This window comes from Pseudocercospora fijiensis (genome assembly GCF_000340215.1).
Source record: "Pseudocercospora fijiensis CIRAD86 unplaced genomic scaffold MYCFIscaffold_2, whole genome shotgun sequence".
Classification (NCBI taxonomy): domain Eukaryota; kingdom Fungi; phylum Ascomycota; class Dothideomycetes; order Mycosphaerellales; family Mycosphaerellaceae; genus Pseudocercospora; species Pseudocercospora fijiensis.
This window is the reverse complement of record NW_006921533.1, coordinates 4596828-4664176: the sequence shown is the minus strand read 5'-3', so window position 1 is coordinate 4664176 and position 67349 is coordinate 4596828. Positions and strand designations below refer to the sequence as shown.

At 46.1% G+C, this 67349-nt stretch overlaps 16 protein-coding genes across 16 annotated transcripts; 9 read left to right on the top strand and 7 right to left on the bottom strand.

Annotated features, from left to right (window-relative positions):
* Positions 1–25547: 25547 nt before the first annotated feature.
* Positions 25548–26607, top strand: MYCFIDRAFT_172080 (uncharacterized protein; the record flags this gene model as incomplete). The annotated part of the gene is made up of 8 exons (XM_007925441.1): positions 25548–25593; positions 25662–25677; positions 25706–25822; positions 25855–26154; positions 26201–26325; positions 26376–26495; positions 26527–26554; positions 26583–26607. The coding sequence occupies 8 exons, from the start codon at positions 25548–25550 to the stop codon at positions 26605–26607; spliced, it is 777 nt and encodes a 258-aa protein (XP_007923632.1).
* A 4147-nt stretch (positions 26608–30754) lies between these two features.
* On the top strand, positions 30755–31415 carry MYCFIDRAFT_84458 (uncharacterized protein; the record flags this gene model as incomplete). Its single annotated transcript, XM_007924708.1, has 2 exons — positions 30755–30766; positions 30855–31415. 2 exons carry the CDS (start codon positions 30755–30757, stop codon positions 31413–31415), a joined length of 573 nt encoding a protein of 190 aa, XP_007922899.1.
* MYCFIDRAFT_161927 (uncharacterized protein) lies at positions 31313–33414 on the bottom strand. Its single transcript, XM_007925440.1, has one exon. It carries the CDS (start codon positions 33400–33402, stop codon positions 31519–31521), a length of 1884 nt encoding a protein of 627 aa, XP_007923631.1. The 5' UTR covers positions 33403–33414; the 3' UTR covers positions 31313–31518.
* A 45-nt stretch (positions 33415–33459) lies between these two features.
* On the top strand, positions 33460–35249 carry MYCFIDRAFT_172077 (uncharacterized protein; the record flags this gene model as incomplete). The annotated part of the gene is made up of 8 exons (XM_007925439.1): positions 33460–33533; positions 33574–33647; positions 33686–33692; positions 33724–33816; positions 33850–33872; positions 33914–34030; positions 34065–35194; positions 35223–35249. 8 exons carry the CDS (start codon positions 33460–33462, stop codon positions 35247–35249), a joined length of 1545 nt encoding a protein of 514 aa, XP_007923630.1.
* A 496-nt stretch (positions 35250–35745) lies between these two features.
* Positions 35746–38984, bottom strand: MYCFIDRAFT_161926 (uncharacterized protein). Its single transcript, XM_007925438.1, has 3 exons — positions 38305–38984; positions 37684–38202; positions 35746–36882 (listed from the first exon to the last, which is right to left on the bottom strand). The coding sequence occupies exons 1-3, from the start codon at positions 38425–38427 to the stop codon at positions 36055–36057; spliced, it is 1470 nt and encodes a 489-aa protein (XP_007923629.1). The 5' UTR covers positions 38428–38984; the 3' UTR covers positions 35746–36054.
* A 558-nt stretch (positions 38985–39542) lies between these two features.
* Positions 39543–41398, top strand: MYCFIDRAFT_53988 (uncharacterized protein). Its single transcript, XM_007924398.1, has 2 exons — positions 39543–39669; positions 39753–41398. The coding sequence occupies exons 1-2, from the start codon at positions 39550–39552 to the stop codon at positions 41055–41057; spliced, it is 1425 nt and encodes a 474-aa protein (XP_007922589.1). The 5' UTR covers positions 39543–39549; the 3' UTR covers positions 41058–41398.
* Positions 41399–41811: 413 nt separating this feature from the next.
* Positions 41812–43414, top strand: MYCFIDRAFT_60827 (uncharacterized protein). Its single transcript, XM_007924479.1, has 3 exons — positions 41812–42356; positions 42411–42783; positions 42841–43414. Exons 1-3 carry the CDS (start codon positions 42128–42130, stop codon positions 43196–43198), a joined length of 960 nt encoding a protein of 319 aa, XP_007922670.1. The 5' UTR covers positions 41812–42127; the 3' UTR covers positions 43199–43414.
* A 667-nt stretch (positions 43415–44081) lies between these two features.
* Positions 44082–45240, bottom strand: MYCFIDRAFT_89085 (uncharacterized protein). Its single transcript, XM_007925437.1, has 3 exons — positions 45089–45240; positions 44632–45039; positions 44082–44573 (listed from the first exon to the last, which is right to left on the bottom strand). Exons 1-3 carry the CDS (start codon positions 45149–45151, stop codon positions 44154–44156), a joined length of 891 nt encoding a protein of 296 aa, XP_007923628.1. The 5' UTR covers positions 45152–45240; the 3' UTR covers positions 44082–44153.
* A 600-nt stretch (positions 45241–45840) lies between these two features.
* MYCFIDRAFT_172073 (uncharacterized protein) lies at positions 45841–46956 on the bottom strand (the record flags this gene model as incomplete). The annotated part of the gene is made up of 7 exons (XM_007925436.1): positions 45841–45911; positions 45938–45963; positions 46003–46277; positions 46302–46311; positions 46341–46838; positions 46864–46901; positions 46945–46956. 7 exons carry the CDS (start codon positions 46954–46956, stop codon positions 45841–45843), a joined length of 930 nt encoding a protein of 309 aa, XP_007923627.1.
* A 679-nt stretch (positions 46957–47635) lies between these two features.
* Positions 47636–50769, top strand: MYCFIDRAFT_60820 (uncharacterized protein; the record flags this gene model as incomplete). The annotated part of the gene is made up of 2 exons (XM_007924478.1): positions 47636–47896; positions 47981–50769. 2 exons carry the CDS (start codon positions 47636–47638, stop codon positions 48989–48991), a joined length of 1272 nt encoding a protein of 423 aa, XP_007922669.1. The 3' UTR covers positions 48992–50769.
* MYCFIDRAFT_151331 (uncharacterized protein) lies at positions 48771–51682 on the bottom strand. Its single transcript, XM_007925435.1, has one exon. It carries the CDS (start codon positions 51658–51660, stop codon positions 49942–49944), a length of 1719 nt encoding a protein of 572 aa, XP_007923626.1. The 5' UTR covers positions 51661–51682; the 3' UTR covers positions 48771–49941.
* Positions 51683–53088: 1406 nt separating this feature from the next.
* On the top strand, positions 53089–54951 carry MYCFIDRAFT_107948 (uncharacterized protein; the record flags this gene model as incomplete). Its single annotated transcript, XM_007925434.1, has 2 exons — positions 53089–54513; positions 54562–54951. Coding segments are annotated over 2 exons (1815 nt in total), but the record flags the coding sequence as incomplete, so codon positions are not given.
* Positions 54952–55818: 867 nt separating this feature from the next.
* MYCFIDRAFT_53968 (uncharacterized protein) lies at positions 55819–58906 on the top strand. The gene is made up of 2 exons (XM_007924397.1): positions 55819–58371; positions 58431–58906. The coding sequence occupies exons 1-2, from the start codon at positions 55939–55941 to the stop codon at positions 58737–58739; spliced, it is 2742 nt and encodes a 913-aa protein (XP_007922588.1). The 5' UTR covers positions 55819–55938; the 3' UTR covers positions 58740–58906.
* Positions 58144–59591, bottom strand: MYCFIDRAFT_206774 (uncharacterized protein; the record flags this gene model as incomplete). The annotated part of the gene is made up of 7 exons (XM_007925433.1): positions 58144–58352; positions 58428–58873; positions 58906–58944; positions 58969–59315; positions 59386–59448; positions 59474–59510; positions 59544–59591. The coding sequence occupies 6 exons, from the start codon at positions 59589–59591 to the stop codon at positions 58766–58768; spliced, it is 642 nt and encodes a 213-aa protein (XP_007923624.1). The 3' UTR covers positions 58144–58352; positions 58428–58765.
* Positions 59592–59766: 175 nt separating this feature from the next.
* Positions 59767–62345, top strand: MYCFIDRAFT_89079 (uncharacterized protein; the record flags this gene model as incomplete). Its single annotated transcript, XM_007925432.1, has 4 exons — positions 59767–60193; positions 60246–60537; positions 60593–61137; positions 61811–62345. 4 exons carry the CDS (start codon positions 59767–59769, stop codon positions 61828–61830), a joined length of 1284 nt encoding a protein of 427 aa, XP_007923623.1. The 3' UTR covers positions 61831–62345.
* Positions 61619–64126, bottom strand: MYCFIDRAFT_214189 (uncharacterized protein). Its single transcript, XM_007925431.1, has one exon. It carries the CDS (start codon positions 63678–63680, stop codon positions 62049–62051), a length of 1632 nt encoding a protein of 543 aa, XP_007923622.1. The 5' UTR covers positions 63681–64126; the 3' UTR covers positions 61619–62048.
* Between the last annotated feature and the right edge of the window lie 3223 nt (positions 64127–67349).

The following is a 67349-nucleotide window of genomic DNA, read 5'->3' as shown; positions in this document are numbered from 1 at the left end:
AGTACCTTTCGGCCTATACAGGTCTGTTTCTATATATTGTTTTAGGTAGGAAACCAACTTGGTTAGTAAAAACCTCCCTCCTGTCCTATTTATAAGTATTAATCTTCCTCGTTTCCTTGTTTTCCTTCCTCTAGGGTATACTAGTGTTATAGTTGTTACCCTCTGACTACCTTGCTTACTGCCCTGCCCTTCTTTCCCCCTCTTCTTCCCTCCTTCTTATCTACTCTTTAGTTTCCCTTACTAATACGAATTGTTGTACAAATCCTTGTTTAATAATCTACTTTACTATCCTCTTTAGGTCTTCTTTACTCTAGATTAGCTTATCGTATTCCCTTTCTATTGCTTTTAGTCTCTAATTACTTCTGCCTTCTAACTATTAAGGGCAGACTAGCAGCATATGCTTAGGGTTCTAAGATTAGTAGCTATATTAGCAAGCTCTACTTTCAATTCCTAGGACGTTTCTTCTAAACAGGTAAGATCTAAGTCTAATATATTCAGATCTGATTTAGATAGCTAGCTTGCCTCGCCCTATTTAGGTCCTTATAGAGCTAGTAGTTGTATTAACCAAATTTGATTAGTGCCTTTAGGGTTCCTAGTCTAACTTGTGTTTTGTTCTATTTCTACTCCTATAGGTATCTAGCAATTAATTCTGCTAAGCTTTGTTTCTCTCCCTTTAGCTTATCTTCCTTTAGCCTTATATTTAGTCCCTAAAGCTCTTTCTCTAGCATTTCTCTTATTAAGACTCTATATTGCTCTAGGTCTTTAACTTTCTAGGGAGTTATTTTTAGTCTGTCTCGCCTCCTAGTCCTAATGTACTAGGCTTTTATCTTATCTAGTGCCTTTTGAATAGTCTGTTAGGCTAGGTATTCCATTGTCTTTGCTATATATTAGTGTCTTAGTCCCTTGAAGTATTATTTAACTAGTAGGATCCCTAATTCCATTTCTACTACCCTTATTAGTATAGTTTTATATACTCCTAGGATTTTCTTTAGGCTTTGGGTTTAGGACCTACTAACTGGTTGCTTAATCCTCTTTAGTGTTTTCTCCTAGGCTGTCTATATCTATACTCTATAGCACAGTATTGGATCTTCGGATACGATTAGAAAATGGCAGCGAACAATCAGAGACGAAGGGAAGACAGTTAAGAAGGAAGGGAGGACGAATAGAAAGCACTATATACTAGGGCAGAGGAGGTACTTAAGGCGGAAGATAGAAGAACCCCTAAGAGGGTATATAGGATAATGATCTTAGAACTCCTTAGAGGACTGAAAGCAATCTATAACTAGGCAAGCTACGTTATTACAAAGGTAGCTAATACAGTCGCAGTAAAGATTACGAAGAAACAATAGGAGATAAGCCTAAATTACCGCACTTAGGTAGCAGTAGCTAGTTAGGAGGCGCTAAAACCCCCGAGGACAGTAGTTAGAGTCTATATTACGGACCTATAGGAGTAAAAGGAAATTTAAGGACTTATAGGGAAAGAGATTGTAGAAAGAATTATAGTTAAAGAGGTAATTGGGGCTAGAAACGAAGGTAAAGGGATAATTAAGCTGTTTATAGCACAAGAGTAGGACAAAAAGAAGCTAGAAATACAAAAAGAATAGATAACCAAGATAGGGAAAACAGTAAAGGTCTCCTAACAGCAATTTATAATTATAGCCTATAGTATAATAAGAAGCTTTAAGGAAGAATAGGATATTAAGAGCCTACAGAGACAAAACTAAGCTATATACCTAGGCCTTAGGATTACAAAAGTAGTATAGATTAAAAGGAAAATCGAAGAGACTAAGAAGCAGTCTTCCCTAATTATCTAGGTAGGGAGTATAGAGCAAGCTAATATAGTACTAGACTAGGGGTTGTTCTAGGACTTTAAAAGATTAGAAACAGAGATATATAGAAGCAACTACAGGATAATGCAGTGCTTTAAATGTTAACACTATAGACACTTAGCAGCTAAGTGTACAAAAACAACTAACACCTGCTCCTATTATATAGGGGATTACTAGGTTAAAGAATACAAAGCATACAAGGGAGAAGCAAGATATATATACTACACTAAAAGATACCCCTCTTAGGCGAAGGAATGCCTAGTAAGAATACAGGTAGCTAGGAAGGCAAAGGAAGCTAGAATCAATATACTAAAAAGGTATATAATAAGCTAGGGCAGCTAGGTATAGAAGCAACCTAGCTAAGTACTATAAAAGAGGTCTAGACAAGATAATAGGTTTATATTCAGGGCCTTACTAGTATAAGAGAGTTACTAGCAACTAGGGAGACTAAGATACCTTAATATTATAGGAAAGGAAGCAGGGTAGATAAAGCTTAGTCAAATATTAGTCTAAAGTAAGGGAAGACTAAAGGAAAACCTATAGGGAAATAATATAGATAAAACCTAATAAACATTACAACATTACTAAATATTATATAGTACAATGTTAATAAGAGCAAAGATAAGGTATAGAGGAGCTTCTTTTAAGCACTAAACCTAAAAGAACATTATATTATTGCAATCTAAGAGCCCTAGCTTAACCTATATATAAGGAGACTAGTAACAGTCAAAGACCTAAGATACTACCCAATTATCTATAACTAGGGAGCCCTAAGGACATATATCTATATTAGTAAGGAGATAGATACAGAAACCTAGTAGGCTATACTATAGGAGGATAGGGACCTAATATCAGTTTAAGTAGAGACATCCTAAGGTATACTCTAAGTCTACTGTATATACAACCCACTACTAGACTTAAGAAGCAGTACCTAACTAAAAACCCTAGAAAGACTACCTAGAGTTATCTAGAGGAATACCTACTAAATCCTACTTAGGGATTTCAACCTCTACTACCCCCTCTAGGGCTTAGACTTTACCCTAGCTTACTACTTCCTAGTAGGAAGACTAATTAATATATTAGAGAGGGAAGGAATAGAAATTGTTACCCTAAAGGGACTAATTACTTAGGAGGCAAGAGGAAGTAGTAGTATACTAGACCTATACTTTATATTATATTAGATTAGGAATAGGATTACAAGATACAGGGTCAACTAGGAACTAGAAGAATTATTAGACTACTTCCCGGTATAGATTAAGCTAAATATCTAAGCTAATTAGGAAAGGGAACTAGAGGAGAAGCTTAACTAGAAGGGTACCTAATAGGGCAGGATTAGGGAGGAACTAGAAAGGGACCCAAAACTAGAGGAACTCTTAATAAAGTACCTACTAAGGCTAGAAAATATTAACAAGGTAGTAGAAGAACTAATAGGAATCCTAAAATAGGTAGCTAGAAAGTATACCCTAGTAAAGAAACATTCACTATACTAGTAACTATACTAGACTAGTAAGTATATAAGGAAGGTTAAAGTAGCAAGGAAGGCTAGGAGGCAGTAGATACAAACCTATACCTAGGAAGTATAGGACAACTATAATAAAGCCTACTAGGAAAAGAAGATCTAGATTAAGAAAGACAAGATACAAAAATAGAGATCTATAATAGGAATAATTATAAAGAAACTAGAGGAGATATAGAGGATAGCTAAATAGGCAAGGAGACCTAAATAGGATAAGGATATACTACTATAATTCCCGGATATTATAGACTAACAAGGATAAATATAGACTATAATAGAAGGGAAAGTAAGAGCCCTAGGCTAACACTTCTTCTATAGAAAAGTATAAGCAGACCTATTAGATATAAAGGAGGAAGAATAAGAGACTCTACTACTAGGCATACTAAGAGATACCTAGGTTAAACCCGAAACTATTAAAAGGATCCTAAAGAAAATTCTAGGCAATAAGGTACTAGGAGAAGACAAGATCTATAACAAACTTCTAAAAGTATATAGGAAGGGGCTAGCCCTAGCACTCGCTAATATCTTTTTATAAAGCCTAGCACTAGGACACTACCTAAGACTATTTAGGAAGTCCCTAATAGTAGTACTAAGGAAGCCCTAGAAGGAAGACTATATATAGCTTAAGGCCTATAGACTAATAGCCCTACTCAATATAATAGGCAAGGTACTAGAAAAAATTGTCGCTAAAAGGCTAATAACCTTTACCGAGGAAAGGAACATCCTTCCTAAAGGCTAGATAGGAGGAAGAAAGAAGAGGTTAACACTAATAGCTATAGAACTAATTATAGAACAGATTAAGCATATCTAGCACTATAGTTAAAACTAGGTAGTAACCCTCCTCTCCCTTAACATCTTAGGAGCCTTTAATAATATATCCTATAAAAGGCTCCTATATATACTTAAATAGAAAGCTATACTAAACTAAATAGTCCAATTTATCTAGTCCTTCCTATAGGAAAGATTAATATAGCTTATTCTAGGCAAATTTAAATTAGACCTAATACTAACTAAAAAGGGAATCCCCTAAGGATTAATACTCTCCCTAATCCTCTTCTTTATCTTTATAGTAGACCTACTCCTACTCCTAGAATTAAAAAACATATTAGTATTAGGGTTTATAGATAATACAAACATCCTAGCCTAGTCTAAGACAATAGAAACTAACTGCAAGATCCTAGAAGAGAAGTACTAGGAGTATAAAAAATAGGTAAGGAGGCATAGAGCAAAATTCGCCCTAGAAAAGTACTAGCTTATCTACTTTAGTAAGGCTAAATCAACCTATAATATAAAGCAATCAATCACTATCTAAGGCTTTAAAACCTAACTATTAGCAGAGCTTAGGGTACTAGGGATCTAGCTAGATCCAAAACTAAATTAGGGACTATAAATAAAGAAGGCAAAGCAGAGGGCAGATACTAATATACAATCTATTAATAGGCTTATAGCCTCTATATAGGGGGCTATATTCGAGAAAGCTAAAGTTATATACAAAGCAATTGTTAAGCTAGCAATACTATATAGAGCATAGATATAGATAGCCTAGGAGAAGATACTAAAGAGGATTAAGCAACTAGTTAGTAGGTCCTAAACCTAAAGCCTAAAGAAAATCCTAGGAGTATACAAAACTATACTAACAAGGGTAGTAGAGATAGAATTAGGGATCCTACTAGTCAAACAATACTTCAAGGGACTAAGACACTAATATATAGTAAAGATAATAGAATACCTAGCCTAATAGACTATCCAAAAGGCACTAGACAAGATAAAAGCCTAGTATATTAGGACTAGGAGGCGAGACAGACTATAAATAACTCCCTAGAAAGTCAAAGACCTAGAGCAATATAGAGTCTTAACAAGAGAAATGCTAGAAAAAGAGCTTTAGGGACTAAATATAAGGCTAAAGGAAGACAAGCTAAAGGGAGAGAAACAAAGCCTAGTAGAATTAATTGCTAGATACCTATAGGAGCAGGAATAGAACAAAACACAAGTTAGACTAGGAACCCTAAAGGTACTAATCAAATTTAGTTAACATAACTACTAGCTCTATAAGGACCTAAACAGGGCCGAGGCAAGCCTAGCTATCTAAATCAGATCTAAATATATTAGATTCAGATCTTACCTATTTAGAAGAAACGTCCTAGGAATTAAAAGCAGGGCTTGCTAATATAGCTACTAATCTTAGAACCCTAAGTATATACTGCTAGTCTGCCCTTAATAGTTAGAAGGCAGAAGCGATTAGAGACAAAAAGCAATAGAAAGGGAATACGATAAGCTAATCTAGAGCAAAGAAGACCTAAAGAGGATAGTAAAGTAGATCATTAAATAGGGATTTATACAACAATTCGCACTAGTAAGGGAAACTAAGGAGTAGATAAGAAGGAGGGAAGAAGAAGGGGAAAGAAGGGCAAGGTAGTAGGCAAGGTAGTTAGAGGGTAATAACTATAACACTAGTATACCCTAGAGGAAGGAGAATAAGGAAACAAGGAAGATCAACACTTATAAATAGGATAGGAGGGAGGTTTTTACTAACTAAGTTAGTTTCCTACCTAAAACAATATATAGAAACAGACCTATATAGGCCGAAAGGCACTACAATAGGCAAATGAAATATCTATCTATCTATCTATATCTATACTCTATATAGCATTGCTAGCTTGATAATTGCTTTGTATATAACTTTGGCTTTCTCGAATATAGCCCCCTATATAGAGGCTATAAGCCTATTGATAGATTGTATATTAGCATCTGCCCTCTACTTTGCCTTCTTTACTTACAGTCCCTAATTTAGTTTTAGATCTAGCTAGACCCCTAGTACCCTAAGCTCTGCTAATAGTTGGGTTTTAAAGCTTTAGATAGTAATTGATTGCTTTATATTATAGGTTGATTTAGCCTTACTAAAGTAGATAAGCTAGTACTTTTCTAGGGCGAATTTTGCTCTATACCTCCTTGCCTATTTTTCGTACTCTTAGTGCTTCTCTTCTAGGATCTTGCAGTTAGTTTCTATTGTCTTAGACTAGGCTAGGATGTTTATGTTATCTACAAACCCTAATACTAATATGTTTTTTAATTCTAGGAGTAGGAGTAGGTTTACTATAAAGATAAGGAAGAGGATTAGGGAGAGTATTAATCCTTAAGGGATTCCCTTTTTAGTTAGTATTAGGTCTGATTTGAATTTGCCTAGAATAAGCTGTATTAATCTTTCCTATAGGAAGGACTAGATAAATTAGACTATCTAGTTTAGTATAGCTTTCTATTTAAGTATATATAGGAGCCTTTTATAGGAGATATTGTTAAAGGCTCCTAAGATATTAAGGGAGAGGAGGGTTACTACCTAGTTTTAACTATAGTGCTAGATATGCTTAATCTATTCTATAATTAGTTCTATAGCTATTAGTATTAACCTCTTCTTTCTTCCTCCTATCTAGCCTTTAGGAAGGATATTCCTTTCCTCGGCAAAGGTTATTAGCCTTTTAGCGACAATTTTTTCTAGTACCTTACCTATTATATTAAGTAGGGCTATTAGTCTATAGGCCTTAAGCTATATATAGTCTTCCTTCTAAGGCTTCCTTAGCACTACTATTAGGGACTTCCTAAATAGTCTTAGGTAGTGTCCTAGTACTAGGCTTTATGAAAAGATATTAGCTAGTGCTAGGGCTAGCCCCTTCCTATATACTTTTAGGAGTTTGTTATAGATCTTGTCTTCTCCTAGTACCTTATTGCCTAGAATTTTCTTTAGGATCCTTTTAATAGTTTCGGGTTTGACTTAGGTATCTCTTAGTATACCTAATAGTAGAGTCTCTTGTTCTTTCTCCTTTATATCTAATAGGTCTGCTTATACTTCTCTATAGAAGAAGTAGTAGCCTAGGGCTCTTGCTTTCCCTTCTATTATAGTCTATATTTGTCCTTATTAGTCTATAATATCCGGGAATTGTAGTAGTATATCCTTGTCCTATTTAGGTCTCCTTGCCTATTTAGCTATCCTCTATATCTCCTCTAGTTTCTTTATAATTATTCCTATTATAGATCTCTATTCTTGTATCTTATCTTTCTTAATCTAGATCTTCTTTTCCTAGCAGGCTTTATTATAGTTGTCCTATACTTCCTAGGTATAGGTTTATATCTACTATCTCCTAGCCTTTCTTGCTACTTTAACCTTCCTTATACACTTACTAGTCTAGTATAGTTGCTAGTATAGTAAATGTTTCTTTGCTAGGGTATACTTTCTAGCTACCTATCTTAGGATTCCTATTAGTTCTTCTACTGCCTTATTAATATCCTCTAGCCTTAGTAGGTACTTTGTTAAGAGTTCCTCTAGTTTTGGGTCCCTTTCTAGTTCCTCCCTAATCCTGCCCTATTAGGTACCTTTCTAGTTGAGCTTCTCCTCTAGTTCCCTTTCCTAATTGGCTTAGACATTTAGCTTAATCTGTACCGGGAAGTGGTCTAATAATTCTTCTAGTTCCTAGTTAACCCTGCATCTTGTAATCCTATTCCTAATCTAATGTAATATAAAGTATAGGTCTAGTGTGCTGCTGCTTCCTCTTGCCTCCTAAGTAATTAGTCCCTTTAGGGTAACAATTTCTATTCCTTCCCTCTCTAATATATTAATTAGTCTTCCTACTAGGAAGTAGTAAGCTAGGGTAAAGTCTAAGCCCTAGAGGGGGTAGTAGAGGTTGAAATCCCTAAGTAGGATTTAGTAGGTATTCCCCTAGAGAACTCTAAGTAGTCTTTCTAGGGTTTTTAGTTAGGTACTACTTCTTAAGTCTAGTAGTAGGTTGTATATATAGTAAACTTAGATTGTACCTTAGGATATCTCTACTTAAACTAATGTCAGGTCCCTATCCTCCTATAGTATAGCCTACTAGGTCTCTATATCTATCTCCTTGCTAATATAGATATATGTCCTTAGGGCTCCCTAGTTGTAGATAATTAGGTAGTATCTTAGGTCTTTAACTGTTGCTAGTCTCTTTGTATATAGGTTAAGCTAGGGCTCTTAGATTGCAATAATGTAATATTCTTTTAGGTTTAGTACTTGAAGGAAGCTCCTCTGTACCTTGTCTTTGCTCTTATTAATATTGTACTATATAATGTTTAGTAATGTTACAATGTTTATTAGGTTTCATCTATATTATTTCCCTATAAGTTTTCCTTTAGTCTTCCCTTACTTTAGACTAACATTTAACTAAGCTTTGTCTGCCCTACTTCCTTTTCTGTAATATTAAGGTATCTTAGTCTCCCTAGTTACTAGTGACTCTCTTATGCTAATAAGGCCCTAAATGTAAACCTATTATCTTGCCTAGACCTCTTTTGTAGCACTTAGCTAGGTTGCTTCTATACCTAGCTGCCCTAGCTTATTATATATCTTTTTAGTATATTGATTCTAGCTTCCTTTGCTTTCCTAGCTACCTATATTCTTACTAGGCATTCCTTCGCCTAAGAGGGGTGTCTTTTAGTATAGTATATATATCTTGCTTCTCCCTTATATGCTTTATATTCTTTAACCTAGTGCTCCCCTATATAATAGGAGCAGGTATTGGTTGTCTTTATATATTTAGCTGCTAAGTGTCTATAGTGTTAATATTTAAAGCACTGCATTATCCTATAGTTGCTTCTATATATCTCTGTTTCTAATCTTTTAAAGTCCTAGAACAACCCCTAGTCTAGTACTATATTAGCCTGCTCTATACTCCCTACCTAGATAATTAGGGAAGACTGCTTCTTAGTCTCTTCGATTTTCCTTTTAATCTATACTACTTTTGTAATCTTTAGGCCTAGGTATATAGCTTAGTTTTGTCTCTATAGGCTCTTAATATCCTGTTCTTCCTTAAAGCTTCTTATTATACTATAGGCTATAATTATAAATTGCTATTAGGAGACCTTTACTGTTTTCCCTATCTTAGTTGTCTATTCTTTTTGTATTTCTAGCTTCTTTTTGTCCTGCTCTTATACTATAAACAGCTTAATTACCCCTTTACCTTCGTTCCTAGCCCTAATTACCTCTTTAACTGCAATTCTTTCTATAATCTCTTTCCCTATAAGTCCTTAGATTTCCTTTTGCTCCTATAGGTCCGTAATATAGACTCGAACTACTATCCTCGGGGGTTTTAGCGCCTCCTAACTAGCTACTACTACCTAGGTGCGGTAGTTTAGGCTAGTCTCCTATTATTTCTTCGTAATCTTTGCTACGACTGTATTAGCTACCTTTATAATTACGTAGCTTGCCTAGTTGTAGATTGCTTTTAGTCCTCTAAGGAGTTCTGAAATCATTATCCTATATGCCCTCTTAGGGGTTCTTCCATCTTCTGCCTTTAGTACCTCCTCTGCCCTAGTATATAGTGCTTTCTATTCGTCCTCCCTTCCTTCTTAGCTGTCTTCCCTTCGTCTCTGATTGTTCGCTGCCATCTCGGCCTCCTCTATACAGCCGTCGGCTACGGCCTCTTCTACGGTCGTTAAGTAAAACTATATAGATATTAATTTTCCTAATAATATATTCTAATATATTTAAAAATTAATATCTCTCTAGGTTTACTAGATATAGCTTTAGAAAACATTATAATATATTTAAAAGAAATCAAAATAAGGACTTATATAGGATGCACTTTATTATAATTAATAGTATAATAGTAATTACTAATAAATAATTAATTCTCTTTAAATATTAATTTATTTAATATATTTTAGTTTATTAGTATTAGTAATATAACCTACTTAGTTTAGATATAAAAAAAATAGATTTTTTTTAGCTATATATAGATTTTTTTTAAATAGTGTATCTAGTAAAACTATAAAGATATTAATTTCTTTAAAAATATATTCTAAAACGTTTAAAAATTAAGTTCTCTATAGTTTTACTAGATATAGCTCTAGTAAATATTGTAATATATTATAGAAAAAAAAGTATTAGGACTTATATATAATACACTTTACTATAATAAGTAGTATAATAGTAATTCCTAATAAATAAGCAGTTCTTTCTAAATTCTGTTTTGTTTAATTTACTAGTATTAGTAATATAATCTACTTCGTTTAAATCTTAAAAAAAAACTAGATTTTTTTAACTATATATAGACTTTGTTTTAATAGTTCATCTATAAAAACTATAAAGATATTAATTTCTATAAGAATTTATTATTGGAATTTTAAAAATTAATATCTCTATAGTTTTACTGGATATATCTATAGTAAATATTATAATATATTCTAGAAAAATAAATACTAGGACTCGTATAGAATACAACTCACTATACTAAATAGTATAATAGTAATTACTATAGTAATAGTAATTACTAAATAGTAATTACTATTACTGTTACTATTACTGTTGCTGTAGACTTTTCTGTAGAATTACTATTACTATTACTATTACTATTGCCAATTTGACTTTACTATTTACTATTTACTATTACTATTACAATTACTAAGGTTTTTACATCTCAGGCTAGGAGTGAATCAGAGTAGGCTATACGATGTTTGGCTTCCCTATGCCTTACTATATCGAGGGATAGAGTTCGCCCCTAAGCGTAGCCTAACTAGTTCCTATCGGCTATGTAGGCATACGTTACACATTAATCTAACGACCTCCCGAGCCTCCTTGAAAAACCTTTTGCACTAAGTAACCCACACTACACTATAATATACATCAAGTTGACCGCTACGACGTAACGATTCCGCTAGTACTAATATTTTCGCGATACGACGAGACGCTACCTTACTGTCGCTAAAATAAGTCCCGCGACGCGTCCGATTAAAACAAACTAGCGACTAATAACACTAAAGATACTTAATACTACCTTAATTTAAGACAATACTATACTCTTTACGAAGCACTGCTAGGAGCTTAAGACATAGTCAAAGGGCGAGCCTAGAAAGAGACCGACTAAATTAGACGCGCTTTAGGTCCTAGATAAGCTGCTCGAGTTTAGACTAAACTACGCGTCTCAAATAAACAACTACGCGACGAACGATATTAGTACAATGCTATATAACATTCATTCGTAGCTAGTTACTATAACGGCCGTAGGAAAGGAAATACTACAATATATAAGAACATATCCGCGAGGTAATATACTTATAATACGCGAATCTACCTAGGTAGTCTAAAAGGCGGTACTCTCTCTACGGAACTCTAACTTAGGCTATAGACAATAGCAAATAGAACCGGCGACAGTCTATACCCTTAGGATTAAAATACCTAACCTATTAGTATAGAAGGCACTAAGGATAGTAGACTAGGAGCCTTTCCGAATACTCTCTCTAATTAATAAGAACGCGAGAAACCAAGGCGTTTAGGTACAAGTTGGCGCCGCTAAACAACTCCTATTAGGAGACCTCGAACTATACTTTAACGGCTATACGGAGAGAGAGCAATTTATTAGGCAATCCGTACTATTCCTAAATAAACTAGGCTTAGGAACTACTATTATTACCTAAATATACCCTCTAGTCGTCTATAGCATACTAATACGCATAATTAGCATATATGCCGCGGGCAAATAGAAAGCTATTAAGGAAATCTTACTTTAAAATAGCTTATTAATCCCGAACGGAGCAATTACCTATATCGGATAGCTAGTAAAGAACAGAGCGGCTACTAAACTAACGTCGTCGATTCTACTATATTTCACGAGGGCATCTAACGCTAACAAGATACTAGAACGAGGCATACGTTAGTATAGTAGCCTATATATCGCCGAGATCTTCGAATCTAGCGCTAGAATTTAGTAGTGCTTCAAATGCTAACTATATAGTTATATTAGAACCCGGTACCGTATACTAGATCGATGCCCGCTCTATACTAGGCTATATAAGAAGGAGGCGTGCCTACTAGGTATACTACTATACTATATACTATGCAAAGGTATATATATAGCATTTAGCGAGGGCTGCCTCGAGAGAAGGAAGGCAAAAGCAAAGGCAGTAGGGACGCGAGAACACTATATAAGGTTTAATATCCCTATAGAGGAACAACTAATAGAGCGATAGGGCATTCGAGTAGTAATACAAGTAGGCGAGCCGCGAGACCCGGAAAACAGCTAAGCTAAAATACTAGGGGCACAATTAAAACAAACTAGCTGTATTACGCCCCCTAATATAGACCTATAAAGCGACAAGGACCTGCCGGAGAGGCCCTATTCGGACTTAGGTAAACAACGCGTCCTACGCGTCCTAGAACCTAGCAGTAGTATAGTAAAAGCAACAGCTGCCGCACTAAGCGCTAAAGCAAATTTAGTGTCTTCTTCGCCTACGCCCGCCGTCCTAATACCTTACCTAGATAGAGTCCCCTCTACGTAGAACTAGGTTAAAGTGTTCGCCGACCTAGATATCTACTAGGAATACCCGCTAACTACTATACTATTATTACTATAGAAAGATATACCGCTCTCTCCGCTTAAAAACTTAGCGCTCTACATTAAAGAGCTAAAGTTGAAAGCTAGAGAGGTTAAGGCCCTACTATAGGCCGAATAAGCTAGGGAGCGCGCTAAGGCGAGGAAACAAAAGCAACTAGTTAAGGAAGACATAACCTAACTCTACGCTAACGGCTAGCAATCTAGCGCAGACTCTAGTATAGGAGACTTAATTAGCGACCTCGAGTAGCTTAAAACACTCGAATAGGGACAAGGCAAGCGAATTAAAACCCTTACGCAAAGCGGCTAATAGGTAGCCGCTAAAATTGCTAAGAAGAAGGCTAAAAGCCTTAAGCGGAAACGCGCCTCTAAACGCAACTTAGAGAGCGACAAAGAGAACTAACTAAAGCGGGTTACTCGCCGCTTAACTATAGCGCTAATTTAAGCATTACCGCAAAAAGTACTAACCGAAGACGAATAGATACTCTAACCGGTATAGGGGGACCCTATAGCTATAAACGATAGCGATACGAGTTCGAGCGAGGCGGGAACTAGCGGTAGCAGCAGCGACGAGTCTTAAGATACCCTATTTTAACCGGATAGCTACGACAACGTCCGAGACCGGTAGACCTACCGCTGCCTAAAACATTACGCATCCTATAATATAACGTAGCCGGCAGCCTCTACTAAACAGTAGCCCTCTTTAATAGCCCTTAGATACACGAATACGATATTATAGCTATATAAGAACCCTACCTAAATCGGCAAAACGAGGGCTATATACTTACGTACTAACTATAGCGGGGTCTCTTCTAGTTACTCTTCGCTAGCAAACTAGATGCAAGGGTAGCTACATTTATTACTAAACGATAGGATACGAGTAAATAGATAACGTACCTAACCGAGGAATACGTTTATAAAATCACAGTCCGGTTAGGCTAGCAAACACTTACTATAATTAATGCCTACTAGCCGCTAATCGATAACGACTCTACAGTTATCTAGTACTTTGTAATATATATTACGCTATATACTATCCTAGTTAGCGATTTCAATATATACTATTAAAGATAGATACCGGACAAACTAAACAACGCCCGAGGTAGGCAACTAAACTAAATAGCTAACGACTGCCGGCTAGCATAGGTAGTACCTATAGGGTAGACAACGCGAATTAATCTAAGGGACGGCGGGGCATTAACGTTAGACCTAGTATTCTATTTACTAACGATTATATACCGTAGCCTCTTAGTTAGTACCGAATACGACTAGGACTCCGACTACCTACTAATTGAATCTACCTTCGCTTTTGCGAGCCTGCCGGCGATATTATATAAAGAGCCGAGGCGGAAGTAGAAACAAACCGATATTTACGCCCTCTTCGCCTATCTATACTAACTCTAAGTACTAAGTATAGAAGAACTCGACACCCCCGAACGACTCGATAAATATGTAATTAGGCTATAAGCGATTCTTTACTAGGCTATTAAAGAAGCAGTACTAACAGCCCGCTATATAGAGGGTAGAACGAAGACTAGCTAGACCTCCGAATTCTTAATACTACGACGAGAGACTAGGCAACTTAAAAGGCGCCTTAGGCGCTATTAGATTACTAGCGGACTAGAATACGAAAGGTACTAAGAACTATATAGCGAATATAAACGACAACTCCGCGCGTAGAAGAGAGACTAATTTAGGTAAGATATAGCGGCCTACGATAACAACCTCCTACGACTCTAGCGAGTAATTAAGTAGAAATCTAACTAGGGGTGCCCGCGGACCTCTTACTTCCCGACAATGTAACACAATAGTTATTTAATTATATCTAGCTACGATAAAGCAAAGCTCCTCGAATTAGCTTTCTTCCTAGCGTAGAGATAGGCCGACTTAGCCGATATTATACTAAATTTTAAGTACCCGGAGCCTATTTAATACCTACCGATTACGCTATACGAGGTCGCCCTAGCGGTAAGAAAGATAGCTACTAGGAAGGCCCTAGGACTAGACGGCATTCTAGCGGAGATTATTAAAAGGGCATTAATGTACCTATTACTATTCGAAGATAGCTAGGTAGACTCGGACGACGAGAGCAGCGAGAGTAGCAACTATACTACCGCTAGCAGTAGCGAAGATATAGATACGGACAGCACTACTAACTCTATAGCGAGCGCCCGCTACTAGAGTAAGAATAATAAAGACGACTTAGAGCCTACGCCCTTCTATATATATATTACGGCATTGTTTAATATATCCCTCCGGGTCGGCTACTACCTATAAGCGCTCCGAATATTAACGATAGTAGCCCTTTAGAAGCCCGGCAAAGACCTAGCAACACCGAAGGGATACCGTCTAATCGTACTACTTAATACGATTAGTAAATACCTCGAAAGCATTATCGCCGAACGACTATACTAGGCATTCGAAACCTAAGGCATCCTACCGACTACCGACTAGCTACTTTAGCGGACGAAAAGGCTACGTAATAGACGAGGCACTCTATACCCTTATTAAACTAATAGCAGATACATAGCAGTAAGGCGGCTACGCCTTAGCCCTAGCACTCGACATCTCCGGCGCATTTAACTACGTCTTATATTAAGGACTACTCTATAATATACGTAGGAGACGACTCGGTAGTAAACTAGCCGAATAGATATAGAGCTTTCTTACCGGCCGTAGAACGAAACTCCGGCTACCTAATATTATAGCTCCGGAGGCAGAAGTTACCGTTAGAATACTATAAGGTTTACTACTCTCGCTACCGCTCTTTATAATCTTTAACGCAGACTTAGTAGAACAGACGAGCTAGGTAGAAAACAACACATTAGTCGCCTAGATCGACGATATTATAATGCTAGTTACCGGACCTACGGTAGAGGCAGTAGAGAATACTATAAAACGACTAGTTACGATTTGCGAACGTTAGTTAGTACAATACGTAGCAATATTCGCGCCGGCCAAATTCCAATTAATTTACTTTTACCTACCTAGCTCTCGTTACTAGACAGTACGTACGACTGCCTTTCCTATTACATTTTAAGGCACTATAATTCAACCCTTAGAGGCAGTTAAAATACTAGGAGTTACCCTAGACTCGAGGCTTACCTTCGTAGTATACTAAAAAGATATTAAAACGAAGGTAGCGAAGAAGACTAATGTAAGAAGGGTATGTTAGCAGGTAGATAGGGTAGTAGTGGATACGAGTAGTATTCGATAAGGAGCTAGAAGGAGAGGGAGGAAGGCAGGCAAGTTGGCCTACTGCCAAGCGCTAAGCCCTGCCTAAGGCATCGAGACCCTAGCTTTACTCGAGCCCGGTTACATGCTAATTACGTATAACCTCTTTAGTCCTAATATACGCTTCCCTTCTAAAGGCCGCGCCCTCGTAGCCGGTCTTTGTTCTAGCCTTAACCTCTATTACTGCTAACTTAGTAGGTCTAATAAGTCGCTTAGTCCGCGCTAAATCGAACGTATAACCACCGATTATATAACTATATTAAACTTCACCTCTAAACAACACAATATACAACTCTAACTACGCTATCTCTATATATAATGAACTATAAAGTAATATATATCTATAAGAATTGAGGGCTATCGACTAATTATAATACGAGCGCGTCTTCCCTACTATAATAGGTAGACGTACGAGGTATTGCAGCACTGCCTCCGTTCTAAGTAATGTCGTACGAGTTCTTTGCGTCTACTCTAACAGACCTAGAAATGTCCGCTCCGAGGGTTTGTCCGTTCCGAGGGTTGTTCTTATTATTACGAGGGCTATTATTTACTATCGTAGTTTCGCTAGCCTAAATTAGTTAGGTTTAGTAGCCTTCAAGTGTCAACTAATTATATCTTTTCAAAAAACTCAGTTCTTCTAGTTTCTATAGGTGAAGGCTATTGTAAGTGCAGTAGTAGAGGTTCGCCTCGCTTAAAGGGTCGGAAAGATCGAGGAGTAACCTATTGTCCGCAAGATCGACCCCGGCTAGCTTAGCTCTATAGTTTTGCCCTTAGTTAGTCTATTAGTCGCTTAATCTTTTAACTTAGTCAAAGTTTTAACTTAGCCTTAAAGTTTTGATCAAACCTTTAACAGGCTTAAGGCTTTAATTAAAGTTTTGATTAAGGGTGCCTTAGGCTCGTAGTATAGGTAAGGTTATGTCTATAGGCGTAGCGATAACAGTAAGTGATGTTAACAATAGCAGCGCTAGTCGTCTTAGCGCTAACTTCACCTTGCTTTCGATTTCCTTCTTCGACTAATAATATACTCCGCAATACCGTTACTAATATAGCCGCGCCGGCCGTATCGTCTTCGCCGATTGCCTAGGCCTCGAGGCCCCGACAGAATAAGGGAACAAGAGGGGGACCTATAGGGCGCGTTAGTAAAGAGGTAGAGTCCTTAAAAGAGTATACGATTAATTAATAGACGCGTCGTAGCGCGCCTAGTATAGTCTTATTGTCCTAGTTTGCCGGCCTCTAATTAGTTAGCTAATAGCACCCCGGGGGTAGCATTATTCCTAGGCGACATTATAGGCCCTTAGCCTTCTTCTTGTTCTTTATACTAGTCCAATACTTATCTAATAACTTAGTTATATCCTTAAACGAGTCTTCGGCCTCCTACGAGTCCTATTTAGGTAAATAGCCTTGCTATCTTAGGAGGTACTCCTTCTTGCCTCGCCTAGTCCGATAATCTAGGATACGTTCTATAGACTACAGCTCTTTACTATCCGCTAGTATATCTTCGTGTTTAGTAGGGGCTTTATCCCCCTCGCGTAGGTAATATAGCTTAAGGAGGGATATATAGAAGGTATTATAGATAGTGTAATAAGGAGGAAGCTATAACTAATAGGCCTATACGGAGGAGCCCTTAACTTCTCGAATGCGGAATAGACTAATATACCTTAGTGCCAGTTTGGGGCGTGTTTTGCTATTAGGTAATAGGTGTTTGCGGATGCGGAGGTTCTTCGTACTAAGTATAACTATGTCGCCTTGTTTGAAGGTTATTAGCGTATAGTGTTTGTTATAGTAGGCCTTCTAATAGGCCTAGGCCTTTGCTAGTTTGTTAGCTATTATAGCGTGAATTTCTCGCATCTTTTGAACCCTCTTAATAGCCGCTAGCGTCTTAGGTATTAGTACTTAACGCGCTTCCCTTTCCTTACGCTCGGCCTCGAGCGAGGTAAATAGGTCTTATAGTAAGGCGGCGTTCTAGCCTATTATAGCTATATATAGTAAAACCTTAGTGGATAAGTATACACTGTTGTTATATACGAATTCTATAGGCTATAGGAGATTGACCTAGTTATTAGGGTTCTCATTAATGTAGCTACGCAGGTACTGCTGCAGCGTAGCATTCTGCCTTTCGGTTTGACTATCTGTTTGTAGATAGAATGCTATAGACAGGCGATGCTTAAGTCTTAGCTATAGGCAAATCTCACTCTAATAATAAGATATAAATGTCGAGCCTCGGTTAGAGACTATCCCTTTAGGGATCCCCTAATAGGTACAGAAGATGTTAGTCTACAGCGCCTCTACTATATTAATAGCAGTCTAATCCTTGCGCGCTAGGATGTATCGAGCGCCCTTAGTAAACCGGTCTATAACGACTAGGATGGCGTTAAAGATGTCTTTGCTTCCTCTTCGCTTAGCAAAGGGAAGACCTGTAATGAAATCTATTATAAGCTCTGTAAATGGCTTATAAGGGATTAGTAATAAGGACAACTCGCTAAAAGGCTGATGCTTTAGTGCCTTAACTCGTTAACATACGGCACACGTGTTTACGTAGTCCTTTATGTCCCGCTTACTATTTAGCTAGTAGTATGTACGCGATAGTAGCTCGTGCGACCTCTCTATACTATAGTAACCGGCAAGCTCACTATTATAGTGTCGCTTGAGAAGTTCTTATCGGATCGAATGTTTAGCGGGGACATAGTATCTGCCCTTAAACTTCAAATAACCTTTGTTATCGATCGACTAATTGTTACTCTTACTAGATCGAGTCTTTCGCCTACTTATAAGCTTGTCTATACGTTTAGCAGCAAAGGCGTCCCTCTGCTAAGCCCGTAACAGCTTATCTATAAACGATTAACTATCCCTATTCGTAAGGTTATTTAATAGCACCCTCGCTATTAAACGAGGTACGTATTATATATATCTAATAGCACTAGCAGCCGGATTAACTGCATTAGTACTATCGCTATTACTATATATTACGATGTCGACTAGGGAGTTATTATAACTTCTCCTATCTGTGTCCTTAGCCCTTACCTTAATACGCACTGTTAATATAGTAAGAGCATTAATATGCTTTAAGCCGTCGCGGAGTCCGGTAAGCCGCTTATCCTACGCGTGCTTATTAACAATACGGGCTATAGCAATCTTATGCTATAGGGTTGGAAACAATAAATTAATAGATTGCTAAGTCCCGCTATCGTAATTAGGTCGCCTCGATAGGCTATTAGTAGGGTTGCTTACGCCTAGCCGATATACTATATCAAAATCAAACCTAGCGAGGTAGACGGCCTATCTAGCCTGTCGACCTATAACTCTAGTAACCTTAGTGATGCTACGGAGGTTGTTATAGTCTGTATAGACCTATATCGTATATTAGGCCCTATCGAGGTAATGCCTCTAATGCTTAAAGGCCTCGACAATAGCTAAGAGCTCTTGCTCGTAGGTCTCGTAGCGACGCTTAGCATCGATTATCTTCCTCGAGAAGAAGGCAATCGGGTGCTAGTAATAGTTATCATCTAATTGCTAGGATATAATAGCCGATATAGCGAACTATAAAGCGTTAGTCTTAATTCGGATCTACTTATTTAGTACGAAATAGTGTAATTACTAATAAGGGGACTTTAGTAAAGCGCTGCTTTAGACCGTTAAAAGCGGCTTATGCCCCGTTAGTCTATTTAAACTCTCTAGATAGATTGGCCTTAGTTTTAGTAAGTTCCGTTAGTAGTATTATATGCCGCGAGTAACCTTCGATAAATCGACGGTAGAAGTTAGCAAAACCTAGGAATAATTAAAGCTCTTTAATACTAGTAGGTGTTGGCCATTTAGTAATAGTCTTAATTCGATTAGGATTAGCCTTAACACCCTTAGTTAATACGAGGAAGCTAAGGAAGGACACCTCCTTAGCAGCAAAGGTACATTTAGAAGGCTTGTAATATAGGCTATAGGCCCGCAGGCGGTCGAGGACCTTTCGTACTACAGCCTAGTGTTCTGCAATATTAGATAAGTGCGTGTAAACTAGGATGTTATCTAGGTAAACTATATAGAGGTGATCTAATAGGCCTAATAGGGCCCGATTGATATAGGACTAGAATGTTACAGGGGCGTTTGCTAGCCTAAATAGTATAACTAGATACTTAAAATAGCTATAGCGGGTACGGAAGGCTGTTTTCTATTTATTACCCTTACGGATGCGGATGCGATAGTATGCATCCTTAATGTCTAATATAGTGTAGTAGTAAGCACTAGAAAGGCGATCGAGGGTCTTATTAATAAGAGGAAGTAGATAGCGATCTTTAATAGTAACAGCATTAAGCCTACGATAATCGATATAGAGGCGCAGGCTACTATCCTTCTTTAGTACGAATAGGATAGGGGCACTAGCAGGGCTGTTACTATACCGTATCCGGCTATTAGCTAGGTTTTCCTCTAGGTACTTACGCAATATAGCAAGCTCTCGTTTACTAAGGTTATAGAGGGGTCTAAAAGGGACCTCTTTGCCCTCTATAATATTAATCTTATAATCCGTCTCTTTAAATATAGGTAATGTCGATGCTAAGTAGTATTTGAACACATTAATGTAGGTCTCTCGAATAGGTTCTAGTATGCGCTTAAGCTGTTCAGGATCTATGCTATTAGGGGGCACTAGTTTATCGTTATTACTACCGAGCAGGTCGGCAGTTAGATTAGCTAAGGCGGGAGTTAGGTTGCTAATAAACAGGACCCTAATATTATTAGGACACTCGCTAATATCGATGTGTTTAATGTCCTCTTTCCTAGCGATTCTAAATCGCTATTGTTAACTGCCTAAGTCTATAACTATAGCATAGTACTTAAGAATAGGGTTGCTAATAACAATGTCGGATAGGAGGCTGTCTATATCTACCGCGTAGGCAGTAAAGTTTAGTAGGCGTTCATTTCCGAGGTCGTCCTTTAGAGCTATATAGACATAGTAGGCTCCGTAGGTCAAGTGCCGAGCGTTATTAAACCAAGCAAGGGTTAGCAGGTCAGTCCTAGGCAGTTGTCGAAGGTCTAATTGCTTAGCTAGGCGATAGCTAATAAGGGCACTAACTGAATTTCCTAGGTCTAGCGTAACCTTAGTTCTATAATTGTTGCTATACGAGTCCGATACGAGATAGGTGCGTATAATAGCTAGCATAATATCGATAGTCTTACGCCGCACAAGGCTAACAGTTAGTGCGGCGCTTACTCTTTTTTCGAAGGACCGACAGGGGTAGTATTAGCGGCTAAAAGGTGCTTATAGTGCTTAGCGGCAGTACGGTCGATTCGGGCCTAATCCTTAGGTTTGTCGCATTGGCCTAGTAGATAGCTAGTGCTGTTACAGTTGAAGCACTTCAATCCGGTTAGTAGACTGCCGTAGCTGTTATTATTGTTAGCAGAGCGGTTAGCATTGTAGGGATACGAGCCCCTTCTACGGCCCCTATCGCGGCCTCCTCTATATAGCCGTCGGCTACGGCCTCTTCTACGGTCGTTACTGTTCCTATTGTTAGCATTGTTGTTATAGTAGGAACCTTGGTTTCCTCTGCGGCTACTACGATTGCCGCGGTTAGTGCTAGCTAGTCGGATCCTCGATTCTAGTTGTTATTAGAGCTAAACAGCCCGTTCGGCTGTTTCTACTTCGACTATGAATTAAATACGCGTTAGATTAGCCTGTTCGAACACACGACGGCGGTCTAATTTAAGGATAAGCTCCTACCTGAGTTTTAGGCGTATCTTAGAGATCTATATAGAATTAGTCTTAGCCGGGAGATCGTCCTCGAGGGTCTTTAAATAGGCCTTAAATAAACGAGCCGATTAATCAGTCTTTTGTTTAGCTCGAAGGTACTAGTCCTAAGTATGTTGTTGCCTTAGTATAGGGTTTCTAAGGGTGTCTAGTATAATAGTCTTATAGGTCTGCTACTAAACAGCGGTCTAATTAGTAAGGGAGTCGAAATAGTTATCCTAGGTACGTTTTAGGTCTCTATTAATGTATTGTATAGCATAGACGACTAGTAAGTAGTTATCTAGAAGGGCCCTTAGTGCGTTTCGCTAGTTGAGCTTACAATTACGTATATAATCGTTGTATTGCTTTCGACTAGAGCCGTTAAATACGGTACAGTCCTTAAGTTTAGCATCCTTCTTTTAAGTAGGGACGGGTAGAGGAGGACTTGTTATCGTTAGCTTAGCATTAGTTGTTAGGGCTTCCTATAGGCGGCGAATCTCGAGAAGATTATCCTTTAGCTATTGTTCTTGACGTAGGGTAGTAAGCCTGTTTTAAGTGGCTTCCTAAAGTCTCGCTACTAGCTAGGGGCTAAAGGCTAGTTAGCTATATCGACGATTAACAATGTTGTTAAGAATATCGTTAACAGGTAATTCTAGATTATTACCTAGGATTACAGGTTCTTCTTTAGCAGGTCCTACGGTAGGCTCTTCGGCAGGAGGTACTTTAGTAGGTGCTTTAGTAGGCACTTTAGCGGGAACTGTACTACTAGCGTTGTTATTGCTAGCGCTGCTAGCGGCGGCACGGTTGTTATTTCGTAATAAACCGGCTATTATAAGGGGCGACACTAATAATATATTGTTAGCCCCTAAGATACGGATATAGCGGAATTAGTAGATATCGGCCTAGTATGCTTAACTTAGTGTAATAGGCCGTATAGAAGGCCTTGCTTAATGATTGGTACGGTTGTTTCGATAGAATAGTACGTATAGGTCCCGTTCTTCGGGCGCAATATAGTTAGATTAGTCTTGTTCGTAGCTATACCGCTAAAAGCTTGAAATAAGGACTATCTAGCTGCTGCCCTTAAAGGGTAGATCGAATACTATATAAGAAGGGTATATTAGCAGGTAGATAGGGTAGTGGTAGATACGAGTAGTATTCGATAAGGAGCTAGAAGGAGAGGGAGGAAGGCAGGCAAGTTGGCCTACTGCTAAGCGCTAAGCCCTACCTAAGGCATCGAGACCCTAGCTTCACTCGAGCCCGGTTACATGCCAATTACGTGTAACCTCTTTAGTCCTAACAACTAATGTGCTCGCTATACTTAATAAGTTATCGTAGGGGGCCTTACTAACCTTAGTCTATAGAGCCTACCTAGCGATTATCCGACTACTACTAGCATATAGCGCATTAGTCTAGTACCGGCTAGGTACGGCGGATACAAAGAAGGCGACCAAACTTATTAACGCTATTTAGTATATAGCCGCCTACTAAATAGCAGGAGCCTTTAAAACTACATTACAGGCAGCGCTTTATACCGAGCTATATATCGAACTAGCTAAGGTATACCTTCAATTAGTCTGCCTTAGGACATTTATTCGAATAGCTAGCCGCCTACATAGTACAAACTTAATTAATAGAGCGAACGCCGACACCCGCCGTAAGTAGATTATACTACTAGCATTCTATAAACAGACCTACCTCGTAGCAGGTAGCTAACTGCTACTCCAAATTTAATAGGTCTTCGTTAATATACTATAGGGTAAATATCTAAACACGAAGGTACTAGAGGACACCGAGGAGGCTATTAGGATGCATAACGAAACAACTCGCATGCCGGGCATTTATATTTATATAGACGGGTTACTTAAGGAAGACAAGAAGGGCAACTGCAAGCTAGGCTGCTTAGTAGTATCCCTTAACGGCCGAGTCTACGAATCCCGCCTACTAGGAACGGCAACTTTCTCTTTATCCTTCTACGTAGAAGTATACGGCCTGCTACTAGCCCTCTAATTAATTATTTACTACGGGCTTATCGAGCTAGCCTATATCTATATAGACAACCGAGGACTAGTATAGCGGATTAGCGATACTAGCGCTAATACCGCTTAGGATGCTATTAAACAGTTCTACGAACTCCGACCCTATATACTATGCCCTATCTCTATTTAATAGATACCTAGCTACTCGGGCATACTAGGCAATAAATTAGCAGACAAGCTCGCTACCGAAGCGGTAGACCGGGCTAAAGCAATTTACTCTTCGCTAACGAACGATAGCAAATAGGCTAAAGGCTAAATCGACATCTTTCTAAAAGACTAGTAGCAACAACACTAGATAGAAGGCACTATAGGCCGCGGAGTCTACCGAATCTAACTAACAATTACTAAAGACGTCCTTTAAAGATATAACTAGGCTAGCCGCCCGATAGGAAGCATTATTACCTAGATAAGGACCGGAAAGATAGCGCTTAACTAATACCTCTACGGCATTAGCGTAGTAGGTAGCCTATTCTACGGCCTCTATATTAACGACGAAGGATACGACCTATAAAGACAAACACCCGCCTATATTCTGCTCGAATGCCTAAGACTAACTAAAGATAGAGACAATATATAGGCAGCCCTCGGTAAACGAATTACTAACATCAACCTCCTTCTTAGTAACCTAGCGATAGTATAATAGGCAGCCCTATTATTACTAAAGGCGAAAGTCTTATAGCAATTTAGGGCAATCGATCTAGGGCTCGTAGAATCCAAGCATAGCGACCTAATTCAAAAGTAAGAAGCAGCATTAAATTCTAAGAAGGAAGCTAAAGCCGCGAAGAAAGTAGCGAAATAGGACCGCTAGGCTCGGATGAAATAGCGATACGCGGAGGCTACTATACGGGTAACCGTATAGTATTACCGGGTTACAGTTAAGCAGTATACAGTATTTATATATAAAGAGCGTACTACCGCTCTAAGCTAACGCTACGTAAGCAGCTCTACGAAAGACATCCGCTTAGACCGTTAAGCTACCGCTAATCCTAGCTAAAGTATACTATAAAAAAGGGACGAGGGACTATAACCGAACAGTTAAGCAAATACGAAGCCGCTAGAGGGACTACCTACCGTTATAGGTCGCGGAAGGGCTTACGGACTTATAGTAACAAGAATTGAAGTCTAAACTCGGGACACCTACTTAGGCGAACCGAAACATTAATTCGGCCCCTAATAGCGTTATATACGCCTTCTAGAGCGTACTATACGCTAACGAACCTAGCGAGCACCTAAGGACAACTACGCACTCGCCGCAAAGATAGTTAAATGCTATACGAACCCCTATTAGCGTAAAACAATGCTATATAAGTAATTTATTTACTCTACTAAGCAATTAGCCGACTAGCTAGTATACTAATAAAACTACTATCGAAAGACTACCGACCGAAACAGCCCGGATATAGATACTAACCTCTTTAAAGCCTATTACTACCGGGCGTACGGCTTATCGAAACCGAGCCGCCCTATAATACTACTACTACCCTTAGACTCCGTATTTGAACTACTAATTAGAGTAGGTAGTGCACCTATCGCTTTAGGTAGTAGTAGAATAGACATTTATCTATAGTACGCCGGCAAATAGGTAGCTCAATCCTATTGCTAGTAAGCTAATATATATATACTATACCCCTAACCGAGCGAGCAACCCCCTAGCTATATAAGGAGGTATTAGCCTATTTATTAAGATTCGTTAAGAGGCATATATTAATCTAAGGGACATTAAAAGGCACACTAATCAAATGTTAACGGGAATGTCTATAAAATTATAACGATAGTAAGGCGAAGGATTAGCACGGAGCGGGTCAAATTGTAGCTAATGCGGGGGCATTAGGCCACGTATCTATAAGCCGCGTAGATCAAGGGTCTTCAAATAGGCTTCAAATGACATACCAACCAACCAACCAACCAACCAACCCGAGCCTCCTTGGTGGAGAAATCCCTAGCTAAGAAGGCGTAGAGCTCGTCGACTGCCTACGTGACCCGTTGTAATGGCAGACATGTATGCTATGGAGTTCTCCTCTAGCGGAACAGCAAGACAGTCGCACACCATTGCGGTCATCATCACATCCACGCTCTGCGAGCAACACTGCATATCGAGATCCTAGATCGCGGCGCAACTCAGCCAGCGGCAGCGGCATCAATTCCGAGAACTCTATGTGGTCTTCGACCAGGAACTCGAGCCTGCAAGGCTGCATGCTCCTGAATTCCCAGAATCATTGTATTCGCCAGGCCAAGCTCGTCAGGATCTGGGTTCGAATCCCGAGGAAAACGCGGTCAAGTTCAAAAGAAAGCATCTCAGCACCATGGTCGCTTCCGGCGCACACAGGTTAGCTCAAGTGCGAAACCCTTCCAAAACATTGGATCTCTCGAGGTTCGATCCACAAGGACGATACCCCAAAGCTCACGCCGAGCCTAGTCTCTCAATGGCACGACTGATGATTCTCTGGATCATGAAAGAGCGCACCAGCTTCATTTCATATTGTCCTTGGTGGTCGCCGAAATGCCTTCAGCAAACGTTGTATGAACAAATGCAGTGATGGGCCAACCAGCAGACCTCTTGTCACGAAAGGGCCGCGGGATAACACCGATCAAACGTCTGTCTCTTCAGAAGACTTCCACGTTCGGACTGCCATGAGCGGAGACGCAAAGCCCTTTCCGAGTTGATATTTGCTTATCTCTCTGGCACTATGTGTCCTCATGAATGTCAAGACAGGAGTGAAGGATTGGAATCAAGTGCTTGTGTCTTACACTTCTTGTTTTGCGCCTTTGTGCCAATACCGGCTTCACGACCTACTTCCGAGATGGTGCCTGACAGGCCCAAGGTAAATCGTGTGCGATATACCCAAACAGACTTTGAGAGCCATCAGAAATGCCATGCGAGATAAGCCGTGATTGCCTTTTCAAAACCCTGTTGAGGTTTCACTTCAATGCACCATTGTGAGGTGTGAGGCTATAAGGCCCTGAATACTTCGTCTTGTCTTTTCATAAGAGGTTGTCTTATCCATAAGTCGACTATTATCGCAAGTCTATCTTATTATAGCGCGTCTTATCCATTTTGAAGTATTTAACGTGTCTTATTGCCAGGTGTTATAATCTTTTATCTCGTAACTATCTCGTAACCCACAACCTTGCTATTTTGGACTTCAAGCCGTAGAATCCACCTCTTGTAATTGCTATATACTATGCTACCGAAGGGCTCGAAGAAGGCGAAGGCGGTCGATAAGCCGAAGAAGGGTGCGAAGGCGAAGGACGATAAGCCGAAGAAGCGTACGCGTGCGCAGCTACATCTATAGACTGAAGAACAGCTAGAATAGCTATTCAGTTTGTTAATGGACTATATAGCGGCGCAGAATGATAACTAAGGGTATTCTAATACTATAATACTAGAAGTAACGAAGGAGTTGAATACTCGGTTTAAGCTTAACTTAAATATAAAGCAGGTACGCAACAAATACGACACTTTCCGAGCGCCTTAGAAGCGCTGGAAAGCACACCTTAGAAGGATTAGTAGTTAGTTAGGCAATCTACCTCGACCAGACGACGAGGCTATAGAAGAGGCCTATTATAAGGCGCATCTAGACTGCTTGATATAGCGTAACGCTCTGCCTAAATTCTACTCTCAACTAGAGGTCCTATTTAGTAATAACCTCGCTACTAGTAAGAACGCACAACCGGCTAATATACTAGCTTAAGAGACGCCTAAAGAGGTACGCTAGAGGTCGTAGGCGAAGGAGGCGGATAATAATAAGGATAAGGAGGTGCTAATAGGTAATAAAGATTAGCCTCCGAGTAGTAACGAAGGTGGAAATACACTAAGTGCTGCGAGCAGTCGTAAGCGGAAGAGCGAGGCTTCGAGTAAGACAGATCGAGTCTACCGGAAGGACGAGACGACTGCTGCTATTAAAGACCTCTCGATGCTACTAAGGTCTTTAGTAGCCTCTATCGCCGCCCGCTAGTAGGTCTTAAAGGCGCCGCAAGAGACGATTGTAATAGCCGCTATAAGGCGCGCGATGAATTGTAAGGGTATTACAAGGCTTCCCTTTACGAAGAAGATAGCAATACTAGACCTCTGCGAGAATAAAGGCACGGCGAGTCGCGTAATAGGCTGTCCGGATAATAATCTCGAGGCGATGCTAAAGTAGTTATTAAAGAAGAGAGGGAAGGTAGACGACGAGGAAGAGCCTAACAATAGGGTAGTAGAAGACACTGCTACGCAGCCCGCCGCTAAAGTACTACCACGCCCTCTTTATAAGCCTTAGGAGTTACCTTAGCAGCAACAGTCGCAGCAATTTGCTAGGGATAATGCTCTAGATAGTATTCCGTTTAATCATCTAGCGTATAAGCTATATTATAGGTATAGGGGTCCTTAATTGCCGCCGATACAAGGTCCGCCATTTAATAGCCAAGATGGGTATTTATAGCAGTGAAAAGTTAGAGATTGTTGCTAGGGCGACTACATTTCTTAGAATGCAGCGGGGTTGTCTATACTATAACTTTGTGTAAAGGTATTGTTAGTTTTTGCGTAAAGATCTTATTATATACTGCGAAGCCACTATCACGTTCATTTTCGGATATGTTGTCGTCCCAAAAACAAGCTACATTTCCTCCAAATAAGCGTACATATGAAGCTAAGCTCTATGCTTAGCAAAAACCATGAAATTTGACTTTATTACGAGTTTCCTTAACAACTACACTACCGATTTTCTTCGTTGTTTTTTTATATAAAGCATCTGCCAATCAACTACTAACTAATTAGAACGAGATAAAAAAATGGTGGTGTTGTTATAGGGATAATAGCGATACAGCAATAAGACTCGGATTTTGACGCTAAGCTCGGATGTATCCGCTTTTAAACTTATAGAAACTCCAGCTATTAGTAGAGCACTCGGAGAGAAGCAATAGTAGTAATAACGCGTTCAGTATCTGCCTAAAGTTCCAAATTATATTAAGAAGCAGCGAAATAAGGTAGGAAATCGCGCTAAGCCTATACCGCACCGAACTATGCCCCGATTTCGAACTATGTCTACTCCTCTGCTGAACCTCTACTACCTAATTATCTTCGTACGGCTTCATCGCTGCAATTCTAATCTTATAGTCCTGCTACATCGCCGTCGCTATCTTGTCCCTATAAACCGACATCTTGCTTCTTATCGCTATCCATTCTCGATCCGCCTCGGCGACCTCTTCCTCGATAATATTATCCGCATCGAAGCCCTAGTTATAGTCTTCTAGCTGCTAGTTGAACGTCTCGGTTTCGACTGTCTGTCTATAGCGGTTCATAAAGTTATAAAGAGCGGCGAGTCTATATACAAAGCGCGACTGTTAGAGCGCAGTATAGCCCTTGTTTAGACTAATTCCAAGCAGAGGCTATCGCTCCTTAACAATACTAAACATCCGCTCGATATAGTTGCGAAGCTGCGAATAGCGCAGGTTGAACAGCTCTTCCTTCGTCTCCGGCTTTATATTAGAAGCCTTCCATTCTCGAAGGTAGTATCTTGTCTTCTAGTATAGCACTAATATATAATCTAGGTTCTTCGAGTATCCACCGTCCGCTAAATAGAACCTCCCCTTCGGCATATACATACCCTTCCTCATCGCTGCGGCTAATACAGTGCCATCCGCCGCAGAGCCCTCCTATCTAGGCAATATATACGTAAAGTTAGACTGGAAGTCACAACAGGCCAATACATTCTAAGTAACGGTGCCCTTGCGGTTACGATAGGCGCCTAGATTCTTCATCTTCTTCGTCTTAAAGGGGACGTGCGAGCTATTAAGTGCGCCTATACAACCCGACAAATATAGCTAGAACTTCGGGTTCTCGTATACTTCTGAGGCAGTAGTTGCCTCTCGAGCCGGCTATATTACGGTATCGCTATATAGCTTACACAGCAGGCGGCTTATCTTTAAGACAGCACGTCTACAGCTTAATAGTGAGTGCTAATAGATGGTCCGCAAGCGGTTGTTGGTTGTGCGGTAAGCCGCTATATTAAGGAATATAACTACCTATTCCGCTAGACTGATTCTACGCCCTCTAGTAAGTCTATAATCTTCTACTAAGGTATTAATCAACGCTCGAAGAATAGGCTGTCGGAGCCTCGTCGTCGTATAGTAGTATTCTTCCGGTCTATATAGCATTATCTTCGTCTACTATCTACCTAATTCTAGCGCTACAAGAGTCGTTATTACACCACCTAGTCGATACTTCGGCGCCTTCGCTTTACTATTAAGAAGAATACAGAGCGCTTGTAGCACTGCGAATATAGCCGCAATAATAGCTACATCCTCGATTAAGTCGTCGTCTATAGCCGAATACAGTGTCTACTACACTACTACTACTATACAGCAAGAGCAAGAATACGAGAACAGGGGCAAGAGATGGTTAAATTAGGGGCTCCACTACTAGAAACAAGGCAATAAGGCATACAATCGTCTTATAAAAGCCAACTAGTATAGCTATATGCTAGCTTTCGCAAGACAAGCGTATAAAAGACGACTTATGGATAAGTTAAGCTGTCTTATAATAAACCGCTGACTTATTAGTATTCAACGCGTCTTATAAAGTGGGTCCTATCTTATGGATAAGACGGTTGTCTTATACAATAAGACGAGCGAAGTATTCAGGGCCTAAATGGTTCGTGAATCCAACAGTCTATTCTTATCTGCTACATGCTGCGCACGATTCTCGTGTCAGAAATTCATCACTCCTGCTCTGAGAACGGTTTGGTGATATTGCTAACACATTCGGGTCAACGCGGAGAATCGGAATAACTTGGAAACCAGCACATCGAGAACAGGGCTCTTCTACCTTGGGATCTGACAAAAAGTATCCAAGCTTACGGCAGCTTTCGCGTCTTTATTACTACATCGGAGCATCGAAGTCATTTTTGAAGCTCACTCATCATGATGGAATGAGTCCAGGGAAACAGCGATAGTCACAGTCACATGGCAGCGACAAGAGACAATATGAACGCAGCGAGCAGAGCATTCGACATACCAGAGCTCTTGGAGCTCATACTCTTAGCCTTACCCTGCAACAATACAACACAAGAAGTCAATTCCGTCAGAACTGTCCTTCTAGGCCAGACAACATGCAGGACATGGTATGCTCTAGTCAAACAATCGACTCCAATTCGGCAAATGCTCTACCTACCCACACCAGCAGACAAAGCAGACAACATTTGCTGGCAGCAAAAATTCAGCTACCCACCCGCTCGCCCTAACGTCTGGATTCCATTCTTACTCCTTGAACAAAGAAGCTGGGGCTCAGCCTACCCATTCGACAACATAGACATCCTCTCCCACCTCCAACCAAACGAACCTCGATTCTGGACCTTCTCGTTCGAAATCAGCAAGCGGCAATTCGACCATCTTCCCAAATCTGGATCTTGGAGGAATCTCCTCGTCGCTTCACCTCCTTTCACGCATTTCTGGTATACTCGATCTTTCTACGAGTTGGGGAGTGGAAGGGCGCCGTTCGTGACGCATGTCGATTATGATGCTCAAAAGCAGAAGTCTGAACAGAGGTATGCGAAATTTCGGCCTGAAGGTGTGACGCTTGGGGACTTGGTTGATGCTGTGTGTGAGCTGTTCGAGAAGTATGAGCAGACCAAGTTTGTTCAGGTTGAGAGTGTGAGGGTGTCGAAGGTCGGACAGGCATCGCTTCCGTTGAGTGAGGATAGGCCGACTACGAAATCGTATATCCCTGGCATGTCTGCTGAGAAGGCGCACGGATGGCATCGGGAGCTGTGATTGATCCCTCGTCAGTGGTCGGAATATGAAAAGTATTCGTGCGTTCCCGAATCTGATCAAGCTTGCCTGGAAGGCAGCTAGCTATTCGAAGGAGAGAGATTCTCTACGAGCTGCACGAACACTGCATCGCTCTCTGGTACTTCGGGATGTCGCCGCAGAAACGATCTTCTTCCTCCTTATTCCAACCCCAGTTATCATTAAATGGCTCTAAAGCCATGTCCATGATGTGGCCGAGAATCTCGCGCTCGCCCTTCTTCTCAACGCGCTCGATGAGCTCATCAAGAACCCAAGATCGTGGGACGAAGTTAGGATTGACAGCCTTCATGGCAGCAATGCGCTCCTTCCTCGCCTCTTCTGAGCTCGGCCAGTCTTCGAGAATTCTGGTTCGCCACTTCCCTAGCCATTTCGCCAATCGCTCGCGAGCATCCTCTTCACTACCCGCGAGTCCACTAAGACCTTCGTTGTGGAAGAAGCGGCCCGCGACATCCTTGGCCTTTTCGTGACTGTCGATATCGACCATGCTGATGTTGCTCATCCGACGGAAGGCGTGGTTGAAGTCCAGCTCTAATGCTTCTAATGTATCAAGAAGCTCCGAGTATAGCTCTTCAAAATCACCTTCCTTGCACTGCTTAAGACCCAATCGCGCAGTCATCAGGCGCTTATACTCGGCCATAAACACAGCCTTGTACTCTTCGCCAACCTGATCAATCAGAGTCTCGGCACGCTTGATCAGTTCGTCGGCACGCTCTTGACGCACTCCCTTGGTTGTGAATTCCTCGTCATCGCACCACGGTCCGGCGCCAATCAGCTCACCCAGGGCCTCGGCGAGTCGAACATGATTCCACCAAATGATGCTGGGCTGCGCCTTGTATGCGTATCTAAGCATGTGATCGTCGTGATTCGGCGTATAATTCGGATCGAAGTTATCCATGAAAGCAAATGGGCCAAAGTCTATGGACAGTCCAAGTATCGATGTATTATCAGTATTCAAAACACCATTCATGAAGCCGTATGCCTGCCATGCAGCGACTGTCTTAGCGTTACGACGAGCGACTTCACGGAAGAGTCGCGTGTATCGATTCTCGGCAAATTCGTTCTCTCCTTGAATCTCGTCTTTCGATACTCCCCGTGAAGGCTCAAGCACATCCTTCTCTTCGTTCGATGGCACCTTGGCGGGTAGCGATTCCCAGCCAGTATAGACATTCTCCGCCACATAGTCAGCCAATTTGCGTACCATATCGCGGTCGCCTCTCGATCTCGGTAAATCAAATGTTCCCAGACGGATCCAACTCTCTGCGAATCGTGCAACCATCGCAGCCGGCTCTGTCATCTCTCTTCGTACACGCTCCTCTGGGCCGAGCGTCAAGCTCAAAGCTCTAGTTGTCGGGATTTTTAAAGCATTAAGAGCTTCGCTGACCACGAACTCTCGAATGCTGCTTCGGACCACAGCCTTGCCGTCTGCAAATCGTGAGTATGGTGTTTTCCCTGCGCCCTTCAACTGTATTTCATATCGCTTTCCAGTATTCGGGTTTGTGGTCTCAAAAAGGGAAATAGCTCGTCCGTCACCTAGCTGGCCCGCCCACGAGCCGAATTGATATCCGCCATAGCATTGCGCCCATGGGTATATATCATCATCGTCAGGCTCTTTATCTTGGTCGATGGTCACTATCTGCTCGCCAGCTACAGTCTTTTTAAAGTCGTCTGTCTCGACAGACGCAGGATCAATCGCCAAGTCTTTCAGGGCTGCTTTCGATACGCCGACCAGTTCTGACTTCTTGAAGGGATCTGGTCGAACGAATGTGTATGCGGCACTCTTCACGAGCCGGGGCCCGAGCTGTTTGCGCTCAGCCTTATGCGAAGCCGCTGGCGTGGGAAACTCTGGATCGGGCGGTAATTTCTGAGTAAAGTTGTTGCTCTTCGGGAGATGTCTAATGCTGAACATCTTCTGCTCGCCGTTGGCGGCTCCATTGCTGACCTGGTTCGCCATTGTGGCAAGTCTCCTCCGAGGCTTAAGAATATTTGCTCGCGATCGGAACGCCGCACGATGCATATAAGAAGGACTCTGCCAGAAGAAGGGAATGAGAATGACTTGCACTTCTCATGTAGCTACAGAGCTCCGTTTTGCCGCGGCTCCGCAGTGACGTGATCATGCGGGAAGCTTATTTAAGCTTGCCGCCTCGCGTGGCTTTTGCAAGGGTCCAGTCGACGAATTTCCGCCAGCTCTGGACGACAGTCACAACAGCCGTCGCTTCATGCAACGAGCATTGCAGCTTCCAAGTGATCGTCGTCGTAATCGCATCTGAAGAAGGCTGAAACTCGAACGACCTCGTCTCATTGATCCGAAGCCCGCCGAGAATATCTACAGAATTGCCACTCGGCCAACAGAGATGCTGCAGAACAGGTAGGCACAATGGCAAGCTCTCGTCGGTCGTAGCGTCCAACTCGGGCAACGAATGCGTCGCATATAGCAGAGCGACTGCTAATCCCACAGCGAACAGGGGGAAAGACCTGCCTATCAAAGTCCGGGTGGTGGAAAGATGAATCGAGGCAATATTCCTGGATTTTACTGGGTAAGAAAGCAATCACCTGCGGGCACCCAAATGTCCGAGACTTTTGTTGACCTTCGACTCATCAATTTCTAGGATGCAGATAAAGGAAAATATTTCAAGATACAGGCTGCCCATAAAGTCCCACCGGACGCAAAGTACTCCCAGTCGAACGTCACGCGGGAAAAGAAACAGACGCGAGATGCCAAAAGACGGAAATTCGCAGAGCAAAAGTCAATGAGAGGCCGGATCCATTGCAGACTTGACCGCTCGCGGATTCTGGCAACGTGCGGTCTTCAGCGAGAGATAGGCAACAAAGCTAATCACTATCGAGATGAGGCTATCGTAGAGGGCTGGAGTCTCGAGCGCACCGAAATCACGCCCTCAGTACGCATAATCCTGCGGTCGCCGAGTTTCCTAGATTGTCAATATCTGCCACGATCTCGTTGTTTAGCAACGGTTCTGGGGGATCGGAATGCACGCCGATACATGTTCTTTTGCGAGGATACATGTATCTCTAGTGGAAGGGACGCGATGCCTGTTACAATTCAGGAACGAGCAGTGGATTTTGAGGCCATAGACGGTGATACGCCGATAATGTTTGCAAGTGGCGATTGCGACCGACGTGCCTCCGCCCACTTTCGGGTCGGACCTCTTGAAGGATGGTTCACATCGACAGTGTCCAATGCATTCCTGCATACCCATTCGGTACCCAGTATACGTCATCTCTGGACAAGTAAGGTTGAAATGAGCAAGCACAACGTTGCGCTTGCCGGAACAGGCGCTATCTCTGTCAATTGTCTCGATCATGGAGCTCAGATCTGCGAGCTGCAGCTGGAGGAATGCGAGGTCTTTTCAATTGATTGGCTCTCAGGTTCGACGCTGGCATATGGAGCACTTGAAGAGACCAAGAATGCTCGGCACTGTGTCAAACTCTGGGATATCCGATCACAAGGTCAGGCAAGTCGCTTTCAAAAGAACAGAAGAATCACTGGTGTTTCGAGCATTGACGGGAGTGGACACAACCTACTGATTTCCAGTAACATCAGCCTCGATCTCCACGATTTGAGAATGACCCGGAGCATTGAGGAAAATGCCCTGCTTTCGATTCCACACACCTCGGTGGGACCACAACTCAACTATGATATCCTGAGCCCAGGCAGCAAGCTGATCGCCGCTGCTGATCAGTACAACAACAGCGTGCACATCTACTCTCTGGGCACAGGCAAGCACGTCAAGGAACTCTCCACCAAATCAAAAGACACGGACTGCATTTTTGGCAGGCTAAGGTGGCAAGAAGATCTGAATGGCTCACCACAATTGCGAGCAGGTCAGGGAACGTTCAGGAATACTTGGGCTTGGCATGTAGGATCTGAGGATGATTAGTTCTCTCGGTTGCAATATGCCACGGTCGCTCATCCATAGAGAGCCGACCGCAGGGGATCACCAATAGCTCACCAAGATCATTGTCCTTCAGATGTAATTTACCTGCTCATTCTGGAGCCTACTCTCACTCTGATACCTTTAGTGTATACTTTGGGATGCGCGATCTGGTAGTCCTGCTTGAAGGCCACATCCTGATACGTCGTTTCAAACAACTCCATACCATCCTTCACCATGCTGGACAGCACAAGACACATTCCGGTGTTAGCAAGATCGACACCTAGACATCCTCTATGCCCAAGCCATCACACATTTCTCCCTCTTGTCGACCTCTGTGCTTTGCCCCATGAAGCGCTCAGGAACGAAATTGAAAGGGAACAATCCCCACGAGTACTACTGTTGAAGCGTAACAGGTCCATGAGATCCCACTGATGTTTGGAGCTGATACAAAAGACTGCCTCAGGTGAGAGGGCCACCCCGAAAATATGCTCATTGATGCCGCGCGATGCTACTTGATACAGTGCCGTGTGAATACCAGCCACGCTAGAACTGCAGTATGCCTCTCAGCCTTTTGATGAAACGCCCGTAATGCCGATCAAATCCAGTCGCTATGCTCATAATCATCACATTTTCCTTCCCCTTTTTCTCCGTCCTTTGGAGCTCTCTGAATTTTGCGATCCCTCCGAAGTTGTCACACTATTCTTCCGTTCCTAGCGGAAAGTCTGGCCGCTTCCTGGCGGGAGCAGGCTAAAGCCGAAGCCAGGCACTGCTGGAGGCGTTGCCACCGCGACTGGCTCTGGTCTTGCGTAGCCGTAGTCCATGGCAGGAGGACCTCCAGTAACGCCGCTGTATCCTCCGTAGCCCTGGTCTCGATCTCCACCCTTGTTCCTACCGTGACGTCCGCCACGATCTTCTTTCTGCTTCTTGGGCTGCGGATTGTTCTCTGGCCCAACACGCTTGCTCATGGCCTTGCTGCTCACACCAGCTCCAATTTCGATGTCAGGCTCTTCCAAGACCATGCCACCTTCGACCTGCTTGCCACCAGTGCCACCATACTCGGCCGTGAGCAGCCATTTCATGTCGGCTTCAGTCAGCTTGTGGATAGGAATAGTGCTCTCGCCTCGCTGGTAGTCGCAGCACTCGCGAGGACCAAATCCGACGCCCCACTTCGTCTGGCGTGCAATGTTCATGGTCTCCCGGTCATTGCGATTCTGCAGATCCTCCATACCCTGCTTCGCGGCCAACGCGTATTGTCTAGTAGTCATCTTCACGAAGGCGTGACGCTTGTCACGATTTGCGATGCAGGTCTGCACACGACCGAAGCGCTCGAATAGTTCTTGGATTTCTTGCTGAGTGCCGTTTGCGCCACCAACGAATAGCGTGCGGGACAGAACCTTGATGTGATCTGGTGGTAGCGTATTGTCGTATGCAATGTACTTGGGCTGCATCGGTCTGCCGCCGAAAGAACCTGGTCCAGGGCTGTTGCGGATCGGCGAGCGTTGTCTATATCGACCCCGGCCACCTCGCTGATCCCGGTGCTCATCGCCCTGTCTCTTCGCAGCATCCGCATCGTAAGACCCATAGACCGGGCTGCCTCTGCCTCCACGACCTACTCTATCCGGACTGCGGCTTCGACCACGTCCACGACCGTAGTCGCCTTGGGCGTTGAAGGCAGGTGGTGCAGGTTGGAATTGCTCTTCGAATGCCTTCAGCACAGGACCCCATTTGTCTGGAGTGATTCCATCTTTCTGGAGGTCTTGCAGTAATTGCAAAGCTGGAACAAGCTTTTGATTGTCATTGAGGATGTTCGGAGGCAGAATGCCGCGCAGAGGTGCCAAAGCATCACCAGCAGGTGGCATTTGCTGCGGTGGTGGCGCAACCGAATATGCTTGCGGTATCGAGGGTGGCGGTTGAGGTGGATATCCGTGAAATGGTGGCGGTGGTGCCTGATACGCAGGGTGAGCCAGTGGTGGCGCTGAAGGTGGCCCTGAATAGGTGTATTGCTGTTGCGGAACTGCAGCGGACTGCGGTGGTTGCGGTGGTGGAGCATGCTGCTGCTGCAAAAAGGCCGCTAGATTGGCAGGCAGTGGACCAGGTGGAGGCGCTGTCACAGCTGGTTGACCTTGTGGTGGAAATGATGGGCTCGGCGCCGCTGGAGCTGCTCGCGAAAGAGCAGCCAGTATGCTGTTGACATCCGCGGGTGGGGGAGCTACTGCTGGCTGAGGTGCGCTTTGAGGTGGCTGCGGCATCTGCTGGGGCTGCTGGAATTGCTGCTGGTGTTGCTGGCGAGGATCTACAGAGATCTGCGCAGAGTGGTTCGCAGAAGCGTTGCCGTTTACCTGTGGAGCAGCCTTTCCTGGAAGCAGACCTTGATCATACAAGTATTGAGGCGGATATCCAACAGGAGTCTGTACCGGTCTGCTAGGAATGGGTGCCATGAACTTCTCACCTGACGTCTTTACTGGCGCCTGCGCCGGGGCAGTCGTGGTTGCAGTCGAGCCATTTACAGCTGGTGCACAACCAAGCTTGGCCTTAAAGTCTTGCAGCAGTTTCACAGGGAAAGTACTACCACGCTCCCAAATGGTGATCATGTTCTCCAACTTGGGCTTTTGATCGGCTGGGAGACCTTTCATGATGTCGTCAAAGAGGGCTGGCATCAACTCGGTCACACGCTTGACAGCAGCGGGATATGTGCCAGACTCTCCACGGCCTTCAAACTGCAGTTCTTGTCCCAAAGACTTCGCCTTTTCAATCCATTGGCGGACTACGCTATCAATCACGTAAAGTGCGCCAAGCTTATGAGTTGCTGGCGCTTTCTTGAGTGCTCTGTAGAAGGACTGTACAATCGTGGACTCGGCCTATGAAGGTTCACGTCAGTACTAGGCTGGGCGCAAATCCATTAACAGGATCGGTATATGGCGTGTCTGCAAATAACAAAGCAAAGGCTCATGTGTGCTCACCTGGATATTGTTCACGCACAGAGTCGTGATAGTAGCGATCTTGTTCTTGCTGGCGCCCGGTGGTTTCAGTTGGTTAAGAGACGCAAGCAGACCGTCAAGGTCATTTACTCCCGGCGTCGCCATGATGGAGTCTACTCTACTCTCCTGTTGGTGGAAAGCTACGCGCTACTTCTTGTCGCTCGATTCAGTCTACAGATGCCTCACCGAGTCTACTGAAGTCAGCAAAGTCCGGGCCAGCTACTGTCTGTGCCTTGGGTTTGTCGAGTTCACGTGTACGCACGCGTCGAAAGTCGCTTTATGGTGCAGATGCTATTGCACGTACGTGTCGCTCCGGTCAAGACTAGTAGGGACTGCCCAGCGACTCGAGTCTACGCAGTAGCGATGCGCGCTGATTCTATCCGGACGATGCGCTTGTCTCTTATTGTCCGGCCGGAGTGATAGGGGCAGGTGACTCTAAAAGGCGATCCTATTGTTTGCGAGATGCAAGAATAGAGCAGACAGGTGAAGGGCGACCACAAGCGTCGCGCCTGGTTAGGAACGTGCGGCGGGCGCAAACAGATCCTGCGCAATGCGAGCGTGTGTCGCCCGAAGCGTAATATAAGGAATCGGATTCTCGTGATGTGGTGTCGTCCCGGTCGAGGTTGTCAGCTGCGGCTGTGGTGTGTAGTTATTCTTACGCGCGGGTGTGTGCAGTGTGCAGGTGAGAAGAAAGGAGTAGAAGCAGCCGCAGCGTCGGTGGCTGGAAATGAAAATTCAGCGATCACGTGCCACTCGGCTCTAGCGAACTGTTCTTCCGACGCCGACTTCCGACTTCCGATTTCCGATTTCCGATTTTCGACTTCCGACTTCCGTGAGCTCAGTCGATCAACAGCAAGTTGCCGCCGCCCGCGAGTGTAAATTATTAGATTAGACAAGTGAAGCAGCTGTAAGCGTTTGAGCACTGGCAAGCATGGATGCGATACCATTAAAACAATAATGGTAGCTACATTGCAAAGGATGAAGGATGCAGAGTACACGGAGTCCGGGTCTCCTCCCGTTCTGTTTTCGGCCTCTTTCGGTCCTGTCGTTCTCGTGTGATGCGGCGAGATGAACGTGCGCGCCGCCCCTAGCTCTCAACTTTTTCCCATCCAAACCCCAAGTCCGAACACCCACCAGCCTCTCCTCCAGCTCCGAAGCAATTGCCCGGACTGGTCGCATCCATAACTCCCTTACCTCTTTGTTCGTCATCGGATTGATTTCTTGAAGATGGCTCTTAACAGCGCTTCCCGAGTTGCGCTCCGCCGCACAATGGCTACCCAGTCCAGCTGGACCCAGCGCTCTGCATTCAACGCTGCTAGGACCTACGCGACTCCAAGCAAGAGCGCTGTGAGTGACCATGTCCATTGCAATGAACCCCAATGGCTCCCATGGCCTGATTCAATGCGAGCTAACGATGTGACAATTTCTAGACCCTCAAAGAGACCTTCGCATCCAGCCTGCCAGAGAAGATCGAGCAGATTAAGAAGCTCCGAAAAGACTATGGCAACAAGGTCATCGGCGAGGTGACCCTCGACCAAGTCTACGGTGGTGCGCGTGGTATCAAGTCGCTGGTCTGGGAGGGCTCTGTGCTCGACTCTGAGGAGGGCATTCGCTTCCGTGGCCGCACAATTCCAGAATGCCAGGAGCAACTTCCAAAGGCCCCTGGTGGACAGGAGCCTCTCCCGGAAGGACTCTTCTGGCTGCTCCTCACCGGCGAGGTCCCATCTGAGCAACAGGTCCGCGACCTGTCTGCTGAGTGGGCCGCCAGATCTGACGTTCCATCATTCGTTACCGAGCTCATCGACCGCTGCCCATCCGACCTCCACCCAATGGCTCAGTTCTCACTCGCCGTCACTGCTCTCGAGCACGAATCCTCATTCGCAAAGGCTTACGCTAAGGGTATTAAGAAGAGCGAGTATTGGGAGCATACTTTTGAGGACAGTATGGACCTGATTGCTAAGTTGCCAACGATCGCTTCTCGCATCTACCGCAACGTCTACAAGGATGGCAAAGTCCCAGCTGTTGAGAAGAACAAGGACTATGGTTGGAACTTGGCCAACCAGCTGGGCTTCGCTGACAACACCGACTTCGTCGAGCTTATGCGATTGTACTTGACTATCCACTCCGACCACGAGGGTGGTAACGTCTCCGCTCACACTACTCACCTGGTTGGGTCTGCTCTCTCCTCGCCTTTCCTCTCGCTTGCTGCCGGTCTCAACGGTCTTGCTGGTCCACTCCACGGTCTCGCCAACCAGGAGGTGCTCAACTGGCTCCTCGAGATGAAGAAGACCGTTGGTAGCGATCTTTCCGATGAGAACATCACCAAGTACCTCTGGGACACCCTCAAGAGCGGCCGTGTCGTGCCAGGGTACGGCCACGCTGTGCTTCGCAAGACTGACCCACGTTACGTCTCGCAGCGAGAGTTTGCCTTGAAGCACCTTCCAGACGACCCAATGTTCAAGCTTGTTTCGCAAGTGTACAAGATTGCCCCAGGCGTTCTCACCGAGCACGGCAAGACCAAGAACCCATACCCTAACGTCGATGCCCACTCTGGTGTCTTGCTGCAGTACTATGGTCTCACCGAGCAGAACTTCTACACTGTCCTCTTTGGTGTCAGCAGAGCAATTGGTGTCCTCCCTCAACTCATTATCGACCGCGCTGTTGGTGCACCAATCGAGCGACCGAAATCCTTCAGCACCGAGCACTGGGCTAAGCTTGTTGGCGCTAAGCTCTGAATTGCTTACACGTTGCCTACACCACCTAAAAGAAACCCAGCACGCACCAAGCGGGCATTGGACTTGCTCGGCGGCGATGGCGGCGGAAGGACGACGGTCCATTGATGATTTAAGAGCATACATGCATGAAATGTGGAAAGCGCTTCAGTCCGTGTATTACAAGCTTCGAACTGTATACATAGGGAGCGCTGTTTGATCGTGCTAGAGGTGTTATTGTCGGTCACTGTCCGAGCTAGATTTTCCTATGTATCAATACCATCAAAACAGCGGCAGCTGGCACTCGAGATTTGATGAAAGGTCGAATGGTGTTTCAGTCAGTGCTGTAGTACCCTTCCCTGCCGATTAATTTTCACCGCGGAGTTTCAAGCTCTTAGCGCGATGCTCGTTATCGGTTATTGAAGGTGCAGGGCACGCATCTTACTCCACTGGTACTGGACTGGTACTGGATCTCTGACCCTGAGCTCGCGAAGCACTGGCGGTGGCCGCTCACCACAGTCGCAATTGTAGGAATTCGCAAGTGGTTGAATCCCATCGTGTGCCCACTGGGTAGCATCGGAAGCGCTCGCTGAGATCTGATCATGCAGGTCGGAAAGCGAGAAATCGTTGTCTCGGGCATGCTGAGCTGTGCTCCCCGTGTGGCATCGGCTCATTCGGGCTGATCCGCTGCGGTGATGGTTGAGTGCAGGTGAGAGCTTGAGCCTATGTATAGCCGTGCGGATTTTATTACATCTCACCGAAAACAAACTGGGACTAAGGTAGCAGCTGCTCAGTGCTGCGGACTGACAGACCACATGCGACTGCAGTTCACTTGATTACCGTCATTGTTCTCTCCCACACCCACTTTTTTGTCTGTGTTTCGCCAACCTCAGCCCTGTCCACGTGTGAGACGGTCGACTTCCAGCTCCAGGGCAAGCTCTCCGTAGGGTTACCACCTTATCTCAACAGATCATCCAAACCTCCTCTCGACGAGCCCACGAACACCCAACCTCCTCTACAAACCAAGTCGTAGGCAAAGAAGCCGCACAATCGCCTTGGTCAGGCCATTTCTCAGCATATCCATCCACTGAAGCATGTCTGCCGATTCCAAGCCGCTCGTTGCGGTATCCGGTGATGGCAAGAAACTCGAGAAGAAGCCCGTCAAGTTCAGCAACTTGCTGCTCGGCGCAGGTCTGAATATGTTCGAGGTCACCACACTCGGCCAGCCGCTGGAAGTCATGAAGACCACAATGGCAGCAAACCGTAAAGACGGCATGGCAGGCGCGATTGCCAGAATATGGGGCCGAGGAGGCTTCTTTGGCTGTATGAGAAATGGACACCATCACTTTTAGGACTCATGCTAATGCGCGCGCACAGTCTACCAAGGTCTCATTCCATGGGCTTGGATTGAAGCTTCCACGAAAGGCGCTGTCCTCCTCTTCGTTGCCTCCGAGGCTGAATACTACGCCAAGAGCTTCGGCGCCAACAACTTCGTGGCAGGAATCTCTGGAGGTATGACTGGTGGCCTGGCGCAGGCGTACGCGACGATGGGTTTCTGCACATGTATGAAGACCGTGGAAATGACCAAGCACAAGGCCGCTGCTGTCGGCAAGAAGCCACCGGGCACAATGGAGACCTTCATGGCGATTTACAGAGCTGAGGGTATCAAGGGCATCAACAAGGGTGTGAATGCGGTCGCTGTTCGTCAGGTCACTAACTGGGGATCACGTTTCGGTCTCAGCAGAGTCGCGTAAGTTGGCAGTGCACAAGCAGGACTTGCGCTTGTCAAATGCTAATTTGAATGCAGTGAGAACGGTATTCGCAAGTTCACCGGCAAAGAAGACCCAAAGACGAAGCTCACCGCACCCGAACGAATCCTTGCCTCTGCGCTCGGTGGAGGTCTCAGCGCATGGAACCAGCCTATCGAGGTCGTTCGTGTAGAAATGCAGTCCAAGACTGAGGACCCGAACCGTCCCAAGAAGATGACAGTCGCCAACACTTTCTCTTACATCTACAAGCAGAACGGTATTAGGGGTCTGTACCGTGGTGTCGCTCCTCGTATTGGTCTCGGAGTATGGCAGACCGTGTGCATGGTTGCGCTCGGAGACATGGCAAAGGAGCTCGTTGAGAAGGCCACTGGCGAGGCTGTCACAGCAAAACATTAAATTTGGTGCCAGGAATGGGGAACATTTGATAGCATCTTTGTGGTGAACAGAGATAAAGGTTGCGAGTTCAAGAGCAGGGCTTGATTTTCTTTGGTTGGAGCAATGCATGAGTGCTCCGGGACACGAGCATTTGAAGAGCGACATATGATAGATCTGAACAGCGCTGTATTCAGGAAGTGCTGGGCAAGTAGCCGTGATATACGTATATTTCTCGCGAATCTCTGGAAAACTGCATTACACACAATAACGCACAGACAAGGCCAAAAGCTGTTTAGCGATCGCTGACATTGTAAGTAGTGCTATGCTGGAGTCCTCCGAAACGACAACTCGGCAATGCCGGCAGAGCAGAAACTCCGAGTCGAGATCAGTAGATTTGGATTACGTTGGTTACAAAGCAAGACATTCTTCAACCGCTGTTGGCCTGCCAGGCCAAACAGTCCAAATTACGACATCAAGCTTCAAACCACAATCGCCGTAAAGTCCGGAGTATAAGAGCGAGACCCACCAAGAACATCAAAGCTCCTCTCGTAGCCGAATTTTTCATTTGAAAGATGGTATTGAATACTTCTTTCCTAGCCCATGATAGTATTGACGTACCCTTCTTACACACCGACCGATCATCATGACCAACACCCGGCCATTGACCCAAGTCAGCCAAGCTTGGACTGTTCAAACAAGATCGTTCCAATCACGCGAAAGCGTTGGACGGAAAGTTTTTGTGGGCTAATTGGGATGTCGAAGAATTGCTCGACCAGCAGAAAGAGATTCAAAAAGCGCGATCTCTCCTTACGTTCATATTGAAGGACTGGACCGATCTTTTCAGCAAAAGAGTTAATAGAGGGAGCCAGGAGCGTTCATGGAAATGCGAAGAAAGAATAGCAGACGCCAGGCATCATGCCTTCGGCTTTTTAGAAGCTAGTCAAAGCCAGACTGCTTCTCTACCCATGTCTACTGTCTACCTGCGGTCATCAGCAGAAAATATGTGGTTCCAGAATGCTCTGAAATGCTTCTTAGCGCCCTCCTCGTTGAGCTGCTGGATCTCCTTGGGAGTAAGCTTGAAGGTCATGGCTCGGAGGTAGTCGCTCAGCCTTTGCTCCTTGCTAGAAGTCGTGATGGCCACCACGTCCTGATCAATACACCATCTGAGACAGATCTCGCCAGGGTTGACGGCATATTTCTTCGCCAGGGCAGCAAGCAGATCGTCGACTGGGCCGCCTGCAGCTTTCGTTACTGGAGTCAATGGTCCGTATGCTGAGGTGGCAATGCCCTTCGCCTTGTGATACGCAAGCAGGTCTGGGTGCTGGAGGTAGGCGTGGAACTCGATTTGATTAATGGCTGGGGGAATTTCGCAGCCATCGAGGATGAAGTCAAGATGCTAGAAGTAAGCACAGTTAGCAAAGGATTCGCGAAGGCGAGATATTCGCATTTCTTACCTCTGGCAAATAATTACTGACTCCAATTGACTTGGCAAGACCTTCCTTCTTCAACTGTTCCATCTGTTTCCATTTGGCTTGGTGCTCTTCCTTTGTCTCAGCAAAGAATGGAGCATGGATAAGATAAAGGTCGACATAGTCGGTCTGGAGCTTCTTCAAGCTTGTTCTCAAGGCATTGGGGATGTCTGCGATGTTGGTCATGACCTTGGTGACCAGATAGAGCTTGTCACGAGCAACGCCTGACTCCTTGATAGCAATGCCAAGCTCAGTCTCGGTCTTGTACATTTCGGCGCCGTCCAAGTGATGATATCCTAACTTGATGGCCATCTTTGCGCTGTCGATGCATGCTTGGTCGAGTTGACTCTCATCTCCGGTTTTGTACCAAGCCGTGCCTGTGCCATAGGCAAGCTATGATCGATTAGCTGGAAATGAAAAGTTGACGGCAAGAGGGGTGTACCATTGGAAGTGAGTTGCCATCGTTGAGCTTCAGATTCGGAATGGGTGTATGAATGTTGGCCATGGTTGCAAGGCGCCGGGTGTGAGGGATTGAGGGGTGGCTTGTAAGCGGTCGTATACTGTTAAACAAGAGGCGCGGACGATGTAATGCTCTGGCATTCATTGACTTGCAGCAAAGAGTTCTAGTCATCAGCAGCGAGGACAACTCTGGTGGCAGCTGCGGGCCGCGTTGGCCGACAGCATTCGCCAGAGTGGGGTGGGGGTGGGGTGGGGTTACACATACACCGCGATTTAGCGAGATGGCGGACGGCGGTGATCCCTGAAAACGGGATCTAACTGGTTAAAGCTAGCGTACTGCCTAAAGGAATTATCCGCACCTTTAAAAAGTCTACGTCTAACGCTTTCAAGCTAGCTGCCGCTTACGGGGATTACCCCCGTCCGCCATCTCGCTTAATCGCAGTGTACATGTGTATGGGTACACGCTCTGTAATACACTATGTACGCAGGGGCGGAAAATTTAGCTGGTATGTACATATACGGTCCTGCAGCCATAATCCTTGAATATCCTAGTATCTGGGTAGGGCCGACATATGTACACTGGTGTCCACCAGTGTATTATACAGTGTACACTGTACAGAGCCTGCATTTACAGAAAGCTGTATTCTAACATCCCTACTAAGAGCAAGGCTACGGGCAGGGCAGGGCAGCTGTTGCGATCTATCTTCTCAAGCGTTGTTAGACGCGATCAATAATTCATCGAGTGTCAATGTTCGCCGGTTCGTAGATTTCTGATGGCAAGTAGTGCAACATGATCAGATAAATCTCTCATTGCCATGCCTGTGAACAAGACGGTGACATTCGCAGACTGCAGGAGATCTTGTCAGTACTGCTGGTAGAACTAATGCGATTGCCTACTGGACCTTTGATAACTTGAATGTGCCAAGTGTATACCGAATGTGAAAGGTGTAATCAGTAACAGTGCCATACGATGTGCTCCGTCCAAATGCTACCTGGCCGTCAACGCTGAATTGAATATTCGGATCGACAGTCAGGGCCGAGGCAGTGCAATGTAGGGAGCGAATGCTGCGCCCATCGTCCGTCGGTTGCGAAGGTAGAGGTCGATGATAGCGCAAGACACGTCTTCGGTGTATGAAAGTGCAGGCCGATGAAGAGATGACGGTGAAATGCTTCTACCGGATGTCGAGCTTTTCGACGGGAGTGGCGCTGGCAATCTCGGAAGCGCCCGGGCTCACAGCGGCGCAAAGACTTCGTTCACCCGTTTCGCCTGTGTGTCTTCATCACTACTAGTAGTGACGCTTGAGGCATCCGGTTGTCGACACACTGTGTGCGTGTTCGAAAGCAGGAGGCTGCCGTGCTTATTCGATATCCGACCTGCTCTGCATGCTTCGTCAGCAATTAGAAGTACTGGGATCTGGTGACGTACGGGAAAGCTTGTTTCCAAAGCTTGCGTTGCTCCTCCTTCAGCAAGAATCAGGTCAGGCTTCCTCGCTGCTGGAACTTTCCTCACTTCGCCTTTCTGCAGGGGCCAGGCCCTCGCCTCGCACGAGCGGCTGCTACGCGACCATTCGGCTGTACATACAATACCACTGGACACCGTCTGCCCGACTGCTAGCAGAAACGCGTGACCGGAGACGCGACTACTGGCCTTCAGCTCATCCGAGTAAGCCGAAGCCGACTGTGACCGCCTTGGGAGGAATTGATATCCAACGGAATAATCGAAACGATTGAAGCTTGGAACACGCAGAGAATATGCACTTTTGACGAATCATTTCAGAGTCCCCAAAATATATGCGCTGGCGGCAAATTGAAGCTGCGTGTATCAAGCTCTGCGCACACTGAAACACGCATTGCCTGCCGGGGCGAAACAGCAGCTAAGATTTCTTCTGCCCGCGCAGCCTGAATCATGGACTACTTCAGTCAAGGAGGCCGGCGGCGTGGCGATTTGTCCAGTCAGCAAGATCGCCCAAATCCGCCTCCAACACCAGGTGCTCGCAACATACCAGGAGCCCCATCATTCGAGAGTCTGAGAGCACCATCGAACATCAGGATCAGGCGTCTACCGTCCAATACTACCGTCATCTTGCCGCGTCCGGCTTCTCAGGCGCCTTCTGACAGCAACGCTCAAGAAGAAGATGATGCTGTGACCGGAAGGCGTAGGAGTTTCTCGGCACCACAGCGACCATCAAGTAATGTCTTATCCCAGGCTACCGATCTGTCCAGGCAGAGAACCCTAGATGGTGGTGCAGGTCAACTTTCAACAATCACAGAAGGCGCGCAAGCTACTCCGAGGGGTGGCGCAACGCATCCAGGATATCGAAATATTCCAGAGGGCTCACGAGCCACCACGCCGGGAATAGATGCCCGTGATATGGCTACGCGGACACCTTCTCCAGAGAGATTGGGCGCAGGCGGCGCCGCTATGCACAGTGCAGGACACGCAGCGCAGCGGTCAAGAGGATTCGGTCTCTCCAGGTTCAGGAGTAACACTTCAACAGCGCAGAGACCAGATGGCAGGTACTCTCAGCGAATGCAAGAGGATACTGAATATGAGGCAGATGTCATCGATCTGCTTGATCTTGTTGATCCCGAGGTGAGGACTCTTGGTACCCTCACGAACCTCCAAAACTCCCTCTTCGTGCCGGATCTTGGTGGGCTTGTCAATCGCAGACCAACCTACACTTTATCAAGGAGGCCGACCTCTGAGCACATCGAAGCAATTGCACGCTCTCGAGCAGGTACTCGCGCGTCAAGATTAGGCCAGCCTGGACCGTCAATACCACGCAAGCCTGTGCCCCAGCCAACCCCCCAGCCAGCCCCTCAACCCACGGAAGGAGATGCGATCGAGCTTCAGGAGTCGAATCTGAAACGAAAGATGTCAATTTCCTCCGAGCTGAGCGATTCTCACTATGCTGTTCTTCCGCATGGTGTCAGTCTTGAAGGCTGGGCCGAGGAACATGTGGCGGAACTTAACGATCATGTCCGTCATCTCTTGCACTCCAAACGTGAAGGCTTCAAACGTTCAATGAGAGGCTTCCGGAAATATATCAGCAAGCCTTTGGGCCTCTTCGTTTTTGTATACGCTACACTGGTCACACTTTTTGGTGCCGCATGGGTATTCGCTCTTATTGGATGGATCTACGTTGGAGACCGCCAGGAGTACATTATAAACGTTATCGATCTCATTCTCGTCGCATTGTTTGCTCTTATGGGCGACGGACTGGCACCATTCCGCGCAGTCGACACATACCATATGTGCTTCATAGCACACTATCATCATCTGACTTGGCGGTTGCGAAAGGAGCAAGAATTGCCTGCACTTGTCGACCACAACGACCTACCGGACAGAAGAAGAAGCGCCACTGAGCAGCAAATTGATGACATTGTCGACAAGGAAGAAATGGCCGAATACTCTGTCTTGAGTCCAAGACAGCAGAAGCGGCTGCAGTACCACCAAGCGAAGTTCAACAAAAGTCACACCTTCTACAAGCCTCACGAAACCGCTACTCACCATGCTTTCCCACTACGGCTCATGATTGCGGCTGTCGTGCTGCTGGATTGTCACAGTCTCTTCCAAGTTGCGCTCGGAACATGCACGTGGTCGATAGACTACCATGTTCGGCCCGAAGCACTCACGGCCACGATTCTCTCCTGTTCCATTGCCTGCAACATTGCAGCCGGAGTTATCATCAGCGTCGGCGATCACAAAACACGAAAGAAGGATGTGCTCGAGCGCATGTTCCGTCAAGGCTTGACCGAGGAAGCACTCAAAAAGATGGCCAAGAAGCATGAACGCGGCGACATGCGAATAAGTGTGGATCCTTCGAAAGTGGAAAGTGAAGACATTCGGGCCGCTCATTCAGTTGCTGCAGGTGCTTCGAAATGATCGATCCAAACCCTTGGGTGCGAAGAAGGAGGATGACTTCCATACCCCCCCTGGAATTCCTGTAAAGGTCGATGATGTTTCGTTGTGCATAGCAATAGCATAGTTACGTCTTTTTTTAATGCATGGCGAAGCATGGGAGATGAAAACACAGTGTCAAGTGGCGAGATGGCGACCTCAGACCGCGTTCGCAGCATTTTCAGACGAGCCCAGGCCGTTCTCAATCACCGCGAGCGTCGCATCTACGTGGCATCAGAGCCCTGGCTGAAGATCTCCAGCTTCGTGAGATGGTTTCTGGGGGAGTAGTTATCAGCAAATCTCGGTGAACACCCAATCAATTCGCCGATTGAGGAGAGTGATCGTGCTCACCGGCATTTTCAAGGTTGCATGAGTACTGCCACTCGCTTGGGCGATGATTGAGGTGATTTGAGAAAGAAGATGCGACTGGTACGAGAGACAGACGACACGAGTACGATATTGAGTGGTGCCGCGATCGTTGATAGTGGCTCCAGCGTAAGCACCTTTCGACGACGGATGCCGATGGGGGAGAGCAATACTTCACGTTGTTGCTTGGGAAGTTGAAGTTGACGATACGGCGAAGAGCTGGAAATTGTACATAGTATCTATTGCCCCAGCACGAGAAAAAATATACAGTTCGACTTTGACTCTTTGAAAGAAGTCATACAATACAACCTCGCCCTTCGAACGCCCTCGCTACGCTTGCCCGCCAAACTCAAAGTATCGTAAAGTCGTCTCTGGCGCAGCGCGCAGCCCTGCTGTCGTTATATGATCCCTTCACGCGCCACCAAAAACAATCAAACGGCCTGTATTGCTTTCCACGCCATGGAGTGCCTGTACCATGTTGCCTGGAAGTCGTCTTCTTCGCAATAATGTCTTCTAGAGTGTCTGCTGTAAGCTTCTTGTGTTTTTCTTCTAATTTAACCTCCTCAAAATCATATCACAGCCCATTCGACTACCTCGAGCGCCATCAAAACCAGGAGCAAGGTACTTGGGAAGATAACCACAACGTAGCTTGCGACTAGTAGGCTCGACATGGCGCCCATGAAGATGTTGTTGATCTGGCAGATTTGCGCAAGCTGCAGCGCAGATGGTGCGCCTGTGAGCAGGAAGCAGACGATGATGAAGATTGGATCATCGAGGATAGAAACCGGAATGTACTTTGCAACAAGCGCAAGCACTGGCGCCATTATGATCACGGGAAGGACCATACGGGCGAGGAGTGACGCGTAAAGAAGCTTTCTCTCCTCTTTCTTCTCTTCCCGCGATGTGGCCAGTTGATCTTGAGGTAGAGTCGAGCGAGCCAGATTTGCTCCAAGGACAACCAGAATCAATGGCACGGCGACGTTACCAGACTGTTGAATGGCTCGCGTGACCGAATTGTTTATTAAAGTTCCAGGCGTGAAGAAGATTTCTTGAAGCTTGGGAATACTCGCTACGATCAAGGCAGCCAGCATAGCCCAAAGTGGTGGATTCATCTGGCGCCACACGCCACGCATGAAAGCGCTGAAGCAAGACCAGAACACGGTCAAAACTTTCTGGGCGGGTTGTGGCAGCTTGCGGAACAGGTTCTGAGAGAAAGTGCTGATGGTGTACCACACTCTCTTAGTCGTGCGGAGAATCGAGCTCTGAGCTTGATAGAGCGGCTTCTTCCACGCGGTGGTGTCCGATCGCGCAGACAGTGTCCGTGAGAAGCTTGGGAAGTGTGTTATGGAATCGGAGTCGATGCTCGATGCATCCTCGTCTCGACCTTGATGTGAGCGACCGAGTTTTCTGGGCTCAGTGCTGATGTCGTTGCCATTACCAGGCGCCGCTGGCACAACGTCGCGGAGATTGACTCTCGAATCATGCATGGAGTGGGGAGTGTCCGAGCCGCTGTTAAAGCCGGAATCACTGCCACTCCTTCGAACTGCTTTCGTAGGAGAATCGTCCTCGTCGCTATAGGGACCTTCCTCAATCAAACGCTCGTCATCAAGCTCGTCTCCGCGCTCGGATGGAGTATAGGATTCGGCTGGCTTCAAAAGGACGCTGTAGCCCCATGTCCATCGTAGCAATTGCCCCAGTTGTTGGAAGATAAGCAGATATAGAATACCTCTTGCGGCCACCTCGTCATCGTTGTCACCTGGTATTTCGTCCCAATGTAAGCCACTGATAGTCTTGCTCAAGCTTAGGACGAGCGATATCGGCAAGGAGTTCGAGTTGCCAAAGACTCCCATCGCAAGCACGAAGTTCTTGTGCATCTTTTTGTTCTTCTTGCCAAAGCCAAACGACCAAGCCATAGTCTGAGCACAAAGCCACGACACCAAGGTCTGAGCGATAAAGATGAAGGGAATAACAACGAGATCGGCGAGCTTGCCGGCATTGAGTTGGCTGGCGAGCTTGGTGAAGATAAGACACGGCGTGAAGACCATAGTGTTGAGTTCGGCAACGAATTTCTGGCTGTTGGCATCGAACATGCCGGAGATGGCGACCAGGAAACCTGGCAAGGCGACGAAAACGACCTCCAGCACGGCCTCGCAGACCAGAGCAGCAAGGTTGAGGAAGTTTGGATGGGAGTCGTGAGCGTACGCGACGACTTCCATTGTTGATATGGTCGCGTTGAGAGCTGCGTCCCATACAGGATATTGTGTGGGTAGCGTTTGGTCGGATGGCATTCGGCGTTGCTTGAAAGCGATTAGGGATGCGCTGGTGAGTTCGCGCAGTCGGAAGGATTTGGGAGAATGTAGGAAGGGCATGGTGGCAATCGACGCGGGTGGGATGTGTGTCGTGAATGGAGGTAGGAGCGACGACAGCGTTGGGGTCCGGTCAGGTCAGACCACGGCGAGCGTCAAGGGCTGTGCCCGAGCGAAGGCGCGGTATTGGTATCTGTGACGGTGGCGTGGCGATGTGACGACTGGACGCTGGTCGAACTTCACATGCAGAATGGGCCACGGTGCCGGCAATGGATCAGGCAACTTATTCTTATTGTTGCTGGAGGGAGTGGCGGAAGCGAAGGGGTGGTCTTGGTAGTTAGGCTTTGGTAGGGTCTTGGGAGGTCTTGGAAGAATGTTGGCAGACCTCATCACACATGTGAGGTCAGCATAGAATAATAATCAATCGACTCTCCGTCGCTCGAAAGCGTCACGTTTTAGAAAAGACGGCGCGGCGCGGAGACACCTTACCTACACTACAGGCTTTCGGCGTGCGCGTGGACGTGGGCGGCGGGCGCTAACGTTAATAAGCATGTCCCCTCCCCGTTCGCGACTTTGAAACAGTTCACGCACACAGAACTCAAACGTTGGAATCAACAAGCTCTAACTCTGCAGTCGACCACGCTGCTGTGATGTCAAATGCTAGGTGAATACCTGACGCTTCCCCGGCCGCTTGCTAGGTACGTACTACGCAGACGTGCCGTGCCTGGATCATGCATCCGATCGTCTGTGCTCTCGTTCCTGACGGCCTGTGAATGCTACGCAGCTCCAGTCACGTACTGTATAATTCAGAGTATCCGTTCGCGTGTGCGTGGGGGAGACATAAACAACTTTGATCAGTCCTTATTCTCGAGCCTGCGGGCACTACCGACGATTGATTCGCTTGGCCTCCGCCTTGCTTTCCTGCCAACTGCCTCACGCCCACGCCTCTGCGCCACATCATATCGCATCGTCATTCCTGCCATCTCCCCACATCGAGAGCCCTTCTGCCATCGACCTACGAGTCCCTCAAGGCTCTCTGTGCCGCAGCTCCCGCACGCAAACTCTAACCCTACCAACTGCCACACCCTCTCACACTCCTGTACCAGGCAGAGCCGCATCGTTGGCAGCGTGTGCCGTCTGCTTGAAAAACACAGTACAGCACCTGTCGCATCGCTGGCCCGCTAGTGGCTGCTGAACAGCTACGCCAATTTCACGTCACGCGCGACATACCTTGGACAAATTCAATTCACCTTCACCATGGCCGACGATGCGCCCGAGTCACCGCTGGACTCTCCTTCTCCCCCAACATCTCCTGGGGAATCAACATCACCCTTCGCCCCAACAAGTCCGACGCTGCGATGTCCTCCGCGAATCACCTCCGACCCAAGTGTTCCTTTGAGCATGTCCAATATGACAGCTTCCTCGACCGCGCGGGGAACTCTGGATGCTGCAAGAAGACCAGCAGGCGCGACATTTGCACAGAGAGGAGGTCCGACTCCCATGAATCCTGATATTGCAGCAAGGATGAAGGCCTTCTCGCTAGCAAGACAAGGTCCCGCCACACCGCAGCCCAATCGTGGGCCCATTAGTCCTCCAGCTCAATCACCTGGCCCTGCAGTTGGTGGCTTTCCTGCTGGCTTCAAGCTGCCTGCGAATATGAGTCGTCCGGCACCGCACCCAACCATGTCATCGCCAGCGATCACTGGCAATAATACGTCAGGGCAGCCGATGTCCATGGCAGAAAGGCGCGGCATGAAGCTTCCAGGAGGTCTACCTGGCGCAAATCCTGTGGCGAGCCCAGCAGCCCCGACTGGAGGCAGACAGAAGCCTAAGATGACTCTGTCGCAGATGGGAGGTGGACCTGCTAGTGGAGACGCCAACGGTCAAGAGCCGAAGAAGCAGGAGACTGCCATGGATAAATACGCCGACTTGATCGACACAAAGACCGGCGCGCTGAAGTTCAAAGGCAAAGCAGTTGTTCACGGCGAAGGCATTGACTTCTCGTCAGGTAAAAGCTTCAGCATAAGTTTGAACGAGGTGGACACATTGGATGAGCTCGGTAAAGGAAACTACGGCACGGTGTACAAAGTACGACATTCAAGACCGAAGTTTCGAAAGGTAGGTCAAGGCTTGGCTGGCAACAAGTCCAAGTCCGAAGCAGATGAAGAGCCCAATTCTCCGACGAGAGCGGCTGTTGAGACGCCCACCAACGCCACGGCTGCCCAGGCGTATGGGCGAGGAGGCACCACTGGAATCGTGATGGCCATGAAGGAAATGCGACTGGAGCTGGATGACGCCAAGTTTCAGTCTATCATCATGGAACTCGACATCCTTCACCGATGTATATCACCCTACATTGTCGACTTCTACGGCGCCTTTTTCCAGGAGGGCGCAGTATACATCTGCATGGAATTCATGGACGGAGGCAGTATCGATAAAATATATGGCGATGGCATACCTGAGGGTGTGCTGCGCAAGATCACATACTCCACTGTGCTTGGCTTGAAGTCGTTGAAGGAGGAACACAATATCATTCATCGAGATGTAAAGCCAACGAATATTCTCGTCAACACAAGGGGACAAATCAAAATCTGCGACTTTGGTGTCTCTGGAAATCTGGTGGCCAGCATAGCGAAGACCAATATTGGTTGTCAATCATACATGGCGCCTGAACGAATTTCGAGTGGTGGCACCGCCCAGGCCGGTGCAGCTGGTGTCGGAACCTACAGTGTGCAGTCAGATATCTGGTCCTTGGGCCTAACGATCATCGAATGCGCCTTGGGTCGCTACCCATATCCACCAGAGACATATGACAACATCTTCTCGCAATTAGCGGTACGTACAACAGAACTTCACCAGTACACCTCCACTGACTTTACCTAGGCAATTGTCGATGGTGATCCTCCTGATTTGCCTGCGGACCAATTCTCCGAGGCCGCCCGTGATTTTGTCGCTGGTTGTCTAAACAAGATTCCGAAGCTTCGACCTACGTATCCTATGCTGCTTCAGCATGCCTGGCTCGCGGCTCTTGACAAGCCAGCAACAATCGCCGAAGAGGATGAAGAGGCTGCTGAGGCTGCTGAGGCTGCCGAAGCGAACGGCGAGTCACAGCCTGAGCCATCGGCAGAAGCTTCTGCGGAGCCCGACGCGAACCCAGGACAATTCATCGATATGGAAGTCGGCGAGTGGGTCCTCAACGCCCTGGAAAGAAAACGAAACGGTACGATGGGCAAAAGCGCCAAGCCCGCCCTGCACGCAGCACCTTTGGACGCTGTCTCGAGCCCTGGTGCCACTCGATAGCAGTAGCTGGCGCCATTCCCATCGGTTCTGGTCCACGTGGAATTTCTTTTGTTACGATTGCATACATGAATGGATTCATTGTTCACACTTAGATTGGCGTTACGATGAAAAGATCAACAGCACGTACATGAAACGCCGCGGAAAGGACGCTGGATACGTCACGAGTACGCTCGACTGGCTGTATTGGGATATGCAAGGGAGCATATGCTGTGTGAAGATGAGAAGAGACGAATCGAGCAGCGATACAGCAGCTGAGATGACGGGAGAGGGAGTGCGTACACGGGAAAAAGTGCGTGCAAACTCCCATGTAGATAAGTAGAACAACGGCCGAATACGATAACCTAGAAATGTATATGACCAGCGCACGTATCCTCGGTGCCGTTTTCCTTGCTGTCGTCCGCCTTGTTGCTATACTATACATCTAGACCACTCGCTTGATACGTCCTGCATGCCTTGTACTGCATGGGAACCGACATGCTCCGAAGTGATGTGCTGGCTCAGCAGACTGTCTTGGACATCGGCAGGGCAGCGCCATCACTGTCAACGAGCATCACGAGACGTGTCAGGGCCTCAGCGGCTGCACTATGCAAAGGTATCCCAGCAGCCTTTCGTTTGTGGTGTGACTTGGGCTTCTTCACGTATCGAAACAGCTCTCTCCCAAGCATGGCATCGACGCTCGGGCCGTCCCTGCCGCACTGACGTCGCGAAGCCACGAGAACCTTCGCCAATCGCCAGTAACATCTCGCATGCGCCAGTGAGGTCGAGCTCGGTCTGGAAAATCGTGTTTCACGACTACATAACTCTCTCCTGCTTCTCGCGTACACACCCACCGATCAAACTCAATCGCAGACAACAAACACACTGTGAGTGCTCGCAAGAGCCCAACAACCACACCTCTTTTCGTGACTACCACATACACACCTTTCCCACTACTACACCTTTCACCACACTAAAGCAATCATGGCTTCGAACATGAGCTTCACAGACCGGGCAACCCAAGCCCTGTCTGACGCACAAGATCTGGCACAACAGTACCAACACTCGCAGCTACTGCCCCTCCACCTCGCAGTAGCATTGATCGACCCACAACCAGATCAGTCCAAGGATCAGCAGACCAACCATGCACACGCTTCACATGCTGCTACTTCGGCGCCGATGTTCAAGCAGGTCATCGAGCGTGCACATGGAGACCCACAACAAGCCGAGCGAGCACTCAAGAGGGCGCTCGTGCGGATACCATCTCAAGACCCTCCGCCTGACAGTGTTTCCGTAGCCCCAGCATTCTCAAAGGTGCTCCGGAGCGCAAACGAGCTGTCCAAGACGCAGAAAGATTCGTATATCGCAATCGACCACCTGATACAATGCCTAGTGCAAGACAGCACCATACAGAAGTGCCTGCAGGAGGCAAATATCCCCAATTCCAAGTTGATCGACCAAGCGGTACAACAAATCCGAGGTACCAAGCGAGTGGACAGCAAGACAGCCGACGCTGAAGAGGAGAACGAGAATCTTAAGAAGTTCACAATCGACATGACGGCAATGGCAAGAGAAGGCAAGATCGACCCTGTCATCGGTCGTGAAGAGGAGATCAGGCGAGTTATTCGAATCCTTTCCAGGCGAACCAAGAACAACCCAGTCTTGATTGGTGAGCCTGGTGTCGGTAAAACGACAGTCGTCGAAGGTCTGGCACGCCGGATTGTAGACGCAGATGTACCGGCAGGACTTGCAGCTTGCAAGCTCCTCTCGCTCGATGTTGGCGCGCTGGTCGCTGGTTCAAAGTATCGAGGAGAATTTGAAGAACGCATGAAGGGCGTTTTGAAAGAGATCGAAGACAGCAAAGAGATGATTGTACTCTTCGTCGACGAAATTCACTTGCTCATGGGCGCTGGTAGCTCTGGCGAAGGGGGCATGGACGCAGCGAACTTGCTGAAGCCCATGCTTGCCCGTGGTCAGCTGCACTGTATTGGTGCAACAACCCTTTCAGAGTACCGCAAATACATCGAGAAGGATCAGGCGTTCGAGCGTCGTTTTCAGCAGGTATTGGTCAAGGAACCAACCATCGCCGAAACCATCTCCATCTTGCGTGGCCTGAAGGAGAAGTACGAAGTTCACCATGGTGTCACCATTCAAGACGGCGCTATCGTCTCTGCGGCCACGCTTGCTGCCAGATACCTCACACAACGCAGATTGCCTGACTCAGCTGTGGATCTTGTCGACGAAGCTGCAGCAGCGGTACGTGTTGCTCGTGAATCCCAGCCAGAAGTTCTCGACAACATGGAGCGCAAGTTGCGACAACTTGAGATCGAAATTCACGCTCTTGATCGCGAAAAGGACGAAGCATCTCAGGCGCGATTGAGAGAAGCACGAGCTGAAAAGGCTAATATCGAAGAGGAGTTGCGACCGCTCCGAGAGAGTTATGAAGCCGAGAAACAACGATCGAAGGAGATCCAAGAACAAAAGATCAAGCTTGATCAGCTTCGCAACAAACAAGAGGAGGCTGAGCGTACAAGAGATTTGCAGACTGCTTCTGATCTCAAGTACTACGCCATCCCTGACACGGAGCGCCGCATCAAGGAGTTGGAGCAGCAGAAAAAGACGGCCGAGGATGAAGAAGCTGCTCGTCGCGGTGCTGGCAGTGAGCACAACGCTTTAGTCGCGGATGCTGTCGGCCCAGACCAGATTAATGAGATCGTCGCGCGCTGGACTGGCATTCCTGTGACGAGACTGAAGACCACTGAGAAGGAGAAGCTTCTGCACATGGAAAAGGTCCTTTCTGCTCAAGTTGTCGGCCAGAAGGAAGCTGTCACATCTGTCGCAAATGCGATTCGATTACAGCGATCTGGACTTGCCAACCCAGGTCAGCCGCCGTCATTCCTCTTCTGCGGCCCTTCTGGTACGGGTAAGACACTTCTTACCAAGGCACTTGCCGAGTTCCTTTTCGACGATCCCAAGGCAATGATCCGGTTCGACATGTCTGAATATCAGGAGCGACACTCTCTATCACGAATGATTGGTGCTCCACCCGGATATGTTGGACACGATGCAGGTGGCCAGTTGACTGAAGCACTTAGGAGGAGACCTTTCAGCATCCTTCTGTTTGACGAAGTCGAGAAGGCAGCCAAAGAGGTCCTCACGGTACTCCTGCAACTCATGGACGACGGACGAATCACCGACGGCCAAGGACGTATCATCGACGCGAAGAACTGTATCGTCGTGATGACATCGAACTTGGGCGCAGAGTACCTTGCGCGACCGAATGCTGCCGATGGCAGAATTGATCCGACAACCAAGGAGCTTGTGATGCAGGCTTTGCGAAACTACTTCCTGCCTGAGTTCCTGAACCGTATCTCTAGCATCGTCATTTTCAACCGACTGCGAGGACCTATCATCTCCGTCAGTCGTGAACAGAACAAGTTCGTTGACGAAACATTCTACTTACGAATGTGACGAAGATCGATCTGTCGAATGAAGTCAAGGACTATCTGGGCGCAGCTGGATACTCACCTGCCTACGGTGCTCGTCCTTTGGCACGACTCATCGAGAAGGAAGTGCTCAATCGCATGGCCGTTCTCATCCTCAGAGGGTCAATCAGAGATGGCGAGACGGCTCGTGTGGAGCTCGAAGATGGCCACATTGTCGTTCTACCAAACCATGGCGAGAGCGACATGTCGGATGCGGATGATGCAGAAATGTTTGACGAGGAAGATGCGATGGAAGAATTGAATGGTGATGGGGGAGATATGGATCTCTACGAAGAGTAAATGCATCGCATCGCATTGAGAAGGGGTCACAGGGTTAAAAGGACCAACTGCACAGCGTTGAAGCGAAGGAAAAGAAGTTTTGGACATGGGTATGATTGCAGGAATTGATGCATTGTAGCTCTAGGCATAGTGACCTCGATGAGCAATGAAATTCTTTTATAAACACTACTTCCCTTCGATATTCATATTCCTCACTTTTCTTGTTCTGTGCCGTGCTTTGTGCTTACACGAGGGGCTGGTCAGGGGCTGCAACGATGGATCGGATTTCGGTAGGAAGTCGTATGTGAGGTGGCATGATCAGAAGTCTCGTCTCCTCGTCGAGTAGTGATGAGATGACAAGCAGCAAGTTGATGATATGAGGTGTATGCAATGCTTTGGGGTGCAAGGCTCGAGCTAAGCGTTTACGGGCTGCATCCGCATCTCGCTTGGGAAGACCCGTGACCGTGTGGTGAGTGGTGACTGGTGAGTGGTGACCATTGCAGCGGCTCAAGGGTTGGTGGCGCGAGGTGGCTACTGCACGGCGATCTGGAGCCGGGCTGACGACTCTCTGTGGACTGCCTGCGCCTGCGCCTGCGCCTGCGCATCCGAACAGCCATAATAATAACGAGCGTTGAGAGAAGCACGCAAGCAGGGTATTCGAGCTTACGAGCTGCGTGAGGCTGGAGGGCGGGAGCTAGGCTCGGCTCCACGAGTCCAGGACACGAAACGGCTACAGACGCAGACACGCACGACACGCATACCGAATATCCCTGGCTCACGCTTGACTTCCACCTGCGACACTCAACCACCATCCGCCGCTCTCACACTGCGCCCACCTTGCCCCGACCTCACGCAACCAGCCACGCCCACCATAACAATCGCAAAGTCCCGACGACCTCGACAATGAATAGCTAGCTCATGACCGCAGCTATCCCGACATCGCTAAAATCACCCATATTCTTTCCGCTGCCCACGCCGGCGCTGCAGGCCACCACTACCAGGCCTCGCGCTCTGCGCACCCGCCTTCGCTCGTCCACCCCACGCAGCCATGATAGAAGACAAATACATCGGGCTCGCGCTCGCCGTGACTTCGACCCTAGGCATCGGTGCGTCCTTCGTGATCACCAAGAAAGGCCTAAATGCTGCTGCCGAGAGACATGGCTTCGAGGGCGACGGCTTCGCATACCTCAGAAATCCCATATGGTGGGGTGGAATAATAACAATGGTCATCGGTGAAATTTGCAATTTCAGCGCATACGCCTTTGCGCCTGCCATTCTGGTAACACCGCTGGGTGCGCTGAGTGTCTTGATCGGAGCTGTCCTGGGGAGCTATTTCTTGGGAGAACAGCTCGGAATATTAGGAAGAGTGGGTTGCGCGATATGTCTGATAGGCAGTGTAGTCATTGTGCTGCATGCTCCGCCCGACGAGGAATTAAAAAATATCGACGAGCTGCTGCACTATGCCACGCAACTTGGTGAGTTGGGACCGGAAATCCGGACATCAGATACAGCTCTGACGACTTACAGGTTTTCTAACATACTGCGTGATTGTGACCGTGTTCGCGTTGGTCATGATATACAAGATCGCACCAGTATACGGCAAGAAGAATCCCATGATCTACATTAGTATATGTTCGACAGTCGGCTCCATATCCATCATGGCCATCAAAGGATTCGGCATTGCTCTCAAGCTCACCCTTGGCGGCAACAATCAATTCTCACATCCTTCGACCTACGTTTTCATGAATGTTGTGGTGGTCTGCATCCTTACGCAGATGAACTACTTCAACAAAGCTCTGGCAACCTTCAGCACCAACATGTACGCATTTACGTCATTCTGCTCTCGACCATGTCCTTACTGACAGCTTCTGCAGTGTGAATCCTCTCTACTACGTGACCTTCACGACCTTCACCCTGACCGCATCCTTCATTCTCTTCCGAGGATTCAACACAACTGACGCAGTCAACACAATCTCCCTTCTGTGTGGCTTCTTGACCATCTTTACTGGCGTATACCTACTCAACCTCTCTCGCGAAGATCCAAACGGAGAGAACATGGGCATCAAAAGTGGTCGCGATGGCCGCGGAAACTACCACGACGTAGATGGCATACCCACGGACGGCCTCGCAGGGCTCCAGACGCGACTCTCGATGCAATCTCGACGAAGCAGCGAACACAAACGAAGCGCTAGCTGGTCATTACGAAGTCCAGTCCTAGCATCAGGCGACTATGCCAGAGCCGGACGAGGAGAAAATGCGCACATGCTACACTCTTACGACGTGGAAGCAAATCCATTACACGACCTCGCCGAGGACAGCGACGAAGAGACTTCTAGCTCGAATCACAAACGTACGAGCTTTGACGATGGTAACGGGAGAAGGGTGACCATGAATGGCGGCGGATCAGCAGCGGGCGGAAGTACAAACTACGGCCCACCAGGACGAACGAGGACTATAGATTCCGACATGGTAAATACCAGTCATGCCAAGAGCTTTGATCAAAAGCGATAGCAGCACGATAGAGATGGAAGTCACTTTGGAAGCAAAAAGAAGTGAATCATGTACAGGGCGTAATTTGGTGTTTAGATTTCGGGAGTTGAAGGTGAACTGTTTTTTTTTTTTTGATTGAGAAGCGGGAACAGGAGCAATGAATGGATCTTAGAGAAAAGGCAAGCAGCAAACGCGAAACGCATGGATGAAAACGAGGCGTTGTTCGGATGGGTAAGTGTTGGCGGGGGGAGGTGGGGGGGGCGCATTATTGCATACTGCCACTTGTCTCTGGGAGGAAAAAGTCTTCATGTCGTACAAGGAAGAAGTCTATCTTCTTTGGCGAAATCTGTATTCCTATAGCATTGAGATGCTGGGCTGGCCTGACTGAGGGATGGAGACGCGAAGTTCGTATCTTTTCCAAAATCGGATTCGATTCGATTTACATTACTGATTTCCTTCCCTCACAACCACCTCGGAGAGGTGTGTTTGTGTTCGTACTTGTATGCATACATATGAGCGTCTTGCGTCCCATTCCTTTGGCAAAACAAAATAATAATATACATGCGACATCCATTTCCCATCAATATAAGGAAGAAAGAAAGAAAAAGAAACTCCTCGCTAGCATCGCTATGCTCGCTCGCTCACTTGCTCGCTAAAATTGGTATCTCTGCCCATATCATGTGCCATTTCCCGTTCCCGAGTCCGTTTCGCTTCCCAAAAATGTTGTTTCCAAAATCCCAATCATAATCCCAATCCCAATTCCTCAAAAAGGACACAAAAAATATCATGATCGTCGCTAATTCGTCGCAGTATACTGTATCAATGACCCATTTAGACAGATCATTGTATGTTATCTCTCAAAAATCCAAGTTCGCTGAAAATCGCATCGGCCATGGAGCTTTCCTCGGCTGCGAACATTGAAGGCAGGGACAGCTCCTGTCTCGAAGGCATCTGGCCTGAGGGTCGAGAGATTGTCTTGGCCAGAGAATTGTCGCTCTCAGTTGCGCTTCGAGGTAGGGAATAGCTTATAAATGAGGATGGGCTGAGTCTTGCTATAGTACGCTCGAAAAAGCTTGGTCCGCTATTGTTGCTGCTATTCTGACTCGGTCGCCTCGAGGGATGCTTGCTGGATGCTTCGAAGGCGTGTCTTCCCTCCTCAACATATACGTGCTCAATGTCATCTGGTGATGTTTGGGCTGAGAGACGGAATGGAGTGTTGTTACCACCTGTGCTTAGTGTTGTGGCAGTCAAAGTCGGAGACATGAGGTCGAAGATTTCGTCGCCAGATGTCGAATTTTCTTCGAGGTCATGAGAAGACCGTTCTGACATTTCGAATGTCGCCGATGTGGGCGATCCCGCAGAGCTATCATCACTGCAGTCTCGAAGTTCTAGGTATGGGACACTGTACATCCTCGGGCGATACTGCTCAGGATCCTCGCCCAGGCTTGTACCAGGTCGGGAACCATAGAATTGCACATTGGCTATCGACTCGGGCCCACAGGTGCACGCCGAGCTACGTCTCTGATGCTGGTGGTCTTCGGTCCAAGGGAGTACAGGATCGTTCAGTGGCGCCGGCGATGGCGTCGCGAGAGTCGAATCGAAAAGAGCAGCACCGAGACTTTCGAGAGACGCCAATGGTGTAGGACCAGCCTTGCACGGATAAGCGGAGTTGCCGTCCATGGAAATGTCTTCCGGCTTGCGCGGCATGTCGCCAGGTATACTCATCTTACTCATTGCACTTATCTGGCTTGCAGCATCAGAGACACAACTCAGACGTGAGTACACAGAGCTCGAGCCAGAGAGCACTCGGCGCTCGTGCAAATCCTCATGCAAGTAATTCGATTGGTGGCTCGGAGGTGACACCGACCGTGCTTCGCGAGACTGAGGCAGTGACACAGGTGACGCGGCTTCTTCGATCACTGTGGCAGGGTCGTTCTCCAATCTTCCGTCGAGAACGTCGTCGGATAGGCATCGGGCATGTACTTTCGATCGCGGCGGGGGCTCCAAGATGGCATACTTGTCCGTTGGATTCAGTGTGTGCAAGCTGGCGAGGTTTGTCAGGCTTCCGGCGAGATCATTGTGACCATGCGCGCTGTGGCTCCGACTCGGTAACTCGATGACCTCCGTTGGCACCTCGATCACGTTGACTTCCTGACCTGGCAGTAATGGACAGTGTGTAGTGTGAGTTTGACGGTCGTCGTACGCATCCACATCGTAGTTGAGTCGGTAGTAGTACCAATACGTGCCGCCCTGCTTCAAACCTCCGCTTCGTGGTTTCGCACCATTGACTTGGTGGCCGTCACAGATGATGTTGTCGAACTTGAAGCAACCTGACCAGAATCCAGAGCCGCGAAGTCGGTCATGGTGCATGCGATAAGGCCTCTCAAAATTGTCCCAGCTGCCAAGCAATTCGACGGCTCTGGCATGCGCTGGTGCTCGGAAGAGGAAAGCGATCAATGTCGTAGGGTCCATTGTCGATCAGTGCGCTAAAAGGCAAGCAGTCAACACTGAGCTGAGCAGGTGCGGCACGCAGAGTGAAGCGGTGTCGAGCGTGTATCCATAGATCAGTCGTTGCTGTTGAGCCATGAAGGGGTAGAGTTGTTCCAGGAAGCGGGCAGGCGTCGAGGCGGCGATGATGTGTATCAGGCTGATGTGCAGAAGGCGTCGGCTGGGGGGCGCATTGATGTACTGCAGTGTGTAGGCGCGAGGCTCGAGCTGCAACTCATCACACGCCCACGGCTAGGAGGATTCCGGGCGTGAGAGCCGTGCCATGCCAAATGAAGTGCGAAGGAGTGCGTCTGGCTGCGGCGTGGCTTGCGCACAGCACACCGTCGCTCAATAGGGCGGCCTGGGGAGGTCGAAAGGGTTGCAGGTGCAGGTGCAGGTGCAGGTGCGGGTGCGGGTGCGGGTGCGGGTGCAGATCAGGATTCGGGTCAGGCCTACCTCCTCTCAGGCGCTCCGAGTGTTGTAGATTCTTCTACGTGATTCTGTATCCTTAGGCATCGACACTAACTATATTGGGTATGGAGAAAGCTACAGCGGAGCGCCTGAAGTTAAACCGGGCCACCTCTATATACCTAATTATTGTTCAATTTACGAAGATTAAATATAGCGTCGCAACTACGCAAAATAGCGGTTTGTATCCGCGGGCGTAGTTGTGCGTTTTAATATAATCTGTTAGATTACCTATACAAAGTAGTCGCGAAAATGTTAATAGAAGGATTAATTCTTAGTTTTCTAAGACGAGGCGATTATTATTCCCGTTTGCTATCTACCCTACCTAGTGTTACTTACCTACAAACGGCATATATAGCGCTAAACAAAGCACGTACGGTCCGTCGTATTAACTACCTCTCTAATCTCCGTACTTTAGAATGCCTAAAAAGTGTTACTATTGCCTCTATTTCGCTATCTAGGGCTACGCGCTATACTCTTTGCTATTTCTTTCTACTATTATAGCGACTATAACTGTCTAGCGCTCGTATATATACATATATACACATACGCGCGCGCGCGCTAGCTGCTTCGTATATATTCTAAGTTCGACCTTGCTATCGCTACTTCCGCTACCGCTACCGCCCTACTGTATCTATCGCCGATAACAATGCCTCTACTATAGTCTAATATAAGCGAGAAGCAGCGCCGCGCCTAGGTAAAGAAAGAGAAGAAAGCAGCTTCGAAGAAAGTAGCTTCGAAGAAAGATAACTAGCCTATCGGACCTAAGCTGCTAGGTCGCGCTACCGTTAGTCGAGAATCGCTAGACTTTAGCTATTTGCTACTAGTCGAGTAGCTAGCTAGAAAGAGTAAATATAAAGCCTAGTTCTAGTAGCGCTGCGATAAGATCTTCGATCCTGCGACATTACTTAAGCAAGTATAGCAATTAGTCTACGATACGATACGTACCCTAGAAGCTATTAATATACATCGCGATATCGTTACCTAAGGACTGCGAAAGGTTCTCGACAAGATATATCTAGGCAAGGGCTATATACTAAAGGAATCCTAGATCTATAGTGTCTAGGCTCTCGTATTTGCTTGCTCTAATATAATAATAATAGCGAAGACTAGCGAAGGCAAGAGTTTGCCTTTTCAGGCCTTTAGCCTATTAATAGGTATAGTAGTTATTAAGATTATACTATTAAATCGTCTCGGTAAGGAGTATATAGAGGATGTGCGCGAGACTGCTCGACAAGCTAACTACCTAATTAATGTAGTTAATATTACCGTAGAGAATAAGAGTATAGATCGTAACCTGTTTTAGAAGATTATAGATAGCAAGGTCTACTATATTATCCTTAGTCTAGAAACTGCAGCTAGCGAGGACTTCCGAGCTATTATTCGAGACCTAAAGGCCCGGGCTCGAATTGGTTTGGTTATAATCGACGAGATATACCTAGTAGCGAAGTAGAAGGAATTTCGTAAGGAATATACCTAGATCTTCTCTCTACGGAAGCTGCTACGTACCGATACGGTATAGTTAGGCTGTTCTGCTACTAGTAAGTAGATCGAGCTAAGCTAAGCTAAACTAAACTGAACTAAGCTAAGCTAACTATCGCTAGTGTCTAAGGAAACAGAGGAATTTGTAGCTAAGAATAGTAGCTTCCGACCTCTTAGAAATAAACCGTATAAGACTAAGGTTCTCCGTAGTAGTATTAATCGACTAGACACTATATATATCCTACGCACTATTAACAAGGACGAGCTTAGCTGCTACGACTACTTATACTTCGTAGTTAATAATAGCGTCGGTCTAGAAAAGGAGGCGACACCTTAGGGCATTAAGAAGGCTCTACTATTTATCGATAGTCGGAAGTCGGTCTAAGAGCTCGCTAATACTATTCGTAGCTAGCTTATTGCCGCGACTACTAAATGTACCGATCCGAAGAAGCGATATACCTAGGACAATAAGGGCGTTAATATATACACTACTATCTTATTCTATACTAGTAGTGTAGCTAAGTGCGACTAGACTCGTCGATATAAGTAATACAGCCGTACTATAGATAGCCCCGATAGTCTATCGAACATTCGTATTATAATCGCGACGACTACGTTTAGCGTCGGTCTAAATATTCTAGATATCGAGATTGTCGCCTAGGTTAAGTATCCGATTACTCGAGACATTAAGGATCTAATATAGCGGCTTAGTCGTATTAGTCGTACCCTTCTATAGCAGGGCAAGCGAAGTGTAGCCTTAGTCTTCTTGCTATACTTAGTTAATAATAGCAAGAAGCAGCCTCGTTCGGACTCTTATTACTCGGCGATTCGAGTTAATACTCGAAAATCCTAATAGTATCGCTATACGCTAGGCCGTTCCTTAGGTCTATTACAATTATAGATCCCCGGAGAAGATACTAAGGGAGACGGCGATGCGAGTGCTGCTAGCGATATAGATATAGATATAGATGCCGGTATAGATCCGCAGTATTAGACTAAAGTAGAGATAGCTGCCCGCGAGAAGATTCTAAAGATCTAGATGCATTTCTAGAACGATCGATATCGAGACTATAGTATCTACCCTCGCAAGGTAATCCTCTAGTACCTTAGCGAGGATAAGGTAATGTATCTATAAGACCTACTATCGAGCGAGCACTACTATAATGCCTATAACCCTAACCTAGATCTCCTTTATAATAGTAGGCTACTAGTAGAAGCTATAGGTCCGATCTTCCGCAAGCTAGGAAATAGGACACGTCCGGCTATTGCCTTCTAGAAGCTATAGGCGTAGTTGTCTTCTAAGAATAATAAGTACCCGGAATAGACTTATCGTTATATGTTTAACCTCCCGTTAAAGACCATTCTAGAAGACCGAAGACTCTAGAGTATATATAATGTATTTACTGCTACTAGCTAGTTCGAGCAATAGGAGAATATAGTCGTTAATTAGCGGCTACTTAAGTAGAAATCGGTAGAGTTTATCGACTAGTTTAAAGCTCTAAATATCGACTAGCGCCTATTTGCGTTATATAAGCTAATTAATAAGATTAAGCGGATTAGTACGAGTGTCTTTACTAAGTAGAAGGCTAGTCTTAACGCGAAAGCTAAGAAGCGCGCAGACAAACAATAAGCTATCGCTGCTACTGCTTCTACCGCTACTAGACTAACATCTAGTTCTCAATCCGCGGCCGGCCGATTATTGCT

What these genes read in the sequence shown, in the direction of transcription:
- MYCFIDRAFT_161927 (XM_007925440.1), bottom strand. Translation starts at nt 33,402, where the DNA reads ATGGCGAACCAGGTCAGCAATGGAGCCGCCAACGGCGAGCAGAAGATG.
- MYCFIDRAFT_161926 (XM_007925438.1), bottom strand. Translation starts at nt 38,427, where the DNA reads ATGGCGACGCCGGGAGTAAATGACCTTGACGGTCTGCTTGCGTCTCTT. An exon ending in TGTGCGTGAACAATATCCAG is followed by an intron (nt 38,203 to 38,304) that starts GTGAGCACACAT and finishes GAACCTTCATAG; the next exon opens with GCCGAGTCCACGATTGTACA. An exon ending in CAGGAAAGGCTGCTCCACAG is followed by an intron (nt 36,883 to 37,683) that starts GTAAACGGCAAC and finishes CAGGGCGATGAG; the next exon opens with CACCGGGATCAGCGAGGTGG.
- MYCFIDRAFT_53988 (XM_007924398.1), top strand. Translation starts at nt 39,550, where the DNA reads ATGGCTCTTAACAGCGCTTCCCGAGTTGCGCTCCGCCGCACAATGGCT. An exon ending in CGACTCCAAGCAAGAGCGCT is followed by an intron (nt 39,670 to 39,752) that starts GTGAGTGACCAT and finishes GACAATTTCTAG; the next exon opens with ACCCTCAAAGAGACCTTCGC.
- MYCFIDRAFT_60827 (XM_007924479.1), top strand. Translation starts at nt 42,128, where the DNA reads ATGTCTGCCGATTCCAAGCCGCTCGTTGCGGTATCCGGTGATGGCAAG. An exon ending in CCGAGGAGGCTTCTTTGGCT is followed by an intron (nt 42,357 to 42,410) that starts GTATGAGAAATG and finishes GCGCGCGCACAG; the next exon opens with TCTACCAAGGTCTCATTCCA. An exon ending in TTCGGTCTCAGCAGAGTCGC is followed by an intron (nt 42,784 to 42,840) that starts GTAAGTTGGCAG and finishes ATTTGAATGCAG; the next exon opens with TGAGAACGGTATTCGCAAGT.
- MYCFIDRAFT_89085 (XM_007925437.1), bottom strand. Translation starts at nt 45,151, where the DNA reads ATGGCCAACATTCATACACCCATTCCGAATCTGAAGCTCAACGATGGC. An exon ending in ATGGCAACTCACTTCCAATG is followed by an intron (nt 45,040 to 45,088) that starts GTACACCCCTCT and finishes AATCGATCATAG; the next exon opens with CTTGCCTATGGCACAGGCAC. An exon ending in TCAGTAATTATTTGCCAGAG is followed by an intron (nt 44,574 to 44,631) that starts GTAAGAAATGCG and finishes GCTTACTTCTAG; the next exon opens with CATCTTGACTTCATCCTCGA.
- MYCFIDRAFT_151331 (XM_007925435.1), bottom strand. Translation starts at nt 51,660, where the DNA reads ATGCCATCCGACCAAACGCTACCCACACAATATCCTGTATGGGACGCA.
- MYCFIDRAFT_53968 (XM_007924397.1), top strand. Translation starts at nt 55,939, where the DNA reads ATGGCTTCGAACATGAGCTTCACAGACCGGGCAACCCAAGCCCTGTCT. An exon ending in TGCGAGGACCTATCATCTCC is followed by an intron (nt 58,372 to 58,430) that starts GTCAGTCGTGAA and finishes AATGTGACGAAG; the next exon opens with ATCGATCTGTCGAATGAAGT.
- MYCFIDRAFT_214189 (XM_007925431.1), bottom strand. Translation starts at nt 63,680, where the DNA reads ATGGACCCTACGACATTGATCGCTTTCCTCTTCCGAGCACCAGCGCAT.